Source organism: Hyperolius riggenbachi, chromosome 1, assembly GCF_040937935.1.
Source record: "Hyperolius riggenbachi isolate aHypRig1 chromosome 1, aHypRig1.pri, whole genome shotgun sequence".
In the NCBI taxonomy this organism is placed as follows: Eukaryota; Metazoa; Chordata; class Amphibia; order Anura; family Hyperoliidae; genus Hyperolius; species Hyperolius riggenbachi.
In genome coordinates, this window is record NC_090646.1 from 224,356,471 (window position 1) to 224,421,249 (window position 64,779).

At 43.9% G+C, this 64,779-nt stretch overlaps 1 protein-coding gene across 1 annotated transcript; it reads right to left on the reverse strand.

Moving 5' to 3' along the window:
- Positions 1-8,450: 8,450 nt before the first annotated feature.
- PLA2G12A (phospholipase A2 group XIIA) lies at positions 8,451-26,707 on the reverse strand. Its single transcript, XM_068281414.1, has 4 exons — positions 25,497-26,707; positions 19,175-19,251; positions 14,137-14,302; positions 8,451-12,023 (listed from the first exon to the last, which is right to left on the reverse strand). The coding sequence occupies exons 1-4, from the start codon at positions 25,726-25,728 to the stop codon at positions 11,905-11,907; spliced, it is 594 nt and encodes a 197-aa protein (XP_068137515.1). The 5' UTR covers positions 25,729-26,707; the 3' UTR covers positions 8,451-11,904.
- Between the last annotated feature and the right edge of the window lie 38,072 nt (positions 26,708-64,779).

Below are 64,779 nucleotides of genomic sequence, written 5' to 3' on the forward strand. Positions count from 1 at the left end.
GAAGGGGGCAAATCGTTTTTCACACCACTGTATCTGATTATCGGTGATACTGCAGATCATCAATAATCGGGTATATATCTGTATTCTCGGTGATACTGCAGATCACTGCTAATCAGATCCTCTCTGTGTTACACCGATCGTTACAGAACGGCAGACCAAAAAATGCAAATGGACGCTCTCACCGGCTGTCTGGGCACACTTACCACTTCGGTGGATAACATCAACCAAGTGCTGGGTAGTCACCGGGCGTTAATTAACGCATTGTCCGGGTCTATACAAACCCTCCAGACGGCTGTGGATGAAGTGCGATCTCCTCCTAGCACAGACATACGTATGCCTGTACCTGAAAAATTTTCCGGTCACAGATCTGACTTCCGAAATTTTAGGAGTAGAGTGTTATCATACTTTGAGTTGAGACCTAATTCTTCAGGAACTATGGCCCAAAGGGTTACATTTATTAAAACTTTGTTATCAGGTGATTCTCAGACCTGGGCGTACAGTCTGCCCGACGGAGACTTGGCCCTAACCTCTGTAGAGGAATTTTTTAAAGCCATGGCTATAATTTACGATGATCCAGACATTGCCTCGACTTCTGAACGGAAGCTCAAGCTGTTACGTCAAGGCAAGCGTCCGGTTGAAGAGTATGCTGCTGAATTTAGGAGGTGGTCAGTATCAGCCAGGTGGGATACCTTTGCCCTTTTAGATTGTTTCTTATCAGGGTTGTCAGATGAGGTCTCCGATCTTATGTTAAGTCAGCCTGAACCTAAGTCCATCGATGAGGCCATTTCATCGGTCATCAGAATAGATCGCCGGCTGCTCTATCAGAGACAGACCCGGGGTAGGAACTATGCGAAAATGGTATCCCACGCTGCGCCCCCTGTGACTCCACCTCCTCCCGTTTCGCCTCCACCTGAACCAATGCAGATTGGTCGGTCAAAATTGTCTCAAGTGGAGCGGAAACGCAGGATAGCAGAGCAGCTTTGTCTTTATTGTGCAGAGGGGGGTCATAGAGTACAGAATTGCCCTAAGAAATCGGGAAACGCTACTGCCTAGGAGTAGTTGGGGGTAATACCCTAGGCGTGCAATTTTTACCCCTAGATGATAAAGGTTTGCTTCTTCCTTGTACTATTTCATGGGAAGATAAGTCTGAAGTCACTGAAGCCTTCATTGATTAGGGCTCACCGGCTAATTTTATGGATTATGAATTTGCAAAAAAGTTGGGTATTCCGGTCACCCCGGTAAAACCTCCTATTCAAGTTACGGCAGTAGATGATTCCCCTCTGCAGGGCAACAGTCCTCTGTCACAGACCCCTGAGGTGGGAGTCACTATCGGGGCGCTGCATAAGGAAAATTTGTTTTTTTTTGTGTTACACATGACAACCTCCACGATCATTCTTGGCATGCCTTGGTTACATCACCCCCCCTGACGTCACTCTGAGGAAGCCCATTGGGCGAAACATGTAAGTGGGAGGAGTCCCTGTTGACTGATCTCTTCCACCCTTCCAAGCGTTCTGCGCACTGGATCCCCGTTACTACGTGAGGCTGTGAGCGGGTCGATCGTGCGCACCTTCAGCCAAGGACCACGTGTGCTGTTCTGACAAACCGCTGCAGCGGAAGTTCAAAGGAGAAAAGAGGAAAATCTGCCGGAGATGCGCGGACTGCGGAGTGTGGGGGACCCGCAGGGCGACGTAAGTTAAGCCTGGCACCTGCCTCCTTTTAAAGTGCTCTGTGGCTAAAGCTTTATGACTGAGCCTCTTTAGCAATACATGAACTGCTTCCTTAGAAATTGGCATTGGGGCTATTAAGCCAACCTGCTTTGAACTGTTTACAAATAGATGCCTGGAAGTGCAACTATTCACCTGTGAAATGTGAAATGGCGATATGCTGGATCAACATGCTAACGTGAGAAGTGTACCTTATAGGACTAATTGAAGTAGCTACAATGTTTTTTGATATGGGCCCTTCCTTTTTTCTGAGTGCACTCAAAAGTTTTGCGTGAACGGCAATTCGCCTGCAATTTACAGGACTTCCTGGTCTGTACATATATACACTTATAGGTAGTGGTTCCACTGGCATTTAGTCAATTAAGCTAGCCTATACGCTGCAGCGGTAATCAATTAGCACTGTTAGGTCTGTGTGAATGGAACTGTGCATGTGAGGGTGATGTGAGGAACTCCGGGGACTCCAATTTTAAGGAATTGTTTTTAGACTTTGGGATGTTGTGTTTGCTGGTATTCAATAAAGTTTTGCATTTTTGTATGGATCAGTGAGGTCTCTGCAAACTTTTCTTTTTTACAATTTTGTACAACTTCACTCCCCTCAGATAAATTGGGCCACTGGTCAGCTAACGAGCTGGTCGTCCCATTGCTTTCATCATTGTTTAGCGAAGGTAACCTTGGGCCAGACCAAGATTCACATGGAGGGAGTACCAGATCAGTATTCTGAATTCTCAGACGTGTTTTGTCCTAGATCAGCCGATAAACTTCCTCCACATCGACCTTTCGATTGTCCCATCGATCTCCGGTCTGGATGTATGCCCCCTAGAGGTCATCTCTACAATTTATCTGGGCCGGAGAAATTGGCCATGCAGGAATATATCCGCGAAAACTTAGCTAAAGGGTTCATTCGCCCTTCCCGGCTTTTTGTAAAGAAAAAAGACGGAGGCCTTCGACCATGCATTGATTATCGGGGTCTGAATAAAATCACAGTAAAAAATCGCTATCCTTTACCTTTGATAGACGATTTATTTACTCAGATAACCAATGCTAAGATTTTCTCAAAATTGGATTTGCGGGGTGCATACAACCTTATACGGATCAGAAAGGGCGATGAGTGGAAGACGCCCTTTAACACACCCGATGGGCATTACGAGTACCTGGTGATGCCCTTCGGGTTGTGTAACGCTCCAGCCGTCTTTCAGGAACTCATCAATGAGGTGTTCAGGGAGGTTTTGGGTAAATTTGTCCTGGTATATCTAGATGATATACTAATCTTCTCAGCTAACCTCACAGAGCACAGGGCTCATGTCAGATTTGTGTTGCACAAGCTAAGACAAAACATTCTTTATGCTAAGTTGGAGAAATGCATTTTCGAGGTAACATCTGTCGCCTTTCTGGGGTATATAATTTCTACCTCGGGCCTTTCTATGGACCCCGCCAAAGTCTCTGCTGTCCTGGAGTGGCCTCAGCCAGTGAGACTGAAGGCTCTCCAGAGATTCTTAGGGTTCGCAAATTACTATAGAAGGTTCATAAAGGGGTACTCCACAGTCATTGCACCCCTCACCAGTCTCACAAAGAAAGGGGCAGATACCAACCACTGGTCCCCCGAAGCTCTGGCTGCTTTCTCCACTCTGAAAGAATTGTTTTGTTCTGCACCCATTTTGAGACACGTCGACACCTCCTATCCCTTTATCGTAGAGGTGGATGCCTCAGAGGTTGGGGTGGGGGCTGTGCTGTCTCAGCGTTTTGGGTTGCAGGGAAGATTACACCCGTGTGCCTATTTTTCGCGTAGGTTTTCACCAGCAGAGAAAAACTACGATATTGGAAACAGGGAGCTCCTGGCCATTAAATTGGCCTTTGAGGAATGGCGTCATTGGCTAGAAGGAGCAGAACATACGATTACAGTTTACACTGATCACAAAAATTTGGAATACATTGAGGGGGCTAAGAGATTGAGTCCCCGTCAGGCTCGGTGGTCACTGTTTTTCTCGAGATTCAGATTTGTAATTACAGTGGTGTGAAAAACTATTTGCCCCCTTCCTGATTTCTTATTCTTTTGCATGTTTGTCACACTTAAATGTTTCTGCTGATCAAAAACCATTAACTATTAGTCAAAGATAACATAATTGAACACAAAATGCAGTTTTAAATGATGGTTTTTATTATTTAGTGAGGAAAAAAACCTCAAAACCTACATGGCCCTGTGTGAAAAAGTGATTGCCCCCCTTGTTAAAAAATAACTTAACTGTGGTGTATCACACCTGAGTTCAATTTCTGTAGTCACCCCCAGGCCTGATTACTGCCACACCTGTTTCAATCAAGAAATCACTTAAATGGGAGCTATCTGACACAGAGAAGTAGACCAAAAGCACCTCAAAAGCTAGACATCAAGCCAAGATCCAAAGAAATTCAGGAACAAATGAGAACAAAGTACTGTAATTGAGATCTATCAGTCTGGTAAAGGTTATAGAGCCATTTCTAAAGCTTTGGGACTCCAGCGAACCACAGTGAGAGCCATTATCCACAAATGGCAAAAACATGGAACAGTGATGAACCTTCCCAGGAGTGGCTGGCCGACCAAAATTACCCCAAGAGCGCAGAGAAAACTCATCCGAGAGGCCACAAAAGACCCCAGGACAACATCTAAAGAACTGCAGGCCTCACTTGCCTCAATTAAGGTCAGTGTTCACAACTCCACCATAAGAAAGAGACTGGGCAAAAATGGCCTGCATGGCAGATATCCAAGGCGCAAACCACTTTTAAGCAAAAAGAACATTAAGGCTCGTCTCAATTTTGCTAAAAAAAATCTCAATGATTGCCAAGACTTGTGGGAAAATACCTTGTGGACCGCCGAGACAAAAGTTGAACTTTTTGGAAGGTGCGTGTCCTGTTAAATCTGTTGTAGAAGTAACACAGCATTTCAGCAAAAGAACATCATACCAACAGTAAAATATGGTGGTAGTAGTGTGATGGTCTGGGGTTGTTTTGCTGCTTCAGGACCTGGAAGGCTTGCTGTGATAGATGTAACCATGAATTCTACTGTCTACCAAAAAATCCTGAAGGAGAATGTCCGGCCATCTGTTCGTCAACTCAAGCTGAAGCGATCTTGGGTGCTGCAGCAGGACAATGACCCAAAAGACACCAGCAAATCCACCTCTGAATGGCTGAAGAAAAACAAAATGAAGACTTTGGAGTGGCCTAGTCAAAGCCCTGACCTGAATCCTATTGAGATGTTGTGGCATGACCTTAAAAAGGCAGTTCATGTTAGAAAACTCTCAAATAAAGCTGAATTACAACAATTCTGCAAAGATGAGTGGGCCAAAATTCCTCCAGAGAGCTGTAAAAGACTTGTTGCAAGTTATTGCAAACGCTTGATTGCAGTTATTGCTGCTAAGGGTGGCCCAACCAGTTATTAGGTTCGGGGGGCAATTTCTTTTTCACACAGGGCCATGTAGGTTTTGAGTTTTTTTTCTCACTAAATAATAAAAACCATCATTTAAAACTGCATTTTGTGTTCAATTATGTTATCTTTAACTAATGGTTAATGGTTTTTGATGAGCAGAAACATTTAAGTGTGACAAACATGCAAAAGAATAAGAAATCAGGAAGGGGGCAAATAGTTTTTCACACCACTGTACGTATACTCCGGGTAGTAAAAACATTAAAGCAGATGCTTTATCCAGATGCTTTGAGCCAGAGACAGCACAGTCCTCAGACCCAGAGACTATTATCCCACAGAAAGTGGTATTGGCTGCCACAGAGACCTGGAAGAACTGGATGGAGACTTTAAGTCCCTTCCAGCAGGATGTCCCTGAGGGTAAACCTGAAGGGGTCATGTTTGTACCATTGCCATTTCGTCTCCAGATATTGCAGATGTTCCACTCCCACAAAAATGCTGGACATCCTGGGGCCTCCAGAACACAGGACCTTGTTGCTAGGTGTGCTTGGTGGCCCAGGAGTTGGCTGATCTTTTCATCATGCACATTTTCCGGCTACATGGCATTCCGGAAAATATAGTGTCAGATCGGGGAGTCCAATTTGTTTCTAACTTTTGGAGGGCATTCTGTCATCAATTGGGCATGGAACTGTCGTTTTCGTTGGGCTACCACCCACAGACCAATGGTCAGACCGAGAGAATTAATCAGTCACTGGAACAGTTTCTAAGGTGTTATGTTGCGGATGTGCAAAATGATTGGGTCAAGTTCTTGCCGTTTGCAGAATTTGCACACAATAATTTGAAAAGTGCTTCCTCTGGATTCTCTCCATTTCAGGTGGTAACCGGAAAGTTGCCTAAGTTCTCCCCACTGCCATTAGCTTCTACTCCATTTCCAGCTTTGGAGGCTTGGCAAAAGTCATTTAGGAACATTTGGGGAGTCGTGAAAGAGAATCTAGAGAAGGCTTTTCAGAGTCAGAAAGGTCAAGTTGACAAGAAACGTTCCATTGAGTGGAAGTTCCGGCCAGGAGATTTGGTCTGGGTGTCCACTCGTCATTTGACTCTAAAACAGCCTTCGCCCAAGTTAGGACCCAGATTTGTGGGTCCTTTCCCAGTAACCAAGAAAATCAACAATGTTACTTATGCCATTGACCTTCCTGCCAGTATGCGTGGGGTGAGATCGTTCCATGTGTCCCTGCTTAAGCCAGCAGTGCATGTAGATTCCACTCCTCCTCCCCCTGTGATGGTGGATGACTAGCCTGAGTATGAAGTGAAAAGATTTTAGACTCACGTATTGTACAGAACTCAGTACAGTATTTAGTTCACTGGAAGGGTTATGACATTGAGGAGAGAACGTGGGTACCTGATTGTCTCATGCATGCGGACAAATTAAAGAAGGAATTCCACGCCCTACATCCGGAGAAGCCGGGTAGGAGCTGTCCGGAGTCCACTCCTCGGGGGGGGGGGGCTACTGTGAGAAAACGCGGAAAAGCCGGCGCGGGTGCTCAGAGCAAGGCGGCTGATTCCGCGTCCAACACGGCAGGTTGCGTGCGTGGGCCTGCATCCGCTAGCATGACTGAACGCGGAGAAACAGCCGCATGTCCTGAGAACAAGGCGGCGGATTCCGCGTCCGACGCGGCGGTTTGCACGCATAGTCCTACATCTAGCAGTATGGCTGAACGCGGAGGAACCGCCGCACGCTCTGATAGCGGTGCGGCTGGTTCTGCGCTCAGCACAGCGGATGGTTTGCAGCACAGGTCTGGTGTGGCTGGGACTGATAGTCCACACAGGTTCAGAAGGACGCGCGCGCGCTGAGAGGCAGGGCTTTTATGACAGCCAGAAGAGAGTCAGCTGACCAGGCCGGTCAGCTGACAATTCTACCACTTCCCATTGGCCCAGCACTTAGGGGAGGCGCTGGAGAGCGCCTTGCTATATATACACTGGGTGCTGGTCATTCTCTGGTTGTCTGCCGTTGCGATCACTACGTGGAAGCACTCAGACCTTTTTGTCAGATTCTGTGTTATTCTTTAGACCAGTTCCTGGGTGTTGATGACCAAGGACCTCACACCTCAGATTAGGAATTCTGTATATCATTTGTGTTATTCTCAAGACCAGTTCCAGGGTGTTGATGATCACGGACCTCACACCCCAGATTAGGAATACTGTATATTATCTGTGTTATTCTTCAGACTAGTTCCAGGGTGTTGATGACTATGGAGCTCACACCCAAGACTAGGAATTAGCTTTACCATCCTGTTATATCTTCAGACTAGTTCCAGGGTGTTGATGATCAAGGAGCTCACACCTTTAGACTAGACAATTGTTGATTATTTGTTATGACCTTCTGCTTTTCCTGACCTCTCTTCTGATCTCTGATTTGGTACTTCGCTATATCTGATACTCCGTTGCCAAACCTTGCTTGCCTTAGGATTCCGTATCAGTGTCTTTCCTCTGTATCTGATCTGTCTGTTGCCGACCTGGCTTGTCCGACCTCGAGAACTATTTCCTCTGTTTAGAGATAGTTCACAGATCTGTCAGTGACACTCCACCATTGGTGTCACTCACACTCTGGTCCTTCCCACTCTCAGCCTGACTCCTCCCCTTGGGGAGCCTCAGGCCTTTGGAAGGAGCCTGTTCTTTGGGCAGTATCTCTTACTGCCTTGCACCCTCTATACAGAGGCTCTCCTCAAAGTATTACTGTTGCACCAAACACTCATATTACTCAGGTGTCCAGAGGTTAGTGATATATCTGATTATCGGTGATACTGCAGATCATCAATAATCGGGTATATATCTGTATTCTTGGTGATACTGCAGATCACCGGTAATCAGATCCTCTCTGTGTTACACCGATCGTTACATATTATCACTGTGCTCCAGAATCACTGATCCCCACAACAGAGGTATCACTGATTTTACCTTGGAAAAAATAAAAGTATATATTTCACTAAGTATTGTATGGATGGAGGGCCCCGTAACCAGCATACACTCCACTCCACTGGGACATGCCCGATACCAGGAAGTCACAGCAAAAGCAGCCCCCTAACCGCCCCACCCCCCACTCAAGTTCACTCACCGGAATGCTGCTTGCTCGTTAGCGTATCACTACAATAAGTACGCTCACTGGTCCAGGTCCTCGTATACCATCCACACCAATGTCACGATTAAAAGTTCTTTAGACACATCTGAGAATTGTGTTGTGAGTGTTTGAAGAGTAGGCCCGATGGTTGCTATGACTGTTTTCAGTAGCACTTATGTGTTTGTATTGATATAATAAGGAGTAGTTGGTTAGACACAAGGAAGAGTTTAAACAACATTTATTTTATGCTAAATTACATATAAAACACAACTTATAGACGTTATATAATATAAAACTACATTTTGAATTAAGAAAATAAGAATCACAAAAAGTGCATTGTTCAGTTCTTCCACATTTTCTCATTGAAATGTTCAAGGACCTACTGTTAATAAGAAAAACAACTTATTTTTTTTAAATAACTATTCTTCTCCCAAGAGACTGTTATGGTTTTCCCACAGGCAGTGCTCAGGGTACATGAAGGGCTCTACTCCAGAAGGAAAAGCAATCACAATGGCATGTCCACTGCCGCGTTTCCAACACAATCTGCTGGTGCAATTGTATTGAGTTTTTCATTTTTCGACCAGAGAAAGAAAAAAAAAAAAAAAAAACAGGCAGGAAAATATTTGAAATTATTCTGCTCTGCGATTTTCCTGCACTCCTATAACTTTTTATAGGTGCTTATGCGCATTAAAAATGCAGCCGGAACCAACGATTTCTATCAGGAAGAATTGTGTTGCAAAGCAGTGCACTACTGAAAACATACCCAGGCAGTCTCCAGTAGCTGAGTGAGTTTTGTAATCCAATTGCAAAACGCTGCTAGTGGCAAACAGCCCCAACTGCCAGAGCAATGAGCATCCAATCACAGCTCACTTCCTGGGTATGAAATGTGGCTATACAGTCAACATGCTTTGGCTAAGGCGGTAAAAAAAACAAAAACATGCCAACCGTATACGCTATTAGTACCAAGTATAATAACCATGGCAACATACTGTATGTATGTAAGCTGAATAAAATGAATTACAGTCAAAGTTTAAAAGGAAACATCCTTCAGCTCAGCTCTCCTCCTTAGGGACGGGTTCATACTGCACAGATTAAAAACCGATCCATCAAATGGGTGTTTTTTTATTGAGCATCAGTTTTTCATCTGTTTCCCTCTATTCCATTAGGCAGCAGTCAATGAGACGCATCCATAGATCCGAATATACTGTAGCCTCCCCCCCCAAACCTGTGCTTTATTCAACTAAATGGACCGAATGGATCAGTTCGAACAGAGCAATGTGAAAGGATCCTATAAGTCTGGATGGATCCTATACCTTAACATAGAATCCATCCGGACTGTTTAGTTATGCTATACTGATTGTTTGTTATTCCGGACTGTTAAGTTTGGAGCTCAAACAGGAACAACCGTTTAAGCTCACTAATGGAAGGAAAGCTTCTGTGCAATTCTTTTGAATTGGTTAGCAGTTATCCTTCCGTTAGTGGGCCAGAACGATTGTTTCCTATCAGGGGCTCTTTTCTAGACATATATGGGATTATCAGCAACACTTTCCTATCTATATGTTCAACAATAATATTTTTATAGCGCTTTTCTCCCTGCTGACTCAAAGCACTGTGACCCTGCATTATGCAGTCTCAAAGGCTCAGAAAAAAGTGAGTTTTTAGCCTTTTTTTTTTTTTTTTCAAAGCTGTCCAGAGAAGGAGCCTCTCGTACTGATTGTGGAAGCGAGTTCCATAGAGTAGGGGCTGCGTAGGAAAAGGCCCGAGCACCAAATGTTAAGTGTATCCTGGGAATAACCAGCTTCATCTTGTTGGCAGAGCGGGAGGTGCGTGAAGGGGCATAAAGTGCCAATAGATCCGCTATGTATTTGGGTCCCAAGTGGTTTGGAGACTTGAATGTCAGCAGGCAGATCTTAAAATGGATTCTCCATTTTACTGGCAACCCGTGAAGAGTTTGGGTGATGTGTGAGCTGCGGGGGGCATTGGCTAGGAGTCTGGCTGCAGCATTCTGTACTAGTTGTAAGGGGCGCAGAACTTTATCTGTAGATCCGATGAACAGGGTGTTGCAGTAGTCTAGGCAGGAGGATACAAATGCGTGAACCAGGGCAGGTAGGACTTCAGCTGGGATAAGGTGTTTGATTTTTGCCATATTTCTTAGATGGAAGAAGGAAGACTTGATGACACACATACAATATAACCTTCTGCAGTGAATACTCACCGGGTGGACTTGTACAGTTGATCTGAGTGAACTACCCTGGATTAGTATCCCCACCCTGACTCTTCAATGTCATCCTTCATTCTCCTATTGTGAAGGTCTTTGTTGCTATTACCACACCTTCTCTCATCCATACAGCCTCTGAAACTATGTGAAGCCCCAGCATAAACCGATATCCAGTTGTGGTCTCTTCACCAAGCCATATTTTACTCAATACTTAATTATTTGAAATCATGCCATTTAAAGAAAGTAACAAAACTTTGCCTGTTTAGGCCACAAGAGGGAGCTACAACATGAGACATTCCACACCTGACCTACTCTTCTGGTAAGATGGCAATAGGTATGTGTCTTAAAGTGGGATGAAATTGCACTTTGAAAACTCGTGTACCTATTGCTAGGTACAAGAGCATTAGTTTAACATAGTTCCCCCACCACCACTTTTCTTCTACAAATTATATATATTTATACAATTACCTCTCCCTGCAGTGCCTTCATAACAGAAGGTGCATGGCATAGAGAAGCTTTCTGCTGCTTATACTCTTCTCATGCCTCATAGTGACACATCACTAGGAGGGAGAAGATGAGTATAACCAGCAGAGAACTTCCATTCACTCGGCACCCTCTGGTTTGAAGGCACTGCAGAGGCACATGAGTACAAAACTAGTATGGGGATTAATGTTACACTCATACTGTTGTACCTAGCAATAGCTACAAGAGTTTTCTGAGTCTAGTTTCATCCCCCTTTATGCATGAGGTATTTGGTTTTACTCTTCTTTGTGTTTTAATGCATAGCTAGCGCTTTCATATGTTCTACTTCAGGCAGTATTATGTATACATTTTGACTATTTAAAGAAAACCCTTTATGTATAAATCCATCTTATCTAGACAAATGCATTTTGGGCATATCCAGTTATGTATATACTGGAATATAAAATGATTTCACTGTAAACCAAAATGTGTGAGCACAAAGCAGAAGCCTCAAATATAAACCAATATTTGATTTCCTGCAGTTTTTTGATCAAAAATATCTCAATTTATATTTGAGTGTATATGCTCGCATATCAAGAACATTTTACATTTTTAAATGAGTCTCCTGAACTGATAATTTTTCAGTGGAATAACACACAGACAGCATACAGCGCACTCCTGTAAAAGTTCAATTTCAGCTATTGTTAGTCAATGCAGCCGGGTCACATGAGAAGTAGCAACTATACAGCTCCAAGAGATTTAGGCAGTGAAAGATAAACAAAAAGATGTTCAGTAGTAACATTAAATCAATTGAGATTAATTAGTAAACATTTCTATAAAAATGCATTGCTACTTAAAAAAAAGAATATGAAAACAATCCACATTATAAAACAAACAAAAAAATCCTTCAATATGAAATATCTGGACGATGTCCTGGCAGAGTATCTCTTGTCAGGGCAGTTACTGTAGTCTATGTAGCCTATGGCTTCTTCATTCACAGGTCTACTTTCTCTTCATAAGGACAAATGCAAGCAGCTCTCTGGCTTTCCATGTAGGGTTTACAGCCCAGATGTATGACCGTCTCAAACAGGAGTTCCACTGCTGATTCACAGGCTAAGGGACAAGAGGCAACGACAATAATCAGTAAAGATGCAGAATGAGCCTGTAAAAAGTCACAGGTATATTGGGTATATAGTGATATGACAGGTCTTATTGCCTTTGGAATTGTATACCTTAATGGTGCATCATTTTAGGGAAATGCTAACAGGTTAAAGTGGATCAGGTATAAGTGAGCATGTGTCATTTTAGTGATAAACTTTTCTCTCAGGAGATATTTTACAGATTATAGACAAAATACCTTTTCAGTTCCCAGCAAGCAAAAAAAACGTACTGAAAATAAGGTTTCCCAAATCAACTTAACCACTTCACTACCACCATTTTATGTGGTGTGACACCCTGGTTAATAGTAGCTCACATATAGTTTGAGGACTTGCAGCAATGTGGTCCTGACTTGGATACTGCACATTCCAACTCCTCACCTTAGTAGTGCCGCAATCACGTAAGCACAAAGAGAGCAGCAGTAAGTTCCAAAGAAAGTGAAGATATGCCCAGCTTTTGCTGCAGCCCCTTACAGCTCCATCAGGCTGCATAGGGCAATGGTGCTTACGCATGCACAGTGTCCTATTAAGTCAGCTCCCTGGCATACTGATCAAATGTGCAGAGTAGGGATCGTCAATGAGATGCAAATACAGTATAATCTTGTTATAGTAAACTCCAAGGGACCAGGAAAAGTGGTTTACTATATCAGAAATTGACCTAGAAATGGCCCAGCATGCCCTGTGTACATTCTCTGCTGCAAAGGACCAACTCTGTCCTCCCATTGGAGGTACAGTACAAGCACTTTTGATGGAATGGACAAGGTTAAGTATATCTTTGGACTGCATAGCCAGGCTGGATAAATTGCTGGTACAGTATTCCAGGGCTTCTTAAAATTGCAGCCATCACTGAATAGAGGCAGCTACTTACTTCCTGTGATTGGCTCTGATACCTCCGCAGGAGGGACTTTAGCACTCCTCTCTCCACAGTTTTGCAGTGAGTAGTCTCAGTGTGATCTGCACTACAAGTGAAAGTAGCCTGTACTGCACTCCACACACTACCAGGAGCATCATTACTAACAAGGGAAGGTATACCCGGGAGTGTGTACAATCCTGTGGGAGGACTGTGACAATCAGTGATTGCAAAGTTTAACGCTGCATCCTCCTGTTCACATTCACATTATTCCTAATTTTCTGCAGGCTGCTTATTTGTACAGTACTGTATATCCAGTGCTGGGGCCATTCTTCTTGTCTTACAAATGTTATCAGGCATCAACTCATTTGCAACCAGCCTGAAGAGAGCAACTGACCAAGGGTGTAACACTGACATATGCACCACCAAATTTTTACTATATCCAGAGTCAGCGTCACGTAGGGGCCAAAAACATGTTTATTATAACAGAAGTTTTATTATACTATTTGGGTTTTACTATACCAGGCATTGCTCCCATAGACTATAATGGAGATTGGCTGGGACCTGGAGAGGTAAGTTTACTATACCTGAGTTGTATTATAACATGATTATACTGTAATTTCAAGTTGATGCAACATAATGCAGATTTTGTATGCAAATTTACGCAGCTTGAACATTAACCAATCAAATCCTGCTGAAGTAAAACTTGATTGGTCCATTTTTAAGCTGCATACATTTGCATACAAAAATTTGCATAATCCTGCATCAACTCAAAACTATTTGCATCTCATTGGCCATCCCCTAATGTAGAAGTCAGGCAGTGCAACAACACTTGACAGTGCTGTGCATACACTTTCCTGCATGCCATATATTTAAAGTGCGACTGAAAAAAAACCAAAAGGACAAAGATGGCTGCCTTCTTTACAAGACCCAACATCTTATTGTCCCTCCAGCTTGGAAAAACTTATGGACTGCCATCCCATGAGTAACACTAAACCACACCCTGCCTCTGCAAGTTGCCCTTCTCCAATGTTAAGGACAAGGGGCTCATTCCCAGTTCATGTTCGAGAAATATTTAGTGTTATTCACCTCAACTGTCAGGGATTTTAATGCCGAGGCTAAACGGTGTACATCTAATACACACACTGCACACTGCGTGTAATGTCTAGGCTTTTATCTAAAAAACAAAACCCCACTGTCTGAGTGAGGTGACCCTTACCTTTTACTGTCTCTGCAATACCCAGTGTCCTTTGTATATCTCTGCAGATTTTGGAGAGACAGCCCTGAAACTGCTCATCGCACTCATTCTTCAGGTTACCGCATGTGTCGTAGCAGCGGTCATGCTGGTTGCAGCACTTTGTCATGGAGGGTATGCCAACATCAAACTGGAAAAACAAAACAAATCCATTATCTGTTAAAATTATGGAAAACTTCCAGGTCATGAATTCTCATGCCGCAGTATGTTTACCTCAGGGAAGTGTTTGATAACTTCACAGTGTGTAGTTGTTGGATTATCAAACTCAGTTCTTTATGTCATATTTTAGACTTAAGAATGCATTACATACTGTACATGAACCAGTTATTGAGGGGTAAGCAAGGAAGGCAAATCAGTTACAGCCACCAACAAACACTCCTACTCTGATCAATGGTGGAGGTGGCATGGTTAGACAGAAACTTTTACTTAGCTCATAATTCCAATAAAAATGATACTATCTGCATAGCCTACCTGCCATCTTCATAACTCCAACCCTCCCACTGCCACCCCACCCCCAATGTGTCCCACTCTTCTAGTCCATTTCCTCATTAGATATTCTCATCAGTATTTCTTTATTTACAAAAGCACTTACAATGGCAGTTGCTCAATCCACATGCCAAAATTGTAATTGCAAATTATTTTATTTGATGAGTAAGGAGGTTGGATGGCATCTTTATATAGATCCTTTCCAGGGAGTGTTTTGGTTTTTTTTTAGAATAATTTCACTCAAGGAGTTGGACTTGTCCAAAATCTGTTAGATTTGTCAGCTTTTTACTACTTACTGTAAGTGACAGTAACAGAGGAAAAACTGGGAGGGAGAACCATTGATGTAATAAATATAAAATGGCTTACCTCTAAGAAGGGGCGACGCCAATATAAGAAAGAAAAGTTAATCAGACACAAAACCGATAATGCATTTCGCCAAGCACAGTCCGCTTCCTCAGATCAAATAAAGCAGGGTGCAGAGCTTGGAGCGCCTAAAGCTTAGGTGCTCCAAGCTCTGCACCTTGGCTACCCAGACATTGCTTTATTAACCTCCTTGCCGGTTTTCCCGACCTGAGCTCGGGGTAGAAAAAACAAGCTATTAGCGGTGATCCCGAGCTCAGGTCGGGGTAGGCATTGCAGAGCCTTACTTGTGGTTGTGGAGTCCCGCGCGCGATCTCGCTGCACAGCGGGACTCCAGCCTCTCTCCCCAGCAGTGTGGGGTCTTTCCCTGGCCGCCGGAATCCCCCATGTCCCCGCTATTCTTCCGGGGACCCGGCAGCCAGTTGGAGCAGCGCAGCCGTGGTGGTGGCAGCAGAGCGGTGGTGGCAGCGTGACGTCATCGGGGGCGGGGCTAATATTGAAAACGAACTTCTCTATATTAGAGAAATATAGAGAAGTTCGTTTATATGTATATTAGCGCCATCTTGTGGACAAAGAGAAAACTGCAGCACAGGAGCCCAGGAAGGTACATTTTTTTTTATTTTGCTGCAGATCTCACTGCCAGAATGATTTTTTTCAGGTTTTAGGGTCTGAAAGAGTGAAAAAAAATTGCACCGCTTTTAGACCCTAAAATCTGGAAAGAATCAGACCGCCAAGGAGGTTAAATCTGAGGAAGTGGACTGTGCTCTGCCAAACGCGTTATTTTTTGTGTCTGATTATTAACATTTTTTTCTTATATTGGCGTTGCTTCTTCTTCTTAGAGGTAAGCCATTTTATATATATTAGATCCATGGTTATTTTTTGGGGTGCCTTCTCCCTCCCAGTAATATTTTTTACAGCCCCCTAGCTATTAGAGGTTGCTGTCAATTGTTTGTTTTGTGTACCCAAACAATCGTTTCTTTTTCTGGAGTGCGACCCATACATTTGAAGACAAAGAACCCGAGTGGAGACGGGATTTCCTTACTTGTTTTTATACTGTGGTTGCTGGTCTGGTAACCCACCTTTGTGAGTACCTCATCACTTTGTATTTATCCAGAACTTGACATTAATATACTACACCATAAGGGGCTCCTGGTCTCTCTCTGTGTTGTTCCTGTGTCTGTAGGAAGTCTTGCGACTCCACTGGACTACACACCTCACCACATAGGAAAAAAAAATTGTAGTGCATTTTACTCTGGGAGAAAAGTACATTTTATATGCATGTATTTTAAAATTTGACGATCTTTCACCATAATAGTCTACACCCTCTTCGTTGTAGTAACTGTCATTAACAAAGACATTAACAAAAACCAGTGGTAATGTTGGGGATAACACTGGGGGGGTAGTGACCACCCAGGTGTCTGGACTCTATGAACGGGACGAGGAGACTTTGACCATACTCAGGGAGTTGCTCATGGAGAGTGGGGGGGCGGAGGGAGGGGGGGGGGGCAGCAATTTTGTGCGCCTGCGTAGGTCCACCTTCTCCCCCCCGGTCTCCCCTGGGAGCCCCTTGGATATTTTCCAGAAAGAAGTTTTGAATGGGGTCAGGTCTTGCCTCTATCCCGAGGATCGACCAAACATCACTGAGAAAGAAAAACATGCCCTTAACTGGTTGAAGGCTCTCGGAGACCTTGTGTGTAAACCTGCGGACAAGGGCGGGAACATTGTGGTGATACCGACTACTATGTATGTGGCGGAGGCCAGTAGGCAGCTTGGGGATGTTTCCACATACTTAAAATTAAGGGGGAACCCTATTGAAAGGGACAAGACTGAACTCCGTGACCTGAGTAAGGGGATGGAGTCAGGCTTTTTGTCCAAAAAGATGTGTAGTGATTTGTTTGTGGAGTTCCCCAGGCTGCCTGTCTGGTACTACCTGCCTAAGGTTCACAAAAGCTTGGTGAACCCCCCCGGGAGACCGATTGTCTCCGGGGTGGGTTCACTTACTGAAATGTTGTCTAAATTTTTGGACTTGAGATTGAGACCTTGCCTCCGGTCTGTTAGGTCCCTATTGCAGGATACAGTGGACGTTTTGCAGGTCATAGAGTCCTTTGAGTGGCAGAGTGGTTTCCACCTTGCGACCATTGACATTGTCAGCTTATATAGTAGGATCCCCCATGGGAAGGGGCTGGACGCAATTCACCACATCCTGAACGATTTTGGTAAAAGTGACGAATATGTAGAGTTTATGTGCGAATGCCTTAAGTTTGTACTGGAGCACAACACGTTTAAATTCAATGGAGACTGGTATAAACAGGTATCAGGGACAGCAATGGGGACCCCGGTGGCTCCCACTTATTCTAACCTGTTCTTGTCAGTTTGGGAAAATGAGCGAATTTGGGCACCCACAAATCCCTTTAGACATTCTTTAAAACTTTGGCGACGATACGTGGATGACGTCCTGATTGTCTGGGGTGGTAGCCAAGGAGAATTTGATGACTTTATTAAGTGGATTAATTCCAATGACATTAATATGGAGTTCACTGCGAATTTTGGTGACACGAAAATAGAGTTCCTGAAACCTCATGATAGAGGTGGGTAATGAGAGTCTTACCACCAGAGGGTACAGGTAGGCCACTGCCACCAATAGTCTCCTGCATTTTGATAGCTACCACCCCAGGCATGTAAAGGACGCCATCCCGTATGGCCAATTCCTCAGACTTAAGAGGAATAATTCAGACTTGAATGAATTTGAAACACAGGCTTCAGAGCTTACTGATCGCCTCCTGAAAAGAGGATACCAAAATAGGTCTATTGAACAAGCCTTGGATAAGGCCAGATCTATACCCCGGTCCCAATTGCTTAATAGAAGGAATAGAAGGAATGTTGAGGAGAAGAGATTTAATTTTATTTTTGATTATACCCCCATGTCGAACCAAATTCAACAAGTGATACGGAGCCATTGGCACGTGTTATCTTTAGATGAGCATCTTAAGGAGGTTGTTGGTAAACCACCCAGAGTGAGTTTTAGAAGAGGAAATACTATCAAAAAGATGTTGGTCCAGAGTGAATTTAAGCCAAATAAACCTAAATCGACAAACTGGTTGACAGAGAAAAAAATGGGAAGGCAACTTCCCATGTAACCATTGCTCAGCATGTAAATTTGTAAGGAAGGGCAAGGTAGTCCAGATAGGAGCCACTTCATGGCATATTAAAGAATTTATTAATTGCAGGTCCCGGTATGTGGTGTATTGCGTCTGGTGCCCCTGTGGGAGATTCTACATTGGGGAGACCACCCAGCCACTTAAGGATAGATTCCTGCAACATAAAAGGTCGATAAGAAGTGGGGTGGGATCACGCCGCATGATTGACCATATTAATTCTTGCCATGGGGGTGATGCAGACTGTTTGGAAGTGGCAGGCCTATTGAAAATCACAGATATGTCTAGAGGGGGTTCAAAGGAAGAATTGTTATTATGGAAGGAAGCCTCTATTATATCAATGACCAATGGGCAACTTAGGATTTAACGATAGAAATGAAATTTCAGCCTTTTTAAAATAGTGTATGGGTTTTATCTGTATAGAATTGTATGTGTATTGGACACCCCTCCGTTAATGGGTTTATGTTCTGTGTACTGCTTATGGAATGTGCTCACCCTCTGGGCCAGGTATATAGGTGGGCTAGAGGGAGGAAGGGGTGAGCCTTGGTGTCCTGAGGAGGCGTGACTACACGCGAAACAGCTGTTGACACAGGCGGATTGTAACTCGTTGCTTATGTAACCGTGCTTTAATAAACTACCTCTTGCTTTGGAGTGCCGAAGTCCGTTTTCTTCATTCATCAATGTCATTAACAAAGATATGTCGGCACGGTTTTGCTGACGTTTTTCAAAACACAAAATGCAGTGCAAAGCACCGCCAGTGTGTATTTCATCTGCAACACGTGGTGGCACATCAGCTGAAGTGTCATTGGATGTTCTCCCTGCAGAGCATCGGAGTGCTGGGAAATACCTGCTTTGTACTGAATACAGACAGTTTGTATCTCATTTTGGGGCATCTAAATCTGGAAATGTTCTTCAACCAAATTTTTTATTATGAGCAAGTACACATACTAGTATAAAATAGTTCATAGAAGACAGTTTTCAAGAAAACATAATTTACTTACATGAAAGCCAAAAGCAGGTGATCCACAACCATTAGGTGGTGATGGTTTATAGCCGTAGCGTGGCATCGGCTTGGAACCTGTACAAGATACGACAACAGAGTTCATGGCATATTCAAAAGAAGAGCCTTTGGATTTTTATCCATACCATCTATATTCATAATAACTGTTACCCAAATAACTGATGCACAACCATTAAAAGCGACAGTTTGGGGCACAAGCATTTTATAGACACCCTGCTCGGCTACAGCTAAGCAGCATGTATTGTTCAAAAAGAAAGCAAAAAGGGAGATGGGGTGACACGAGTGAGAAGCTTACAGGGCAAGAAGAACAATGTGCCCATTCCTCCTTGCGGACCTGAAGGCTCTGGTCTCTTTAAGACCAGAGCTGTTGGTGCCCTTCTAAGAGCAGTTATTGGCTCACAGCAATCACGGGGTCAGGAGGCAATGAAAGACACCGAGACACTGAAGCTCTGCTGCCAGCAGGACAGCAGAACGAGTGGATGCAGCACCGTGGACATCTGCAGGAATGGCGAGAGCGAGCGGTGCATGGCGGGGATGATTGAAACCTGCACCCTGGCAGGAATAACATTTATTTTATTTATTTATTTATTTTAAGTATTTATATAGCACCGACATATTACGCAGCGCTGTACATGGTATATTGTATTGCCACTAACTGTCCCTCAGAGGAGCTCACAATCTAGTCCCTACCATAGTCATATGTCTATGTATGTATCATGTAGTGCATGTATCATAGTCTAGGGCCAATTTTAGGGGGAAGCCAATTAACTTATTTGTATGTTTTTGGGATGTGGGAGGAAACCGGAGTGCCCGGAGGAAACCCATGCAGACACGGGGAGAACATACAAACTCCTTGCAGATGTTGACCTGGCTGGGATTCGAACCGGGGACCCAGCGTTGCAAGGCAAGAGTGCTAACCACTACGCCACCGTGCTGCCCATAACATGACATAAACAGGGCGTAGATTTCAATCATCAAGGTCCAGAAGAAGTACGGCAACTGGCTGTCATTTATCAATTTAATGACGTTGGGAGGGTGGGGGGTCAGCTGCATACACACTAGTTTCTATGATGATAATTCATTGAGTGATAAGTTTTTGTGCTAAAGTGGAGTAGCCCTTGAATTTAAAAAAATGTATTTGAGCTTTGTAGTCCTAGTCTAAAACGTCATGCGCACATTAAAACACATTGGCCTCAATTCTCTAAGCTTTATCAAACACATTATCAAACGTTTGATAATTTACCTCATTGGTCAAATCTAGCTTTTAATTCACCAAGGTCTTATAGATTTATCGAATGTTTTATCGATAAAACGTTCAATAAATCTATAACACCTTAGTGAATTCAAAATTAGATTTTACCCATAAGGTAAATTATCAAACGTTTGAATAGTGTTTGATAAAGCTTAGTGAATTGAGGCCATTGTGTACAGGTGTCCCCTGAGGTCTGTCACACTAACGGCTGAGTGCATTGTTCTCCTCCTAACCCCGCCTGCTGGAGGCCACTGCACTGTGCGCTGCCTGTTTCTTTACCCAAACAGTGTACTCAGCTGGGATGATCCAGCCCTCTGGACACTGGGAGACTGTACTGACCGGCCACCTATGCCGAGTTTAGTGTAGCCCAATTACATGGCTTTTCTGCCAGACAGGAAAACAGTAACCCCCTATAAACTCACTTTTACAATTATTTTCTACTGAAGTGGAAAATGAATGAGATTCTAGGGGACTGAAGTTCCTGTTTAACTGCTTATCTGCTTCTTGGAATTTGATCTAATAAAGCTATGGACGTCCAGTTGAGAAATATTTGTCACTGGCAAACATTGGCAAATCTTTACTGACCTATACTATCACAATACAGGGATATTTAAATTGTTTTCCATATAATATTTGAGGACCGCTATATTTAATTTCTCTTTCAAAAATAGGGAGAACATTATACAATGTTCAATAAAATATAAACGGTATGTTTTCACAAATAATCCTATGGGGTGTGCAAGTTACACATTACAAACCAATCACAATCACGTACACAAAGTTATATATGGGTACAAACACAGAAGTTATACTTTACATACAGGTACACAAGGCTTGGGAGGACAATAGTGCAGTTTATAGGAAATGTGCTGGTTTACAGCCCAGGTGATGAGGTAAAAGTTCAGATCACACAGCATCACCCCAGCTGTCATTGTGCGCTGCTGGAACAAAGAGAGAGATGAGGGCACTTAACCCCAGGGAACTCGTTATAGTTGGGGGAAGGGGTGCACTAGACACAAGGAAACTTTGTATGGGGAGGGAACCACTAGACACCAGGGAACTCTGTATATAGGAGTGTATTGGTACCTTTTCTAACTAAATAGGTGACTCGTAACGATCGGCTGTTAAGTGCGTCCATTTTGTTTTTCAGGTCTGCCGTTCTGTAACGATTGGTGTCAGCACACAGAGAGAGAATCTGATTGTTGATGATCTGCAGAATCATCAACAATACAGATGTATACCTGATTATGGATGATCTGCAGAATCACCAATAATACAAGTATGACTAACCTCTGGACACCTAATGAGTTAATGTGTTTGATGAACTGTAGGCTATCTCCCGAGGAGCGGGAGATATAAGTGACTCAGCCAAGAGCCACCTGAGGGGCAGGTGGCCCTGGGCAGCGCAGAAACTATCTCTTAGATAGTGAGGACCTGGTAACCAGGGATAACAGTATTAGATGGTGAACGGTACTGCAGCCAAAGGAAGTGACAACTGGCTGCTAACAGGCCGGGCTCTCTGAGGTGCGGGAGTCCTGGTTGCAGCTGACACCTGGTGGAATGGTGTCACTGCTAATACTGATAAACTGAACACTCTGGGAGAGTGACAGCTAGGATGGTCGGGCAGGCCAGGTCGGCAACACACAAGCAGATGAGATACAGAGACAGAAGATACCGAATCAGAAAGCAAGAGAAAGGTCGACAGAGCAAATAGTCATAACATATAACTATAACAGTGTCCTAGACTGGGGTGTGAGCTCCTTGATCTCGACACCCGGGAAGTAGTCTAGAGTATAACACAGTATTGACACAGAGTCCATAAGCTTGGGTGTGAGGTCCTTGGTCACAACACCCTGGAACTGGTCTAAGGTATAACACAGCAATGACACAGTATCCCTAAGCTTGGGTGTGAGGTCCGTGGTCTCAACACCCTGGAACTGGTCTAAAGTATAACACAGCAATGACACAGTATCCCTAAGCTTGGGTGTGAGGTCCGTGGTCTCAACACCCTGGAACTGGTCTAAAGTATAACACAGCAATGACACAGTATCCCTAAGCTTGGGTGTGAGGTCCGTGGTCTCAACACCCTGGAACTGTTCTAACATATAACACAAGCGTAATCTGGCTAAGTGTGAATTCCCAGGTCCTCCTGGTTCTAACACACTGTGGGATCTGACTGGTATGAGTGCTCACACGTTAGTATTCGCAACGGCAGACAACCAGCAACTGACAGGCAAGAAGTATATATAGAGCAGCGCTCCTCAGTGCCACCGAGCCCCACTCAGCCAATCACCCACTGCGCTGGGATCAGCTGATCGTCCTGATCAGCTGATCCCTCTCCTATTGGCAAAAAGGTCCTGCCTCCTAGCACGCGCGCGCGTAGCTCTCCATCTGTGTGCACTAGAAGGCTCAGACAAACCAGACGCATGCTGCTGTGCGGAAACCGCCGGTCTGAACGCGGAGACAGCCGCCCCGCTGCCAGACCGCACGGCGGTGTCTCCGCAATCCATTACACTCGTACATTAAAGTGGCTCCAGCAAAGGGCAGTCAAATGTGGACAGTAAAGCCTTGTACACACGCAAGATGGTTCTTTGCTGAGGAAGCTGGATGAGTCCACCCCTGCCAAGATTATAGCATGTGTAATAAGGCCCCAGACATATAGGCAAGAGATCTGGAATGCCGGATCATCTCTGCCGAGCTCAGGATAAGGGCATTGTCCTAATCCTTAGCCCCCCCCCCCCCCCTCCTCCCCGAACTTCATCATGTCCTACACCATGGTCCCTTACTTTACCCTCCTACATAGCAACAGAACGCATTAATACCATCTATGCTAATCACACTTTTTTGTTCATAGTGCCTAAAGGATCGAGCCCCACAGTAATTGGGCATGTGTATGCACTTTCAGGGATATGTCATACATAGATTTAAGCTTTGTTCACACTATGGGCCTGATTCACAAAGCGGTGCTAACAGTTAGCACGCTGGTGAAAAGCCGTTTATCATGCCTAAACTCAGTTTAGCCATGATAAGTTTAGGTGTGATAAATTTAGGCGTGATAAGTTTAAGCACCAACTGGGTTAGCACCGCAGTGCACAGCTGATCAAAAGTTTTGCGCTAGCAAAGTCTGGTGCACTTTGCATAGAGTTTAATGGCGCTGCTTTGCGTGCGGGACTTTGCGTGCGAGCTAAACTTATCTAAACTTATCATGCCTAAACGTATCACGCCTAAACTGGCTTTTCACCAGCGTGGTGCAATGGTTATCATGCCTAAAGTCTAACTGGGTTAGCACCGCTTTGTGAATCGAGCCCTATGTCTGTATACTATGTCAGCACACAGCATTTCCATTGCAGTGCGGATTCCAATCATGTGAGAAATTAATTAGTAGAGTATGAGTTACTAGAGACTAATTTCTGACCACAGCTGTTAGTTGCTGGGATAAGTGTCTAGCACTAGCACCTAGTTACTATCACTACCAGTCATTGCGCCCAGTGTCTAACCCTCTACCTATACAAACAACGTAAACACAAAAAATAAGTTTATTTAACTTTCACAACGTGTTTTAATGACAACTGAAGTGAGAAGAATATGGTTGCTGCCATATTTATTTCTTTTTAAACAATACCAGTTGCCTGGCAGCCCTGCTGAGCTATTTGGCTGCAGTGGTGTTTGAATCACACCAGAAACAAGAATGCAGCTAATCTTGTTAAATCTGACAATAATGTCAGAAACACCTGATCTGCTGCATGCTTGTTCAAGGGCTAGGGCTAAAAGTATTAAAGGCAGAGGATCAGCAGGAAAGCCAGGCAACTTGTATTGCTTAAAAGGAAATAAATATGGCAGCCTCCATCGCCCTCTCACTTCAGTTGTCCTTTAAGGCTAGGTTCACAGTGGTCAGTTGCGTTGCAGAATAATTCTGCATGTCAAATCACTGCCAATTCAATTCTATGGGGCTGTTCACAGTACTGCATTGTAACTGATCACTTTATTCTAACTCACTGCATGCAGGCTTTGTTTTAAAGTCTATGTCCATTGCAGTTCACACTTATAATGCATGTGTTATGCAGCTGAGGCATATGATTGCTACGATCAGGAGAATTGTTCGAAAATGTGTGAATCACTGTTTCAACCTAGTGCAAGTGAGACATGATCATGACCAGACATTCGGAGACATAAGCCTTGTAGACACATTTGAGGCAGGTCAACTGGCAGAGGTCGAGACTTGATCCCCCAGGCGACATTGCAGGTCAGACACTTTACAGACACGCTGCTAGCCTGTAGGCAACAGACTGGTACATGAGAAGCATCACACGCTAGGAGGGGCGAGTGGGGAGACCAATGCAGAAGGCCAAATCGACCTGCCAGGCTGATCGCTGGCAAAGCTGCTGAGGGGAGTCTGCCATACACATGCTGGATTCTTGGCTGAGGTAGTTGTTATCAGCCACCTCAGGCAAGTTTCAGCTTCTAGTGTGTGCACACAGCTTTATAAATCATTTCTTAGTGCGCTCTCCTTAAATAGAATTAATGTATCATAAGGTAATTAGATGTTATCCAATTAGTTCTGACTTGGCAGTTTTCCTTAATTTACAATGAGTCACATGTCACAAATGAATCAGAATTATTGTTTTAATGATTGACAGGAGTTGTCAGGTAATTAATCATCAGCCTTAAGGTCCGTACACACGCCGGACTGGAGGCAACGACGGGTCCGTCGTTGCCTCCCGCTGGGTGGGCGTGCCAACGACAGTCCGGCGTGTGTACGCACTGTCGGCGGACTGATACGGCTGTTTCTGAGTGATCCGCCCGGCGGATCGCTCAGAAACAGCCGTATCAGTCCGCCGACAGTGCGTACACACGCCGGACTGTCGTTGGCACGCCCACCCAGCGGGAGGCAACGACGGACCTGTCGCTGCCTTCAGTCCGGCGTGTGTACGGACCTTTAGGAACCAGAATAGCTCCTCACAAAGATGCTAAAAAAGTCAGACTCTGTAATCATTTCTATTAATCATCTCAGAAGGGAAAAGCCCATCAGCACTTCCCAACACGTCATTACCATCTCTGCATTTATGCCGACAAAGTCCATCCTCGCCACCCAATAGGTCCAAGGCTGCGTTCAGGTACATGTCAATCTGGTGCACCCCGTTTCTTATTCTCTTTAGTGTCATTCTCCAGTCAGGGGTCTCTGGTTGTTGATGGGATTGATGGTCCTGGTTGCTAGCAGCCAGCATGCTACAGGACAGCAGGGAGAGTAGCCACAGCACCATGCTCTCCCTACAGGAGTTCATTATGTATAGGAAAGCAGCGAGTGGAGCCAGGAAGCTATGAGAGGGAGAGGGCAGCACAACAGCTGTTCTAGCAGCAGCTGCTAAGGCAGTAGAGTAACGCTCACTGCAAATCCTTCCACTGACAGACACCCTGACTGGCTGCGGCTTCCCATCCTTCCCAGCAGAGATCCGTCTGTACTACAGCAGGGTAATCAGCACGGCACCTGTGTGTATGCCAGTCCGTAACTCCGAGTTCCATAAAGTGTCTCTCCTGCTGTTCAGTACGCGTGTCCGGACTGACATCATCACAAAGTGACACCAGCTGTATTGGGTGACACAGAGCAGACTGGGGGAGGAGATACCTGGGCAATGTGCAGTGTTGCCAACCGTCAGTAAATAAAGGAACAATCCACAGGTCTTCATCAGAGACAACACAGTTTCTTTCCCTCCTGCTTGTAGAGCGATCCCAAGGCTTCCCCTTTTATATTGCCAGACAGAGGCTGGGGGCTGCAATAACTAGTCTATGGCAGGTCACAACAGCTAGCTCAGCTTAATGGTTAAATATAAATAATTATAAATAACACAGGAGAAGCATGCTACCAAGACTGAGGTTATTTATATTTAAACCATTATGCTGAGCTAGCTGTTGTATCATATACTATACTATTCCTTAAATAGCTATGCTAGATTGATAGAGAACCAAGTCTTATCTGAAAGCCTCTGCAACATAAAAACATTTCATTCATACTGCTTTGAAGTGAGAGCTCTTCAAATGACACCAAGCGTTGCTAATTAGTAGTAGAGCTTTTCGGTTTCTTTTATCCCCCTGTACTTTCCCAGTGGTTTGGGTCATCCCGAGCTGCTTGGTTACTCTGTTGTACTGGTCCAAGCTAGTGATGGGAATTCCGGCTCTTCTCGGAGAATCGGCTCTTCTGAATCGGCTCCCATTAAAGAGCAGGCTCTGAATCGGCTCATCATTAAATATCACTAGACACCACTCAGAATCGGAGTAAAAGCCCCGCCCCCGTCTCCATGACAACTCCAGACCGCTTCTCTGACTGGGGCAATCCCTCTTGCTACTGCTCTGCTCCGCCCCATACACTCCTACAAGCTGCAAGAGAAGGACTACATCTCCCAGCATGCCTCAGCACCCTTTATTACACAGCAAATCAGAGCTATGTGGGGCGGCTGAGGCATTGGCTTTTTCCAAACTGTGAATCGGCTCTTGTCGTTCGCTGCAAAGAGCCGGCTCTTAAAGCCGGCTTGTTCGCGAACGACCCATCACTAGTCCAAGCCCTATCCCATACAGCAGGGGTCTCAAACTCGCGGCCCGTGGGCCATTTGCGGCCCTCGATACAATATTTTGTGGCCCTCACCAGCAAAAGCTTCCTTATAGTTCGCTTCAGTGCTCCCAAGTAATCCGCCGCATCCCCGCCGCTAAACGAGGGCTGCAGAGCCCCCAAATCGCCCGGGGGGAAATCCGCCGGCATTTCCTGGAAGTGGCAGAGCTTTCAGCTTCAGCTCTGCCCTTCCTGACGTCAATCGCCACACAGATCGCCGCCTCTCCCCGCCCCTCTCTATGAAGGAAGAGTGAGAGGAGCGGGCAGAGGCGGCGATGGCCTGCGATTGTGAAATTCCTTATGCGGCCCAGCCTCATCCTGACTTTGCCTCCTGCGGCCCCCAGGTAAATTGAGTTTGAGACCCCTGCCATACAGCCATATCAATCCCTGCCATGTAATGATGAGGGCCAAAAGCCCAAAACAGGCTGTCTACATGTGGGATTGGTGTGGCTAATTTAGGTCTGTAAAATACCTATTTCGGGATTTTACACTCCCCCCCCCAATTCACTAATAATTCCTGCATGGGGTAGAAGTTCGGTAGTAATAAATGATAAATAGTGGGCAACATGGTGGCATAGTGGTTAACACCCTTGCCTTGCAGCTCTGGGTCCCCAATTTGATTCCCTGCCAGGGCACTATCTGTTCGGAGTTTGTATGTAAAAAACATTTCTCAGCTTTTATTTATGTTTGAGCAAAAACTGTCCAGTCCAAAATTATTCATACCCTTCACAAACTGTTAAAGTCTGTGGGAAAATCTAAAGGTGGCCATACACTGGTCGATGTGCCATTAGATCGACCAGCTGACAGATCCCTATCTGATCGAATCTGATCAGAGAGGGATCGTATGGCTGCCTTTACTGCAAATAGATTGTGAATCGATTTCAGCCTGAAACCGATTCACCATCTGCTGAGCTGCTCCTGCCGCCTGTCCCAACAGCCCCCCCCCTAATACATTACCTGATGCTGGCTCCGGGTCCTCTTCTCCGCATTGCACGGCTCTGTTCCGGCTCCATTACGGCGCTTCCTGTGTTACTCCGTGACCAGGAAGTTCAAATAGAGCGCCCTCTATTTGAACTTCCTGGTCACTGCAGTGACACAGGAAGCACCGGGATGGATGGAGCCGGAACAGAGCCGTGCAATGCGGAGAAGACGCCCGGGAGCCAGCCTCAGGTAATGTATACTTGATCGGATCGGCCGCCGCTAGCGACGCGCACTTTACCCGCGGGCGATCGAGGGTAATTTCCCGCACGGCGCGATCGACGGACCGATCCGATTTCGGGAGGAAATCGGATCGGCGGCTGCGTTTACCGCGAACGATTGGCAGCAGATTCGATCCCAGAATCGAATCTGCTGTCGAAACGGCCGGGAATCGAGCCAGTGTATGGCCTGCTTAAAGTTCTATACCGTTCCAAATAGTCTAAGCTGTTCTAAAGCATCCTAATTACCCTAAATAATTGGGAACAGCTGTTTTAATCAACTCAACAGGTGAAATTCAGCAGCTCTTTGCAGTTGGTTAGTGGACAGTCATGGCTTAGACAAAGGAGCTCAGTAAGGACCATTGTGCACATTGTGCCTGCTCACACGTCAGAAAAGGGTTACAAGAACATTTCTAAATGTTTTCAAGTTCCAGTGGCTACAGTGCAAAGTATTATTAAAAAAATACAAGATTTTCCCGCACTATGGAAAATCTCAGAGGATGTGGTCAGAAGCCAGAAGTGACATCTGTGCTGGCCAGGAGGATAGTGAGAGAGGTGACAAAGAATCCAAGGATCATCACCAAGGCCATCCTGGTGAATCTGGGCTCTGCTGGTGGCAGACAAGTCTCAAGGCAGACAATCCAACGGACCCTGCACACTGCTTGATTCCATGGATGCAGACCAAGAAGGATGCCACTTCTCTAGATAAGGCACACAAAAGCTCGCTTGGCCTTTGCAATTGCTCATCTGGACAAAGAAGAAGACTTCTGGTCTTCTGTGTTATGATTGCTGACTGAACTAGAGAGCACAGCTCTCACCTTTTTAGTTTTTCATACATGATGTGATTGCAATGTTATATCTCTGTAGCACTTAGCACCCTAGCACTTGGAGTTGAAACATGTTGGTTTTGGTGGGGGAATCTTTTTGATTTTGAGAATATAAGCCAATCAGTCGAGAGTCAGTGGGTAATTCTTATAGATCTGTCTGGATGACAGACTCATATGAATCTTGAATAAATTTACCCTACCTCGAAATGTTCATCATGATAACAAAGTAATGTTTTAATGGAATTATTAAAAGTGAAGTTTTATATATGTATTTACTCACTTCTATAAAGGATCAATATTGAGTCTTCTGTGTTATGGTCTGAGGAGGAAGCTAAAGATCAGGGTGATGGCAAGAAGACCCTCCAGCCTGAAAGATTTGGAACGCATAGCTAAATATGAATGGGCAAAAATACCTGTGGAGACATGCAAAAAGCTGGTCTGCAATTATAGGAAGCGTTTGATTGCTGTAATAGGCAATAAAGGCTTTTCTATTGATTATTGAGAAGGGTATGAATAATTTTGGACTCTACACTTTTTGCTCAAATGTCAATAAAAGCTGAGAAATGTTTTTTTCACAATAATGCCTCTCGTACATAGTTCATTATCTTTTGGGAGACACCTATGTCATTTCCTGTCAAAAAATTACTTGCTGGTTGAATAAAAGTAACTTTAAGTCAAAATTTGCCAGGGGTATGAATAATTATGGGCAGCACTGTGTATATATACACGGTATTCACTACTAAAGGGATGCAGAATAATGTCCCTTCCCCTGCTCTGCTGGAGTGAAGTCCCACCCTCCAGGTTATTGGACCAAATCAGGAGAGAAGCAGGGCTATTGGCTCTTCCTATTGGCTGCCTGCTACATCTGTCAATATGATACTGCATGGAGAGTGTGAGTTATCGGCTGATCAGAGCTGGAGGTAAATACCGAGCACATTTGCTTGATTTACCCAGTGCTTTTATTTTTGTGAATTGCAGTTTCTTGACATTTCTTGAGGTATTTACCATACAAGTCGGTAATTTACCTCACTAGTCGGTAATTTTCAGTGTGGTAATTAGTTGAGTGAATTGGCATTTGACAAGGTGAGCAGTAAAATCAGCTGTTTTCTGCATTACTGAATGCAGTAATGCTTAGTGAATTGAGGCCAATGCAGCAGGAGCATTGTGGTATAACGGGTTGGGGCGCCAATGTCCTGATCTATTGTGCTGTGTTCCTGCTGTCACAGGGAATGCAACAGCCACTGTGAATGTGGCCTATGGGTCATTTTCTATTACAATGTTTTATACCACATTGGCCTCAATTAACTAAGCATTACCTTCCTCCCACCCCACCAGCACCCAACTTTTATACATTTCTCCCTTCCACCCCACCAGCCCCCAGCATTTATGCCTTCCTCTTTCCCACCCACCAGCACCCAGCATGTATACCTTTCTCCCTCCCACCCCACCAGCGCCCAGCGTTTATACCTCCCACCCTCCCACCCCACCAGCACCCAGCGTTTATAACTCCCTCCCACCCCACCAGCACCCAGTGTTTATACTTTCCTCCCTCCCAACCCACCAGCACCTAGTGTTTATACCTTCCCCCCTCTCACCCCACCAGCACCGGGAGTTTAACCCTTCCTCCTCCCCTCCCACCCCTCCTGCATCCAGCGTTTACCCTTTCCTCTCTATTACCCCACCTGCACCCAGGGTTTATCCATCCCACCCTGCCAGCACCCAGCGGGGGGAACAGGCATTTATGTCTGAGGTAACATTTTCCGTTTTTCATGTATGTGGAGTATATGTGCATTTCACATGTCGGAGGCAACATTTTCTGCATGTCACATCTGTGGTAATATTTTCTGCATTTCACATCTGTGGTAACGGTGTCTGCATTTCATAATTGTAGCGTAATGTGTTCTGCATTTCACATCTGTGGTAATGGTTTCTGCATTTCATATCCATGGTAACAGTTTCTGCATTTATAGTATGTGACATAACATTTTCTACATTTCATTTGTGGTTACGTTTTCTTCATTTGATATTTGGGGTAAACGTTTTCTGCATTTCACATGTGTGGTAATGTTTTCTGCATTGAGATTTGAGGTAATAATTTCTGCATTTGACATTTTGAGTAATGTTTTCTGCATTTGACATCTGGGTTAATGGTTTCTGCATTTTACCTGTGGCATAGTGTTTGTTTTATTAGTTACAGCATGATAGTACTGAGTTGGAACCCTTTTTTATTTCAGAATTGCCTTCATTCATCATGGCATTCCTCAGATTTTGGTCATAATAACATGATAGCATTATGCAGTTTATGCAGATTTATTGTCTGTACATCTGTGATGTGAGACCACTACATCATGAGGAAAACTACATCATGGGGTAACCGGATATATTAGACATTTACCAAGCTGTGAAAAAGTACTAATGAGACATCTGGGGCACCCGACACTCCCTATAGGAGGTTTCCTGAAGGACCTGGCATTTTCATATGTGATTTTGTAATGCCTTTTTTAGATTTCATTGAGCTATACTGAATGCAAACGCATTAAAATGCAGCAAGATGGACGTTTTTGAGTGCAGGAAATGTGATCAGACTACTGGGAATGGAGCACCGCAATTTAATATAATTTTAAACTGCATAAGTATGCATGCAGTGGAAAAGGCCATAAGCAATATTGGATGATCCTATTAACTTGCCAATGATTTACTTAAAGGGTATAGGTGAATATTCTGGGTGCTGTGGTTTGTAGCCACCCTTAAAGCACAGGTAGGGCTTGTTCACACTATGGGCTTGATTCACAAAAAGAGTGCTAACTGTTAGCGCGGCCGTTTTCGCGTGAATTTTCACATTGCGCGCGATTGAGTATTTTCGCGCGAAATGATAACGTGAATTTTCCCGGGAAATCGATATCGTTTTCGCATGAAAATTCTAACGTTAACGCTTCGCGCAAAAATTCACAAGTGCGCGCAATGCGAAAATTTGCGCGAAAACGGCCGTGCTAACAGTTAGCACCGCTTTGTGAATCAGGCCTATTGTATTTATTCATTCCTGGGTAAAAGAGTTCACTTCCTGACTGACCTCAGGAAGTGAAAAAAAAAAAGAATCGCTCTGAAAAGCACTTAAAAAAGCGATTAAAAAATCGCAATAAATTGCTCAGCGCTGGCGATTTATAATGTGAACATCTGTACTCCTTGGTTTGACTTTGGGGGGTAGGACGGTCCTGTTGCAGTTTTAACAGAGGTGTCCCATGAACTGATTTTATTGACTATTACTTTAAAACTGATATTTAGCAGTATGCTGTAAGGCTTTGTTCACATCTAAAATCAAAATTGCTGACGCCAGTGTTTTTCTTTTTTTTGGGCGATATTTTTTTGCGCCCCCCCAGCGCTTACCTGCGCACTGCGATTTTTATAAAGCGCTTTTCTAAACGCTTTTGCAGAGCGATTCTGTTATTTTCACTTCCTGACGTCAGTCAGGAAGTGAAGTCTTTCAGCCGGAAATGAATAAATACAATGGGCTTGATTCACAAAGGAGTGCTAACTGTTAGCACGCCCGTTTTCGCGCGAATTTTTGCATTGTGCGCGATTGCGAATTTTCGCGCGAAATCTGTATCGTTTTGTGCAAAAATTCGTGCGAAAATGGCCGTGCAAACAGTTAGCACTCCTTTGTGTATCAAGCCCAATGTATTTATTCATGAAATCGCTGGGGAAATCTCTATACAAAGTGTTTTTTCAAGTGCTTTGCGATTTCCCTACCCTCCATTGAGGCAAATCGCCTCAAAAATGGTACAGGCAGCACTTTGGTGAGGATCGGAAACAAACTGCTCAGATGTGAACACTCTCATAGGAAATCATTGCACAAGCCCTTTTAGGGCGATCTTGAAAATCACCAGCGTTTAAAAAAAAACCAAAACGCCCTAGATGTGAACACGCCTCCAGTCTTCGTCACTACACTAAAGGTGGCCATACACTGGTCGATTTGCCATCAGATTCGACCAACAGATAGATCCCTCTCTGATCGAATCTGATCAGAGAGGGATCGTATGGCCACCTTTACTGCAAACAGATTGTAAATCGATTTCAGACTGAAACCGATCACAATCTGTGGAGCTGCCGCTGCTGCCCCCCCCCTGCATACATTACCTGTTCCGGCTGCCGCTGGTCCCCGCTGTCTTCTTCTCCGCTCTGGGCTCTAGACCGTTCCTGCAGCTACTGAACTTCCTGTCCAGGGGAAGTTTAAACAGTAGAGGGCGCTCTACTGTTTAAACTTACTGCCGGGACAGGAAGTTCTGTGTAGCTGCAGCCGGTCCGGAACCCAGCGCGGAAAGAAGACAGCGGGGACCAGGGGACTCGCGCCGGCCTGAACAGGTAATGTACCCGCTGTATTGCGTCGGTCATCGGGCATTCGAATGCCGCTATCGACGCACTCCCAACTCAATCGTTCTGTCAGCGGTGTGCGCGGCGATTTCACAGCCGATTCAATCACTGTGATCGAATTGGCCGTATATCGGTGGTAAAATCGTTAGGTGTATGGGCCCCTTAAGTGGATGTTACAGCTTTACTGTTAAAGTGTCATTGCCTCTCTTCCGTCGTTAAAATTGTAAACATTATTTATTAAAACATATTTGCCACAACAATATAATATCCTAAGCTGTTTTTTCAAGGTGTCAGTACAATATTTTCTGTCAGTACATTTTTTATAAGTTTGTCAGAAAAAAAAATTGAAAAGTTGGCAACATTGTCTATAGGGGGTTTGTGTGCCCAGTACTGCCTCAGACATAGGAGACCTAGGTTCAAATCTCGTCTCTTCCTGTTTTGTAAGCCAGCACCTATTCAGTAAGGAGTTCTTGGGCAAGACTCCCTAAAGGTGGCCACACACCATACAATTTTATAAATATCTGTTCAATTCAAGAAGAGCAATCATTTTTTCTGACTGATTTTAACATTTCAAAAATCTGACCAATGTACCACACACATATGTTCAATTTTTCCTCAATAGTAATAAAAATGATTGGAAACGCTGAAAATATTGGAAGGGGGTGAAGAGGCGTCCATTGGAGTATAAAAGAGTTAAAAACACTAAAAACTAAAACATTGAGGTGGCTTACCTCATAGACGACAACTCACTTTGAGTAGAAGTATTTATTAACAAGCAAATACTTCTACTCAAAGTGAGTTGTCGTCTATGAGGTAAGCCACCTCAATCTTTTAGTTTTTAGTGTTTTTAACTCTTTTATACTCCATTGGGCGCCTCTTTACCCCCTTCTGTGTCATACTCCCCTCCACGGTCCAGTGAGGGGAGTCCCATACACCAAACTTGAGGTGGAATCCACACCACCTGATGGTTTTAGAGTGCATGAGGTTCTTTACCAAGAGAGCGACCGCCTCCAGAACTGCTGGCATACCTGAGTGGAGTCAGGTATAAGACACTCCACCTGCCTTAAGTGGTCGGCTGCCCCGTGTGCAACCCACCTTTGTGAGTATTCCCTTTTCAAACACTTTTACCTATCCATTTATCTGTGACATACTGCACAATTTGGGCTCCCGTTGTCTCTGTTTCTTTTCCCAGTACCATATACTCTGAGAAAATTGCTTGGGTGTATATATTAGTAAATTGACAACTTACCACACACCATTCAATTTTCATTAAAAAAAAAATCCACCACTCCCATTCCACTTTTATCAAATAAAAATGGGAAATCCGCTCGGATTTCTTGTTTGAATAAAAAAACCAAAACCTTACAATTCTTCGGGAAATCCGATATTTTTTATCTAATTGCCGTAAAATCGGATCATTTTATTATATCGTGTGTGGCCACCTTAAGACTGCAACTGCCTACGGAGTATGCCTGGCAAGTGCTTTGAGTCTAACAGGAAAAAAGTGCTATACAAATACTGGAATTATTATTAACCTCCAAGATGTTAATTGCAGCTTGCACTATTGGCTACTGGAATTCTCTGTTTGTCTTTTTCTGTTTCCTGGAAGCTCTGAGACTATTTATCAAGCCTCACACAGCACAGAAATACATGACCTTTGTTCCCCCCACCACTCCCTCTCCCCACATCTAATAGATAACAATATAGTTTGTCACAATCAAGTTTGAATCAGAATCGATTGACTCAGACCCTAGTCTTCGGCTCCCTGCACACTGCAAATCCGTTTTCCGATTTCGATTCCGATTCCGTTTCCGATTCCGTTTCCGATTTTCCTTGAATACATTCAACAGAAAAACGGATCAAAAAACGCAGCATGCAGTTAAGATTAAAAATCTGAATCGGAATCGGATGTAAAAACAGATTAAAAAGCGGAATCGGAATCTGAAATGCATGCAGTGTGCAAGAGGCCATCTACTGATTTTTGTTCCATTTTAATTTTATCTAAGGCAGGGCTTACACTTGTTTTTGCAGAAAATGCACACGTATTTCCATGCACATTATTCCAGACACCACATGCATGTGCAATGCAACGAATGTCCATGTTTTTCCACAGCAGCTCATGGAAAAAAATAAAGAAAACATGCAGTGTCCAGAAAAATGCATGTGAATTTGAAAAGTGTAAATAGCAACGGTGGGTGGCCTGCTCAAAGCCAGATTACCCACAAGCAGCAGCAGAGGCGTAGCTAGAGTTTTCAGCACCCGGGGACAAAGACCCTTTTTGTGCCCCCTGGCCATGCAACAGAATATTGGCAAGGCCTTTGGTGTAGCTAAATGTACATAAACTTAGCAGTGGTGTAAGTTCAAGACAAATACCATTAATATTGCTCTTTTCTGCTGGTGGACTCAAGCGCTTGAGCTACAGCCACTATGGTGTGTTTAGTAGGCAGTAACAGTATTAGTGAGTCTAGCCCACGGAAACCTTACTGAATAGGTGCTGGCTTAGTGAACAGGAAGAGCTGAGATTTGAACCCTGGTCTTCTCCTGAGTCAGAGCCCTTAACCAGTACACTATCCTGTCACTTACACTATCGAGCTTGCAGGCCAAGTAGGCCTGCCCAAGAGGTCAGGGGAAATTAGCTCTAGGCATTTGGACAATATACATGAAATCTTTCCTCCATAGTGTATAAATGTGCATGAATGTGTGCATTTATACATTACCTGTCCTGTGTCACGGTGCCCATCTGTCTTCCAACTCTGCTGCCCTTCGATTAGCCCCATACACGCCACTGGTGTGGCGCGTGTGTGATGTCACACATGTGCTGCATGCTATGTGCCAGCGGCGAATATCCCGATAATGGAAGAGTGACGGATTTGGAAGATGGATGGGCATTGTGACACAAGACAGGTAATGTATAAATGCATACATAGACACATTACAAACAAATTTATACACTGGGGGAACAGTACCGGGGTTTCGCCACGTTCGTTGCTCATCCCGATATCGCTCGCTGTTACCACTGCACACCCAATCGACCATGACGCCCGAATGCTCATACTCTGCCTCAAACTGGTCACATCGTCGATCAGACATGCACTTGGCGGGCCAAGTCCAGAGATGTATGGCCACCCTATGGGGAAATTCATACCTCCCACGTTGCGGTACGAGTGCCCGGAACTGCCAAATCTAGCACTAGCACAGAACTATGTTACTGTGCAGGATCTGCGGTGTTCTGCATCAGCCCGGAAGTCATGTTACTCTATGCGACGCAGGTTTTTTTTTAAATGTCGGCATTGTGACATCGCAGTGCGCATTTTTACAATACGCTTCTGCATACATGAATCAGGAAGTGACCGCAAGCGTGCGTCACTTCCTGCTTGGCTGGTGGCCAGACAGGGAACACCAGGTACTAACACGGTGTTCCCTGAAGGCCTGTTTTTGGCGGTTTACTGTGTGAAACCAGCCTGATGCTGGGTACACACGATGTGATTATTTCTGACATATCCGAACTAGTCTCGATCGATACAGCAGTCGATTTTCTAATGCTAAGTGTGCAAAATCGACTGCTGTGTCGATTGAGACCCAATCGAACATGTCAGAAATAATCGATCAATCCCGTTGATCGAGCGGGAAATCGCATCGTGTGTACCCAGCATGAGGGTTACAAATTTGTGAGAGGAAGATGGGGAGTGGGGAGAAGAGAAAATGAGATAGTGGGAAAAGAAAAGTGTGTGATGGAGAGGAAAGTGAAGAGAAAGCAGAAAGAGAGAGAGAGAAAGGAGATACAGTAATTGTTTTAATAGGATTGCTGGTCTTTTTAGTTGTCCTGTTTGGCAAATGAGGTAGAGAAGAAAAGTGACTTAAGCAGGCCATACACTGGCCCGATTTGCGCCCGTTTCGACAGCAGATTCGATCACTGGGATCGAATCTGCTGCCAATCGTTCACGCTACACGCCGAATTTCGATCCATTTCGTCCGATCCCGTCGATCGTGCCGTGCGGAAAATAACCGTCGATCGCCCGCGGGTAAAGAGCGCATCGCTAGCGGCGTTCGAGTGCCCGACGACCGACGCAATAGAGCCCGCATACATTACCTGCTCCGCCGGCGCGACTGCAGTCTCCCGGTCACCGCTGCTCTGTCTGCGCTCTGGTCTCCAGGTCCGGCATGCCTCACTTCTTCTAGCCCGGCAGGAAGTTTAAACAGTAGAGCGCCCTCTACTGTTTAAACTTCCTGCCGGGCTAGAAGAAGTGAGGCATGCCGGACCTGGAGACCAGAGCGCAGACAGAGCAGCGGTGACCGGGGGACTGGAGTCGCGCCGGCGGAGCAGGTAATGTATGCGGGCGGGCGGGGGCAGCAGCAGCAGCACCACCACAACAGATTGTGAACGGTTTCAGGCTGAAATCGGTTCACAATCTGTTTGCTGTAAAGGTGGCCATACGATCCCTCTCTGATCAGATTCGATCAGAGAGGGATCTATCTGTTGGTCGAATCTGATGGCAAATCGACCAGTGTATGGCCACCTTTAGAATAGTGAGCCAGGCACATGCAGGAACAGGGAGCTTATCTTAATTGCAGCTGCCAGCCAGACGTCACCTCACACAGAGCATTCCGCCCAGTCCTGCTATCTTCTTGCAATTTCTTCAGGACTCCTCAAATCGATAAGGAGGTGCTGGATCAGTGCGTAGTACAGAAGAACCTAGAAGATCCGCACACTCTTACAAACCAAGTTGAACTGCTGATTACAATAGCAAATTTAACATGATGACTAAAATGTATAAATGTTTAACAGAGTGCAAGCAATTAAATTAATAACATTCAATGACACAAAAGGGTAAGAGCCCTGCCCTTGCAAGCTTACATTCTAATGGAATGCACCATTCCGTGTTTGTTACCTTGACAAAGGGGACCTCCCGGGGCCCCGAAACGAATCGTTGGTTGATGGAATGGAACTGTGTCACTATGCTTGAATAAACATTGAACTTGGTTCGTAAGGGTGTGCAGATCTTCTGGATTCTTCTGTACTCCTGTCGCCCCTGAGCTGAGGACACATGTTGCCCCTGCTCTCACACCATTCACCAGCAGCTCTTCTGAAGTTTAAATCTTACGGGGCTCAGAAGAGGCTGTGTGTGTGTGTAGGTCACAGCCAGGGAGAGACAGGGGGGCAAGGCAGCCAAGTGCCGTGCTCTGTAGCTGCTGATACATAGCAGAGACGGCCCAGGCTAGAGAGACACAAAAAATATATAACGTCAGCTTCACTGCCAAAGTGCCCTCCAGATGATGTGCAGGGGGGACAGATGCACCATCCTGCCCCCACCTCCCTACGCCTCTGAGCAGCAGCAACAGCCTTGCCGGGCTATTCGGAGCCTGTGGATGTAGAGAGTGGCAGTGTTGTGAAATACCACAAATCGATGTCTTGGAAGTAAAGTATTGGTTTATTTACTGTACAGGAGACAAAATATTGTCTGCCGAGGAAGGCTCGGAACAGAAGTTATATACTCCAAATTACACATTACAATCATTCCTCCTACCAATAACCTGATTGGATCCTCACAAAATCTCTAAGTTAACTATTGGAATACAGAATACAGCATAAATGAATACATGAATATATATTAATATTTAAGTGGATGAGATCAGTCAGTCGTTAATTATTATTAGAGGTATATGTTTCATCAGTAGCTTGTTTAATTTAAGGCTAGTTTGACTGGTGAGATTCACACAGCGCCATCCTTATCTACAAGACAGACAAATCATCCCTAGTAGCACATTCCAAACCCATGATACCATGTGAAAGAAGAGAACTAGTCTTATACGTGTAACTGTATAGAACAAAAGGAGTGTGGCAAAATGGCTCACAGGTGGCCATTTTATTTATCAATTGTACTTCATTCCCCCCTGTTGTTGGCAACACCAACACGGACAGACAAGGGAGGGTAATGCAAACATAAGGGTTAACACATTCAACCTAGGGCATCAGAGTTCCACATCTTGATGAAGGATTCTCCATTAACATCAGCAAAACATCCATAGACATAGTGACGTGAAGCTCTGTATTGGCTTGGTGTATGTGGACAGGCAACATAGAAGTGGTTGCTTTAGTTACCAGTTTCTTTCAGAATGGAATGAGGAGTACTCCAATGCAGCATAACATGATGGGTAAGCAGGGGTAGGCAAGTGATGATGAATGTCTTTATTAAGGACAACTCCCAGGCTGGAATTTCCTCTGACCAACCTGAAAACAAGTATCCAGTTACACCTCCTTCTTCAACCATCTGTTTCCTTAAAGTATGTAGGCACTTGGAAGTATGGAGCTTTAACCAGTCCCATTGGGTTCATCATCATTAGCAGGGAAGTGCAACAAGCACTCCAACCAAAGCACTGACCCCTCCCTTAACTGCTGAGGTCACCCAAGGCATGTCTGTTCTGTAGTGTATTGAGCCTGAGACCACGTAACTCCTCTTTTACAGCACTGAAAGCTTCATCAGTAATGTTTATAAACTTAAACAGTTCATACCCGTTTCTCTGTATCCATTTGGGATCAGTCTGTACACCAGAGCTTAGCAAGCTTGTGAAGAAAGACTCTGCATCTGAAGAAAGTCAGAACTCATCTTGTACATCCAGTGTTGTAAAGTAGTTGCTTCTTTTTAAATGTTTCTTACCTGGAACACATTCACTTAGGAATCACCAGCAAGGGGTGAGTGAGTAGGACTATGGAGCACACACCTGCCCAACCTCTATGGAGGCTAGGATAGCCATTTTACTACATTTCCAGAATATTCATTAATGTATAAGTACCCTCTGAAAACATTTTACTAGTTTTCATTACTCTAAGCGCTTGAAGTTGTATACCATTTTGTTTTTCATTTAAAATAGATGTTCCCAAATGGCTTGACTTAATAGGGAAAATTAACATTAATGTTAGAACCAATATTTCAGTTAGAACCAGATTTAAAGCTTAGACTAAGAGAAAGTAAAATCTTAGGTTAAGCGGTAAGTAGAAGTTATTGCCATTAGTAATAAATATTCAATGACAGAAGATTAGTGCATTTCAATGTCGTCAGTACTTTGTTAAAATAATAAACAATAGTGTTCTCAATCAGAGCAGTTAGTAGCTTTAGACAGTTTAACGTTTACAACCCACCATTATTGTGCATAGTACAGTCAAATGTAAAAGTTACAACCTTACATTGTTAGCGTTATCAGTTAGCATAAATAAAATGGATCCTGTATAACCTAAAATTCACATTTTTCAAAACTTCAACTCAACCTAACACTACACAGAATGTCATACTAAAAGAGTTCATTTTAACAACAAGTTGTTTAAGACACAAATTATCCATGAGTGATTTTTTTAACTACAACTTGAAGATGTTGTTTTCTGTATAGATAAAAATAGTCCAGTCCAGGTTCATAAAATAAGCAAAATTAAAATGGCTTATATATGCTGATACCCAACAACTAGGAATGTTCAAGTCCGTTTCTGTATTTGGATAAAATAGGAGTAAAACACTGTCTATCCAGATTGTGATGAAGGGCTGTGAAGTCAGCAGCACAGGCAGTAAAACACTCATGATTAAGCACAAAGTATAGTTCTCACAATATGTCACAGAAGGAGGGCAAGAGGCAGCCATAGCCACCCACACGAGAAGGGCAGACAGATAGAAGGTCATCCTTCCAGGGCTGCAGCTGTCCTGTAGATTGGAACCAGACTATCTCCAAAACTTCTAGCAGTTGGAGGACACACCAGCAACGGATCTAGTAACAAAGAACAAGCTTGTGCAGACAAATTAGTAAATTGTACAAAAGTAAGAGGTCAAACTTCATCAATTAATCCATAAAAAGAAAGTTAATACAAGAGTTTCAAGAGCTTAATGGGGTGTGTGTATTTAAACTATATTCCACAAAAATGTAATACTTTCTAGCTAAATACTGGATAAAAATTCTTTCTCCACTTTCACTAGCATCTCTACTTTCTTCCCTGACTCTAAGACACTAATACCATAGAGTATAACTTTACATACCTGTATAATCAATTAACCTATCCTTCACTCTACTTTTGAATGTGTCACAACAAATTCATTAATGATGATTGTAACCTTGCCCTACCTTTTATAATGCAGCACTACTACAAAAGAAAAGTCATAAGAACCTTTAATTTTCCTGCAACCCATAACAGTAATACTCTTTCTTAAAGCTACAGTTCAATCTAGCACTACGGAATTAACATTACCTGTTAATTACCTGTCTTTGCTCTGTCAAGGCACTACCTGTCAGGAAACTGCTATAGATAGGGGTATGAGAGGCTGTCTGATTAAGCTACATGCTCTTTATTTAATCCATAATGTCACCCTGAAAATTGTGGGTGATACAAGGGATCAACTCTGCCTTTCGAAAAGCCTCCCCAAAATATACCATGATCAAAATTGTTTCCCATATATTTCAGATTGTACCCATAAGACTGGCAACTTACTTATTAAGGTGTTTTCCTTAAAAGCATTAGTGTCAGGAACTCACCTCCGGGGTCCCGCGATGCAGCCGGGTCCGTCGGGAGCCAGGCGTACTCTGGCACTTCCGGGTCCGCGTTGTCCTCGTGCGCGCACAGCAACCCCGGCGTCTATAGTAACAGGGGTGTGCGCATCCAGGAAGTGAGCGGGGACAGACGCATAGATCCAAGCGTCCGTCCTATACGCTCAGAAAGCGTTCCTTGTAGTGTCAGCTGACATTGGCAGTCAGCTGACATTCGAGAGGGTCCACCATTGGTTGTGTCAGCTGAAGATTACAGCTGACACTTAGGCAGGGAATATTGCTGTATGCTGATTGGTTGCTGTGAGAGTGGCCGGCCACTGATTGGGTGTGTGAAAGTATTTGAACACTGCTTCCTCACTAGCACATTGCCCGTGATAGCTTTAGCGTTTGCTTGCTGGGTGCTGATATATATATATATATATATTGTGGATCTTCTGTGTACCGATTTTGCCTGGATAACGACTACTCTTCTTGTTTGCCGCCTGACCTGAACCTTGCCTGGAATATTACTACTGTTTGACCACCGCCTGTACCGACCTCTGCCTGGAATCCGACTCTGATATCGCTTGCCTCTGTGTACCTCGATACTTCTGATCTTACGTGTATGACCTCGGATTGTCTCTGGACTGTGTTACGTTGTACCCTTGTTTGGCCTGGAGGAATATTCGCTCACCCTGCATTCAGCCCCAATACTTTGCACACTTAAGCCCTGGGTGTAACCGAAGTCGGGTAGGTGTTGTCTCCTCACCTCCTGTTCAAGCGGGGACGCGCCACATAGGGTGAAGCGTGTGGTGATAGATTGGGGCTATGGGGCTGATTTGTGAGTGGATATTCTGACAGGCCTGACATTATCACGGGCCCACTATACCCCATATTCAGCTATGGATGTTGACGGGGAACGTTCTCAAATGGAGGTCCTCTGTGACCTGGTTGCCCAACTCAGAATCTCTGTGGAAGAAGTTCAGAAAAACTATTCCCAGATACAGAAACAGTTACGTAATCCAGGAACTCCTCCCACTCCTGTTTTTGTTGCCGCGGCTGCCCCTGTTCCAGCTTCAGCAGTCGAGGCTGCTCCTGCTCAGGTCCAACCCCATGAACCTCAAATACCAGAACCCAGACTTCTTTTACCAGAGAGATTTTCTGGAGATCGAGCTAAATTCAGTTCAATGTTTTTTGTATTTTTCGCTTCTATCTAGAACCTACGCCAATTAAAATACTCGTGTGGGAGCAATCATATATCTACTACAGGGAGAGCCCCAGGCCTGGGCGCTTCGTTTAGTAGAACAGCAACATCCAACACTTACCAGTACCACTACCCTGTTTGAGGCCCTAGCTGAGCTTTATGAGGATCCTGGTAAAGGAGCTTCTGCAGAATCTGCTCTTCAAGCTCTCCGTCAAGGCAGGCGTCCTGTGGAGGAATACGTTACTGAGTTCCGCCATTGGTCCGGGGATACGGCATGGAATGATGCAGCTTTAAAGCATCAGTTCAAGTTGGGTCTCTCAGAACAACTAAAGGATGAATAAGCCAGGGTTGGAATTCCTGCCACGTTGAAGGAGTTGATCCAACTGTCCATCCAGATCGATCAACGTCTTAGGGAGAGACGCCAGGAAAGATCCTCCTCTTTTAAACCAACATGGTCATCTTCGGTCCCTCCAGCTTCTGTTCCTGTTTCTCTTCCATCCTCACCCATTTCAGATGATCCTGAACCAATGCAGTTGGGTTTCTCTAGGCTTTATGTGACCGAGAAAGCTAGGAGGAGAAAAGAGGGGTTATGCCTCTACTGTGGGGGCTCAGGGCACAATAATCAGGACTGTCTTATTAAAAAGAAGAAACAGGAAAACTCCAGCGCTTAGGTGAGGCCGAGGAAACTCACCTAAGCTAGCAGGTATTTCCTCTTAAATATGATCGTGTTTTGTTGCCTATTGATATTGCCTGGGGTAGCAAAAATTACCAAGGTCAAGCTTTTGTTGATTGTGGAGCTGCAGGTAATTTTATGGATCTGTCTCTGGCACAGGAGCTCGGTATTCCTGTTTCTGTTTCTTCTAAAAAATTGTATGTGACAGCCATTGATGACACACCACTGCAAGCTGGTCAGCCAATCTCTGTCACGCCAGACATTTCCTTAAAGATTGGTGCACTTCATTCTGAATTTCTGAAGTTCTATGTATTGAATATTCCTTCTAGTCCAGTCATTTTGGGGTTACCTTGGCTGAAATTGCACAATCCAACTATTGATTGGCAGTCAGGTCAACTTGTCAGGTGGTCCTCATATTGCAATAATTGTTGTCTTACTCGTTTATGTCTGGGTGTTACTAGTATCGTGGATAAGTTACCAGAGGTTTACCATGAATATGCAGATGTTTTCTCTCCTCAGGCTGCTGACAAGTTACCTCCACACAGGTCATATGATTGTCCTATTGACATTTTTCCTGGTACTATGCCACCTAGGGGGAGGTTATATAGTCTTTCAGGGCCTGAGGATCGGGCAATGAAGGTGTGAGGAAACGCGGATGTGCAAGGTATAGCAGCTGAATGCAGGGTGAGCGACTAAACTTCCAGGCCAAACAAGACACACAGACAACAGCAAGTCCAGTAACAGTCCAGGGTCATACACAGGTGATCAGATTAGCGAGGTACAAAAGGAGAAGGCAAAAGGCGAGGTCAATCCAGGCGGCAAACAAGAATGGTCAAGGTACAGGCAAAGGTCAAATCCATATAATCCAATGATACAGAGCAATACGATAGCACCCAGCAACTAGCCAAAGCTAACGCTATCACAGGCGATGTCTTGGAGCACTCTGCAGGTTTAAATACAGCTTTCATCCAATCAGTGGCTGGCCACACTCCGCACATCCAATCATACAGTAGTACACCTACCTAGATGTCAGCTGTAACGTCAGCTGACACTGCACTGTCAGCTGACTGGAGTCAGCTGACTATTGTTTACATCTGCAGAGGGCGTACTGGGAACGCGTCCTCTGCCTATCAGAATGTGCGGCCTGTGTCTGAGCAGCAGTGTCATCAGCGGGGAACAAGTGCCGAGACCCGGAAGCAACAGATTCTGCCTTAAACAGACAGGTTCCTTATAGAAATCCACCCTGTGTTCACCCTGAGTCTGTTTATAGAGAACAGCCTGTCTAATTCCCCCTTCTCAGCAAGTAATGAGCCAGTGTAATTGGAACTATCAATTGTCTGCCAAGTTGTGAGCTTATATGTATACACAGGAGGTTAACCCTTACTGTGATACCAGCAAACCAGGAAGTAAATACACTGCAGGATATCTGTGCCAGTTCTGTAAGTTGTCATGAAGAATTGTTTTTCTTTAAAGAGACTCCGTAACAAAAATTTCATCCTGTTTTTTATCATCCTACAAGTTCCAAAAGCTATTCTAATGTGTTCTGGCTTACTGCAGCACTTTCTGCTATCACAGTCTCTGTAATAAATCAATGTATCTTTCCCTTGTCAGACTTGTCAGCCTGTGTCTGGAAGGCTGCCAAGTTCTTCAGTGTTGTGGTTCTGCTATGAATTCCCCCTTCCAGGCCCCTCTATGCACACTGCCTGTGTATTATTTAGATTAGAGCAGCTTCTCTCTTCTCTCTTATCTTTTACAAGGTGGATAAATCGTCCTCTGAGCTGGCTGGGCTTTCACATACTGAAGAATTACAGACAAGGGCAAAGCTGTTTGCAGGAGAAAAAAAAGCAGCCTGAAACTTCAGTGCATGAGAACTGCAGGGAGAAAGAAACACACAAATGATCTCTTGAGATTCAAAAGGAAGGCTGTATACAGCCTGCTTGTGTATGGTTGTATTTTCTATGTGTGGACATACAGTACATCAACCTACTTCCTGTTTTGGTGGCCATTTTGTTTGTTTATAAACAAACTTTTTAAAACTGTTTTTAACCACTTTTAATGCGGCGAGAAGCGGCGAAATTGTGACAGAGGGTAATAGAAGATGTCCCCTAACGCACTGGTATGTTTACTTTTGTGCGATTTTAACAATACAGATTCTCTTTAACCACTTCCGGATTCTCGGAGCGTATATACACGCCCCTGAATCCTGAAGTGTATTCCATGGGGCTGTTCCATGTCAGTTCTTATTATGCTGTTGCATATCGTTTAGAGCAGAGAGGAAGTTCTGAGTTCAGGTCCGCTTTAAGCGCACAGAGCAGGCACCATTATAACTAATTTTCAATATTTGCATTAATCCATTGATTTGCAGCAAATGGGGACAATGCTGTCTGCTAGCATCTGTTAAAGAACAGCATGGAGGATTTGTGCTTTAAATTCACATAAAATCGAAAGTAAGCTAAAATAATGTTTACTTTTAATCTATACACTGTTTAGAGCTGAAAGGATTTGCACATTTTTAAACAAAATTAGTACTTCCATTTAAGACCTGCCACTAAGCTTTGCCTTCTCAAAGGATCCCCGAACTGACATGTGATATGATGAGATAGACATGTGTATGTACAGTGCCTAGCACACACATAACTATGCTGTGTTCCTTTTTTTCTTTCTCTGCCTGAAAGAGTTAAATATCAGGTATGCAAGTCGCTGGCTCAGTCATGACTCAGACAGGAAGTGACTACAGTGTGACCCTTACTGATCAGAAATTCCAACTATAAAACACTTTCATAGCAAAAAAATGGCTTCTGAGAGCAAGAAAGAGGTAAAAAAAAATGGGGAATTTCTTATCAGTGAGGGTCACACTGTAGTCACTTCCTGTCTGAGTCAGGACTGAGTCAGCCACTTGCATACCTGATATTTAACTTTTTCAGGCAGAGAAAGAAAAAAAGGAACACAGCATAGTTATTTGTGTGCTAGGCACTGTACATACACATGTCTATCTGGAGAATTGACACAGCTGTCTAAAATATCAAATCCCTGAGTATAGCTTCACAAACAAACTGAGTTGAAGGGTATTATAGTTTATATGTAATCTGTTTTGTGAGCTAGGTACAAGGTTCATTTACCAGTTAGTGAAATCTGCTATGTAGTCAGAGGCTGAAAGGGATGACGTATACCATATATGATTACTCTGTTTTTGTTGCTCGCTCAAGTTTTATTATATCCGCCATTCATAGATCTTGTGGGGATAATTTATTGTAGCTGAACTTGTTCCAGTTTCAGAAGGTGTGTAAAGTGTTGGCGATATACCTGTTTTCTTCATGTGAGCTGTGTCCTTTCCTCATCCTCCCCTCATCCTCCTTTTTCTTTGTTGGCTGTGATGGCCCGTATAATGGAATGGTTTGACCAGTGACAAGGCGATTTTAGCATGTGTTATAAGCACAGATGATGAGTTGTCCTTTCCTTAGGTCTGAAGTGTAGATCTGTATACATAAATGTATCAGCAGTTGGCTGATGGTGTAATGGTTAAGGGCTCTGCCTCTGATACAGGAGACCAGGGTTCGAATCTCGGCTCTGCCTGTTCAGTAAGCCAGCACTAATTCAGTAGGAGACCTTTGGCAAGTCTCCCTTACACTGCTACTGCCAATAGAGCGCGCCCTAGTGGCTGCTGCTCTGCTCTGGCGCTTTGAGTCCGCAAGGAGAAAAGCGCTATATAAATGTTATTTGTCTTGTCTTGTCTTGTCTATTGGGGTATCAAGTGTTGCGATAGGTCTTTTAAGCCTAGCTAGTTGCAAACATTAAGGGCTTGATTCACAAAAGAGTGCTAACTGATAGCACGGCCGTTTCAGCACGAATGTTTGTGTTTCGAGCGACTGCGAATTTTCACACGAAACCGATACCGTTTGTGTGCGAAAATTTGCGATTGCGTGAAAATGCACACGAAAAACGGCCATGCTATCAGTTAGCACTCTTTTGTGAATCAAGCCCTAAAACTGAACTATTGTCACCACATGTATTATAAAAAATGTTGTGCCCGCATCAGATGTGTCACCTGTGTGGATGCACAGGGCCTATTGAATGCAGTCAAAAAAGACTATCCCTGCTTAATATTTACATTGTGCCCTTCTTTTCATCCCAAGAACTTTTCTTAGGCTACATTCACAGCAGGAAAAAACGTGGGTAAATAGAGGTCATACATACGTGTCGGCACTTACTGAAGTGTTCATTTTCTCCCAAGATGGTCTGCCTGCTTGTAAATCTATCCGATATAGGCCATGACTAGAGTAAGTCGGCAAGCTTGATCCACTAGTACCAGGCATGCACACAACTAGATCCCAAAGACTCAATTCCCAAAATATAAGCAGAACCATTAACAGTACCATGTCCTACTGGTTGTCACCTACAATGAACCTGTAAATCTTAAGAAAGATTGCAAAAGAACTTTATCCCATTTTACTTAAAGAGAACCCTTTAAGGCTGACAGACTGAGATAAATATGCTTTTTGGGATATCAACAGTTACCAAGTCTAAAGCTCCGTACACATGGGCGAACTGATGTCACCCATGGGGGATCATGGCCTGATCCCTCGAAACCACATCTCTGGGCTGGGCTGTACAGACGCGGAATCAGCTGTACAGCTAACGACGCGATCTGTTGCTATTTGGGGAGGCGGAGGAATAATGAAGCAGTGCAGAAATGACATCATACGGTGGCGTTTTCACAGGTATTGGCCGTCACTTGAGCAAGTTGATCAACTCACTGTACACACGCCATATTATCAGCTCAGGCAGTAGTTAGCCACCATCTCAGCCGACATAAATCTATCTTTGAATAGGTCACAACAGAATGGAACTTCCCACCGCCAACAGAAAAGGTGTGACATAAACGTATCAGGCTCACAACAGGAGTGCAAAATAGAAGGCACCTTTTCCTATGATTCTATTAATCTGGTATATCTGATCATGTGTGCAAAATGACCCAAAGGAATTTATGTGGGAAAAATAGGACAAACACCTTGAGCATATGAATCGGCACAGGTACGCAGATAACAAAAGAAAAAAAGGAACTGATCTCCCAGTGCCTACACATTTTTGTTCCCAAAGACACAGCTTAAAGGGAACCTTAACTGAGAGGGATATGGATGTTTCTTTTTAAACAATACCAGTTGCCTGCAGACCTACTGATCTCTTTGGCTGCAGTAGTGGCTGAATCACACACCTGAAACAAGCATGCAGCTAATCCAGTCTGACTTCAGTCAGAGCACCTTATCTGCATGCTTGTTCAGGGGCTGTGGCTAAAAGTATTAGAGAAACAGGATCAGCAGGAGAGTCAGGCAACTGGTATTATTTTAAAAGGAAAAATCCATATCCTGCTCAGTTTAGGTTCCCTTTAAGTAACCTTCTGGTTACTGTAATAGGTGGCTTCAAGTCACATGTAGAAAGACTAATAGGAGAAACAAAATGTATGCATTGGTTAAAAATGTAAATGGAGGTTTGCAATATTTTTTATACTGGTATGATGTTAGTGGCATTTAACTGGCACATTTCAAGCTAGAAAAAGAAATTGTATCCACTCCATTTCTAAGTTAAGTTGAAACTGAACTGAACTCTGAATTTACGATCTCTCTAAGTCAGCCTGAGTCCTAGTTATGGGAGGGTTAAGTAAACAAAGGGTCTTGTCCTGGGCCGCCATGAGGGTACAAGCATCTCATGCAATGGCTTGGGGCCTCACCCTCTGCAGGAGCCTTCCAATTCTTGGCTGCCCTGCGCTGTGCCTGATGCTCCATGGCCCGTCCTGCAGAGTTGCCCAGAATAGTGGAAACTCACATGTCCACGATCCAGCACAGGATCCCACTGCTCTCCTTTGCCATTTAGTTTCTGGTCACCATGGTTCTGGCTGGTGCCTCTCTTGAGAGGCGCTGACCAGAACCATGGTACTCAGGCACCAAGTTGCAGAGGAAAGGAGAGATGTTGGATTCGGTGCTGGATCGTGGATATGTAAGTTCCCCCTACTCTCCGCAACTCTGCCGGACAGGAGGGGGTCACAGAGCATCTATACTAGGTGGGCGGGAGGGAGGCTATCTGACTATCTTAGGGGGGTGGTAAACCTCTGACTACCTATACTAAGTGTGTGTGTGTGGGGGGGGGGGAGGTGGGGGTTGGCAGTGGAGGACATCTGACTACTTATACTGGGCTGGGGGGTAGAGGACATTTGACTACCTACACTAGGCTGGGGTTAATATATGAACCTAAAGTAACACAATTATCAGAAATGTTATATACAGTATTTTGCCAGCCACTTTATTAAAGAAAACCTGTAGAAAAAGTCTTGGGGGGTACTTACCTCTTGAGGGGAAAGCCTCTGGATCCTAACAAGGCTTCCCCCTTTCTTCTCTGTCCCTTCAATGTCCAGCTGCAGCCCCCCGAAGTGCGGCAATGTAAATATTTACCTTCCAGGATCCAGCGCAGGCGTACTAGCGGATCTCCCTTCGGGTTAAAGTGGAAATAGCCAAACCCGATCGATCCGCAGGCGTGAGTCCTTTTGAGCCTGCGCAGTAGAGCGATTACGATTGGGTTCAGCTATTTCTGCCTTACCCGAAGGAAGAGCCGCTACTGCGCCTGCGCTGTATCCCGGCAAGGTAAATAAATTAGCCCTTGTCAGGCTTGTCGGGAGAGGATTGTGGGACGCTTCGGGGGAGCCAGCGATGGATTGCCTGCAGCTATAGGGATGGGGGGAGCCTCATTGGGACCCTAAGGCTTCCCCCTCCCGAGGTGAGTACGCCCCCAGGGGAAGGGTTTTTTTTTTAGTACAGGTACATCTTGCTAGTACTCAGTATGACCTTTTTTGCCATCAGAACTGCCTTAATTCTTCATGCCATTCCTCAGAGATTTTTGGTAGAATCATGATTCTTTTGATAGAATCATGCGTGGCCACGCCCATTGCTGAAGGAGGAGGAGCGGGGTGGGGTGGGGGTGGGGGGCACAAATTATGTGCCACAAAAACCTTAGAAGCACAACTGGTCTTTTCTATTTGTCATAAATACCTCACAACACTTAAGGGAAAGAGCCTTGCTTGATATTTGATGAAAAATATCTGTACCTTCTTCTGATTTTCAAATGTACATACGCTGTGTGTTCTAACATCATAACATCTGAAGTAGAAAAAGCTTATTCTTTTTCTTTAGTTAGCCAATAAATTGTATCATCCTGATTCAAAACTTCCTGCTTGCAATGTTCAGACTGAATGATGTTATGATTTCATGTCACAGATATGAATACAACAGTTCTTTATCTCTTGTCACTGACATTGCGTTCCAGGACACTGAACCAGCAGTACTGTACACACTGTGCTCCCTGCATACACCCAGGGCACTCCTTGGCCATAAATAATAGTCTAGCTTCAGAAGAAACTCTACATCACAGAAGTACAGTATCTTACAAGTAAGTACACCTGGATAGGGTTCAAATCTCGGCTCTGCCTGTTCAGTAAGCCAGCACCTATTCAGCAGGAGACCTTAGGCAAGTCTCCCTAACACTGCTACTGCCTATAGAGCGCGTCCTAGTGGCTGCAGCTCTGGCGCTTTGAGTCCGCCAGGAGAAAAGCGCTATGGGCTGGTGCACACCAGCGGCTTTTTCAGCGTTTCTGCAGCCGCTTGCAATGTATCTCAATGGGGTGGGTCACACCAGAGCAGGAGGCGTTTTGCAGAAACGCATACTCCCGGGGTGAGGCATTTTTTGGATTGTGGATGCGTTTCTGCCTCAATGTTAAGTATAGGAAAAACGCAAACCGCTCTGAAAAACGGCAGTTCAGAGGGGTTGTGCAGGCGTTTTTGTTACAGAACTATACAAAATTCAAGAAAAAATATAGTAATACAAACCAGTGCAGGAACTTTCCTGTTTGCAACACAATAACATGCATCAATAGAAACTTTTGTTAGGTGCAGACACTGGCAAAAACAAAACTACAAAAAACCACCTACAACCCAGCCAGCATATGTCGCACTCTTAGATACGAAGGATCAAAAATTGACCACAAAAATATTTAATTGCAAAAGTATGAAAATTTATTATTCAATGTAAAAAATCTTTTTGTAGCACATCTACATAAGCATAAGTCGGTGGATGACACACCACACGCAAGATGCGTCCACGTAGCCCATCCCATCAATAAAACAATATTTGGCCTGCATGCAGACCACACTGGTATCCTCATTGACCTCTAGTAAACCATGTGAGATACACTTGGTCCACCCAATGGGCCATATGACCAAGCGAAAAAATCCGTCAAAAAAATCTCACATAGAGGTCAGAAAGAAACAATTAAGACCAGTGTGGTCATGCACATAAGGCCGCCAAGCCAGCCATCACAATACAGCATGATCAGCAAATCATTCACACATCTGGGCCCATTCAAACACCCAATATAGAATAACCCTATGCCAGCATATAACTAGCAATGGACAAATTCAGTGGTACCATCTGAAAAAAACTTTTGTAGAGTTGAGAGAAAAACTTGTTGTAGCATGCTATTCAAAAAAATGTTCCATCATAAGCTGGGTAAATCTTCCAGATCAATATGGAGGTAGCATCAAAAAACATTTAAGTGATATCTTCGCTGTGACGGCTATAATCCTGATATCAATGTTCACTTATGAGCTTCTTATAATTTTCTGCGACCATATGGTACTGCTGTTTCACAGGATACAACCACTGCTTGTATCAATAAAGCACTATCAACAGTCACTTGGCCATCACTGGTATCTGTACAGCAAAGTTCAACATCCCCCTGTCCACTCGCAACAGGGACCTCCACATCAGATATATCCAGTAATTAAGCGTATACTTATCAGCTATGCTGTATCTCTCATCTCAGAAAGGTTCACTGGGCCCAGGTTAGATGTATAGTCCAATGATGCTAATCCCACGCTGGCATGGCGGCCTGGCGTGCGGATATAGTAGTAATCAGCGCTAATGCATTTCGGCCCGCCCCCGGAGCTTCGTCAGAGCGTATATCACGTGATTCCGCATGGGTTCCGTATTTATAGCCGTACAGCGTGACGTAATTCCGTATATTACGTAATTCCGCATGGATTCCGTATAAATTTACGTATTTCCGTATCGATTCCGTATTGCCAGCAAAGCACATCACCATCTAGTGGTCAAATAAATTAACACATATTAGTTCTTCAACAGTGGAAATTTAGCTCCGTCTTGTGGAAATCTTACTAAATACACCTAGAAATTGAAATAGGAATTATTCTTCGCTATCAATAGCCTCATATAGAATGCCAGCAAAAACACATGAGTTTAATACTCGTAGAGTCTATTATCCAATACATTCTCTCTTCATAGCTTAAACCAGACCTACGCATAAATTTACACATATTAATATTTCATATTACTTAGGAATCCAATTATTAATCAGTCACACATAAATTAAAGGCCATACAACCCCACCATAGGAAAGCCCGAGGTCCCCTCAATAACACAAATCAACCATAGAAATGCTACAGAAATACCTTTAAGTTCAAATCAGTATTGAAGCCCTTAGGACTCAAGGTATCCAACACGTAAATCCAGTAGCTCTCCTTTTTAAATAACTGTACATCAGAATTAGCATATCTAGTACTAGGATTCAAGTGATAGATAGCCTTTGCCTTTAGATGAGAAGGATCTGAATTATGATACTCCAAAAAATGCAACGCAACTGGAGTTTTTTCTTTTCCAGCATTCTCCTCTTTACCTGCATCCACAATGTTTCTAACATGTTCCTGTATACGTGATCTCATTTCTCGCTTTGTCTTCCCAATATAGAATTTTCCACATGGGCAAGTTAATTGATACACTACATTTTTAGTTTTGCAGGTCATAGGATGTCTAATATCATAAATTTTTGTTCTAGATGAATTAACAAATGTATCAGTCACATCTATAAGGGGACATATGGAACAGTCATTGCACCTATACATACCATTTTTTCGTTTGAAAAAGGTTTGGTGTGGGGTATGCTTCAACTCAGAAGCGGTTAATAAATCTGCTAAGTTTTTATTACGTCTGGCTGTCAAAGTAGGTCTGGGTCCCACTATTTTCGCTAATCTTTTGTCCCTTTCCAGTATGGGCCAGAATCTATGTAATGTATCCTTGAGTCTTCCCCAATGTGGTCCATAGGTTGTAATCAGTCGTGGTATAGAGCTACGGGTCTCTCTATTCTTTTTTGTCAACAATGTGTTCCGATCCGTTTTCAAAGCTCTATATAGGGCAGATTTTAACAATTTATGGGGATAGCCCCTAGCTCTGAGTCTTTCTTTTAGGTCATGGGCCTCGACCCTAAATCTTTGTATGTCACTGCAGTTCCTGCGAAGTCTCAGGAACTGCCCAATAGGGACAGCTCTTTTTTGTGATTCTAGATGGGCACTATCATAATGAAGCAGCAGATTACCTGCCGTTGGTTTACGATAAGTTGAAGTTGTCAGTCTACCTCCTTCCTTATTAATAGTTACATCCAAAAATTCTATGGTTTGTTGATGCATTTTATATGTCAAATAGATATTATATTTATTGACATTTAAATTCTGAATAAATTGCTCCAAATCACTCTGACTCCCTGTCCACAACATAAAAATGTCATCCACATAGCGGAGCCATAGGGGGACGTACTCCCGGAATGGGTTTATGTGAACTACCATTACACACTGATATGCGTCCCAAATCAATTTATATGCCCTCTATTCAACAAAATAAATATATATCAACCTTTAACGAATGTTTAATGAGCGAAATTACTTCCTGGGGAGAAATGGCCCTTGAGTATGATAATTTAACATATGGTGTAAGACAGTCCCTTAAAAAATTACAGAACTTGAAGGATATCTTAATAAAACGTAGTGACAAGGGAGGAAATATAGTGCTGTGGCCGCGGGAGATGTACCTGGAAGAGGCCCTTCGCCAGCTTAATGATAGGGAATGCTATGAACGTATATTGACTAATCCTTTTACTAATCTTAAAGAAAAGCTTAACAAAAAACTACAGTGGGGATATTTGGATAATGTCCTTACGGAGCGAGAACTTAAAGCATTGACAGTGGATCAATTTGTAGTGCCTGTACTGTATATGCAACCTAAAATCCATAAAGATATTCTACGACCCCCAGGTCGCCCGATAATTGCAGCAATTAACGCACCAACTGAAAAAGTGGCTCAGTATGTTGATTTAAAACTTAAACCTATGGTAGAGAGACTGCCTTCATTTGTACTTGATACTATGCAATTGTTGGATAAATTACATAATGTTCATGTTCCTGAGACAGCGTTCTTGGTAGGTCTGGATGTTGAATCACTGTTTACGTCCATTCCAAATGAAGTGGGGCTAAGAGCTGTTGAGAAATACTTGTATAAGTACTATCCATGTGAGGATGCCCACAATGAATTTGTGGGACAAATGTTGAAATTTATTCTTGATAACAACTTTTTTTCATTTGATGGTAAATACTATAGACAGAGGAGAGGCGTGGCCATGGGGGCGGCTTGCTCTCCGGCATACGTGTGTCTCCATTTGGGCGCGTGGGAGGAGGAGATCGTCTATGGTGACCCGCGGTTCCGGGAGTACGTCCCCCTATGGCTCCGCTATGTGGATGACATTTTTATGTTGTGGACAGGGAGTCAGAGTGCTTTGGAGCAATTTATTCAGAATTTAAATGTCAATAAATATAATATCTATTTGACATATAAAATGCATCAACAAACCATAGAATTTTTGGATGTAACTATTAATAAGGAAGGAGGTAGACTGACAACTTCAACTTATCGTAAACCAACGGCAGGTAATCTGCTGCTTCATTATGATAGTGCCCATCTAGAATCACAAAAAAGAGCTGTCCCTATTGGGCAGTTCCTGAGACTTCGCAGGAACTGCAGTGACATACAAAGATTTAGGGTCGAGGCCCATGACCTAAAAGAAAGACTCAGAGCTAGGGGCTATCCCCATAAATTGTTAAAATCTGCCCTATATAGAGCTTTGAAAACGGATCGGAACACATTGTTGACAAAAAAAGAATAGAGAGACCCGTAGCTCTATACCACGACTGATTACAACCTATGGACCACATTGGGGAAGGCTCAAGGATACATTACATAGATTCTGGCCCATACTGGAAAGGGACAAAAGATTAGACCCAGACCTACTTTGACAGCCAGATGTAATAAAAACTTAGCAGATTTATTAACCGCTTCTGAGTTGAAGCATACCCCACACCAAACCTTTTTCAAACGAAAAAATGGTATGTATAGGTGCAATGACTGTTCCATATGTCCCCTTATAGATGTGACTGATACATTTGTTAATTCATCTAGAACAAAAATTTATGATATTAGACATCCTATGACCTGCAAAACTGAAAATGTAGTGTATCAATTAACTTGCCCATGTGGAAAATTCTATATTGGGAAGACAAAGCGAGAAATGAGATCACGTATACAGGAACATGTTAGAAACATTGTGGATGCAGGTAAAGAGGAGAATGCTGGAAAAGAAAAAACTCCAGTTGCGTTGCATTTTTTGGAGTATCATAATTCAGATCCTTCTCATCTAAAGGCAAAGGCTATCTATCACTTGAATCCTAGTACTAGATATGCTAATTCTGATGTACAGTTATTTAAAAAGGAGAGCTACTGGATTTACGTGTTGGATACCTTGAGTCCTAAGGGCTTCAATACTGATTTGAACTTAAAGGTATTTCTGTAGCATTTCTATGGTTGATTTGTGTTATTGAGGGGACCTCGGGCTTTCCTATGGTGGGGTTGTATGGCCTTTAATTTATGTGTGACTGATTAATAATTGGATTCCTAAGTAATATGAAATATTAATATGTGTAAATTTATGCGTAGGTCTGGTTTAAGCTATGAAGAGAGAATGTATTGGATAATAGACTCTACGAGTATTAAACTCATGTGTTTTTGCTGGCATTCTATATGAGGCTATTGATAGCGAAGAATAATTCCTATTTCAATTTCTAGGTGTATTTAGTAAGATTTCCACAAGACGGAGCTAAATTTCCACTGTTGAAGAACTAATATGTGTTAATTTATTTGACCACTAGATGGTGATGTGCTTTGCTGGCAATACGGAATCGATACGGAAATACGTAAATTTATACGGAATCCATGCGGAATTACGTAATATACGGAATTACGTCACGCTGTACGGCTATAAATACGGAACCCATGCGGAATCACGTGATATACGCTCTGACGAAGCTCCGGGGGCGGGCCGAAATGCATTAGCGCTGATTACTACTATATCCGCACGCCAGGCCGCCATGAAAGCGTGGGATTAGCATCATTGGACTATACATCTAACCTGGGCCCAGTGAACCTTTCTGAGATGAGAGATACAGCATAGCTGATAAGTATACGCTTAATTACTGGATATATCTGATGTGGAGGTCCCTGTTGCGAGTGGACAGGGGGATGTTGAACTTTGCTGTACAGATACCAGTGATGGCCAAGTGACTGTTGATAGTGCTTTATTGATACAAGCAGTGGTTGTATCCTGTGAAACAGCAGTACCATATGGTCGCAGAAAATTATAAGAAGCTCATAAGTGAACATTGATATCAGGATTATAGCCGTCACAGCGAAGATATCACTTAAATGTTTTTTGATGCTACCTCCATATTGATCTGGAAGATTTACCCAGCTTATGATGGAACATTTTTTTGAATAGCATGCTACAACAAGTTTTTCTCTCAACTCTACAAAAGTTTTTTTCAGATGGTACCACTGAATTTGTCCATTGCTAGTTATATGCTGGCATAGGGTTATTCTATATTGGGTGTTTGAATGGGCCCAGATGTGTGAATGATTTGCTGATCATGCTGTATTGTGATGGCTGGCTTGGCGGCCTTATGTGCATGACCACACTGGTCTTAATTGTTTCTTTCTGACCTCTATGTGAGATTTTTTTGACGGATTTTTTCGCTTGGTCATATGGCCCATTGGGTGGACCAAGTGTATCTCACATGGTTTACTAGAGGTCAATGAGGATACCAGTGTGGTCTGCATGCAGGCCAAATATTGTTTTATTGATGGGATGGGCTACGTGGACGCATCTTGCGTGTGGTGTGTCATCCACCGACTTATGCTTATGTAGATGTGCTACAAAAAGACTTTTTACATTGAATAATAAATTTTCATACTTTTGCAATTAAATATTTTTGTGGTCAATTTTTGATCCTTCGTATCTAAGAGTGCGACATATGCTGGCTGGGTTATAGGTGGTTTTTTGTAGTTTTTGTTACAGAAGCTGTTCAGTAACAGCTTTACTGTAACAATATCTGAAATCTACTACACCAAAAACGCTTCCCAAAACCGCAAAATGCTAGGTGAAACGCTACAGAAAAATAAGAAAAAGCGTTTCAAAATCTGCTAGCATTTTGCGGATCTGCTAGCGTGTTTTGGTGTGCACCAGGCCTCAATAAGTGTTTGTCTTTGTCTTTTACACCTTGCACATTTTCTAAATATTTTATTATATTTTTTCATGGGACAACACTGAAGATATGACACTTTGATAAAAATATCAGTGTATAGCTAATATAACTAAACATTTGCTATTCCATAACTCAAACAACACACACATCTAAATTGCAGGCAACAAATGTGAGTACACCCCTACGTGAAGAATGTTGAAATTCTACCCAATTAGACATTAGAGTTACAAGGTCTCAGATGTGAATGGGGAGCAGATGTGTTAAATCTGATGTTTTCATTCTTCCAGTCTCACATACTGGTCACCAAAAGTTTAACATGGCACCTCATGGCAAAGAACTCTCTGAAGATCTTAAAAAAAAGAATTGTCGTTTTACATAAATATGGCCTAGGCTACAAAAAGATTGCTAATACCTTGAAACCGAGCTGCAGCATAGTGGCCAATACCATACAGTGGTATAACAGGACAGGTTCCACTCAGAACAGACTTCGTTATGGTTGATCCCAGAGGTTGAGTTCACATGATGAACCTCATATCCAGAGGTTGTCTTTTGCAAATATACGTATGAGTGCTAGTAGCATTGCTGCAGAAGTTCAAGGGGTGGTGGGTCAGCCTGTCAATACTTACGCCATACACTGCATCAAATTGGTCTGCATGGTTGTTGTTCCAGTAGGAAAAATTGTGCACAAGAAAGCCCATAAAACAGTTTGCTGAAGACTAGAAGACATAAGGCAGCGATACACTGGTCCATTTGCCATCAGATAGATCCAACAGATAGATCCCTCTCAGATCGAATCTGATCAGAGAGGGATCGTATGGCTGCCTTTACTGCAAACAGATTGTGAATCGATTTCAGCATGAAACCGATCACAATCTGTGCTGCCGCTGCCGACCTCCCTCGCATACATTACCTGCTGCGGCCAGCGCGAGTCCTCCCGGTCACCGCTGTCTCTTCTCCGCTGGGTTCCGGACTGGCAGGCTTCACTTCTTTCTGTCCGGTAAAGTTTAAACAGTAGAGGGCGCTCTACTGTTTAAAGTTCCTGCCGGGACAGGAAGTTCAGTGAAGCTGCAGCCCTGGAGCCCAGCAGAGAAGAGACAGTGGTGATCTGGAGGACTCGCGCCGGCCGGAGCAGGTAATGTATTGCCGCTGTATTGCGTCGGTCGTCGGGCATTCGAACTCCACTATCGACGCACTCCCGACCCGCCAGCGATCGAGCAAAATCTTCCACACGGATGGCTCGACGAGAATCGACAAGAACGATTGATTTCGGATGGAAACCAATTGTTTGCGTTTGCGCAACGATTTCACAGTAGATTCGATCACAGTGATCGAATCTGCTGTATATCGGCGGAAAAATCGTTAAGTGTATGGGCCCCGTAAGGACATAGGCTACTGGAACCATGCCTTGTGGTCTGATAAAATCTAGATAAACTTATTTGGTTCCGATGGTGATATGCGTGTGTGGCAGCAGCAAGCAGGTGAGAAGAACAATGACAAGTGTGTCTTACATATAGTCAAGTATGGTAGTGGGAGTGTCATGGTTGGGGCTGCATGAGTGCTGCCGGTACTGGGAAGCTACAGTACATTGAGGGACACCGAATGCCAACATGTGCTGTGACTTATCACAGGGCAGTATTCCAACATGATAATGACCCCAAACACATCTCCAAAATGACTAATGCCTTGCTAAAAAAATTTAAGGACTGGTAGACTGGCCAAGAATGTCTCCAGACCTAAACCCTATTAAGCATCTGTGAGGCATTCTCAAACGTAAACTGAGCGCAAGGTCTCTAAAATGTGGAAGTAATGGAAGAGGATTCATGGAGGAGTGGAAGAGGATTCCAGTGACAACCTATGAAGCTATAGTGAACATGCCTGAGAGAGTTAAGGCAATGCTGGAAAATAAAGGTGGACACACAAAATATTGCCACTTTGTACAGAATTTTAACATGCTTCACTTGGGGTATTGTCACGTTTGTTGCCATCGGTTTACACATTAATAGAGATGTCGGCGAACGGTTCCCGAACTGTTCACTGGCGAACCCCTCACCCTGTACTACATCCGGGTCGCTATGACCCGTAGTAGTACGACTGCGCTGGGCCGGCAATGCGCGTCCTTGATTGCGCGCCTGTTGCCGGGCACTCTCTGCGCATGTGCGTGACGTCATGAGTGACGTCACGCTCATGCACAGAGAGTGCCCGGCAACAGGCGCGCAATCAAAGACAAGCACTGCCGGCCCAGCGCAGTCGTACTACTACGGGTCATAGCGACCCGGATGTAGTATCCGCCCAAAGATTCGCTTGCGAACGGTTCGTCAACATCTCTACACATTAATGGCTGTGTGTTGAATTATTTTGATGGGACAGCAAAATTACCGTAAGTTATTATACAAGCTGTACACTGACTACTTTCCTCAGTATCAAAGTGTCATATCTTCAGTGTTGTCCTATGAACAAAAAATTTTTTTTTGTACAAAAATGTGAGAGGCGTATTCACTTTTGCGAGATACTGTATCTAATCTAATCAAATTTTCTCTGAGTTGCTGTGTCTGTAGACTTGGGACTAGATTACCTTTCATATTCCCTAGATCTTGTTGGAAATTAATGTTTCAAACTAGCGTTTGTTAGCGTTGCAGTGCGGCGCGACCACTGCACCACCAAAACCAGGCCTTCAGGGAATACCGCGTTACTATGCGGTATTCCCCTTCTGGTATAAGGCCAAACAGGAAGTGACACTTGCTTGCAGTCACTTCCTGTTTTTGAAATATTTGCACGGAAGCTTATTGTTAAAATACGGTTCCACGCATGCGCGTCGCAACGTCGTTGTACCGCCGCTGCCAACATTTTCAAAAAATCCCAGAGTCGCCATACACTTACATGACTTCCGGTCCGCCACACATCAACGCAGATATGTGCGCTAACGTAGTTTTTGAAGCGCGTCAAATTGAGCAGTTCCGGCGCACCACAGGTAATATGAAAGTACCCATAGACTTTCATTGCCCTGCAGTAGCAGTGTAGTAAATTGCCGCGACGCACCGTGCCAGTGTAAAAGGGCCCTCAAGCTTTTCATTCAGCCAACTGACATACCTCCAAACTGTTGGAAGGTTGAAAAATCCCAACTCCTTCCTTCCCCACTGATCTTTATTCCCTTCCACCCCACCCCCACACACCTTATTATAGTGCTTTTCATTAAAATGTCCTCATTATAGTGCTTCCCAATATAATTCCTTCATTATAGTACCCCCAACTTTAGTCTTCCCTATTATAGTGCTCTTAATTACACATCCCCAGTAGATATAATGTTCCTTTAATAATGCTCCCCATCATAGCATCCCGTTATAATGCCCCCACTGTAATGTCTCCCTAATACCCATGGTGTACTCGCTGGTCTTCTGCTCATTTGAATGCCCCTTTAATGATCCTCATTATAAGTCCCCTGTATTTCTCCTTACTATAATGCCCACACAGTACGCCTCATCAAGGTGCAGCCATACACATACTCCCTGGATGTGTAGGGAGCATTAGGATTCTGTGAACATAGATACTCTCCAAGGCTCCAATGCTGGTCTTTCCCTGATTCTCTTCACGCCCACCTCCATGGCTCCCCAGCTGCAAAAATCCAAATCATCTGCTTTGATAGAGGAGGTGACATTTGCTGATGATTAGTTTACAGTAATTCTATGGAAGTGATAGTGGAATACGTAATATTTCACACTGCTGCTTTTATGCTTGAAGAGAACCCAAGGTGGATGCTAACCAAAACGATAGATACTTACCTACAAAGAGGCAAGAAGAAGTTCTAGCATGTGTACAGCTACCATGTTACCTCATTTTACATTCTGTCCCAACAGATTCCTGAATAACAAGTGATGAGTAACCTCATTATTTTCTTTTGTTCCTGTGCCACAGGATGGTACTGGTTGGTGTGTCACTTATAGTCAATCTTCATCTCTCTCTTCAACAGTATACACTGCTTAGTTATAGCCATACAGTGCAAAATTTAAAATACATACATATAAAATAAAGATTTCCCCAAGAGTAAACTGCACTTCAAATTACCTTTTTTCCTATATTACTGTCACTTACAGTAGGTACTGAAAATTTGACAGTTATGACAGTTGTTGGAGTAGTCCATCTCCTCATGGGCGATTCTCGGGTATTTATTTACAAAAGCACTTACTGTGAACTGATGTTGCACAGTCCAACTGCTAAAATAGTTGGCAAATAGAAAATAAGTACGGAGGCAGACTGGAATCTTAGTATTGATCCTTTCCAGGGGTGGTGATGTTCTTTTGTGAAGAATTAAAGGAGTACCGTAGGGGGCAAAGGGGAAAAAAGTTGAACTTACCTGGAGCTTCTAATGGTCCCCCACAGACGTTCTGTACCCGTGCCCCAATGCTCCGGTCCCAGCTGCCGGCTCACTACCGAAATTTGCCACTGCGTCTGCGCGCCCTTCTCCTTGTTCCCGCTGACGTCAGCGCAGTATGGCCTGTGCCTTTAAAGTCACAAATTCCGGAAGTGAACTGGCGGTGGGGACCGGAGCATTGGCGAGTGGCTGCGCAGGCACTGAACATCTGCAGGGGACCATTAGAAGCCCCAGGTAAGTTCAACTCTTTTTCTCTTTTGCCCCCTACAGTATCCCTTTAAGAAACTGCTGAGAATCCCACATGAGGAGATGAGCTAGTCCAAAACCTGTCAGAGCTGTCAGATTTTTTTTACTATATATTGTAAGTGACAGCAAGATAGCAGAAAAATAATTTATAGTGCATTTTACTCTGGGAGAAATGTACATTTTATATGTATGCATTTTAAATTTTACACTTTTTCATCATAGTGGTCCTTTAAGTTAACTTTGTATGTTCTCCAAAGGAATCCAGCACCGCCCTTTTACATATTTGCTTTATTAGATCTTTATACGCACAAAAATAAAAGCTGCATGGTGGCCTATTTTTTTTGTACCTATAAAGATCTACTAAAGCAAATTTGTAAAAGAGCGGTGCTGGATTTCTTTGGAGAAGTTGGATTGGAAGCCCTGCTGGCACACGGGTGAAGCTGTAGCACACTCAAGTACTCTAGTCTTCATCGTTTGGAGCACTGTCCCTGATCACGTTTAGTCGGTTGAACATTTGTATGTTGTAATACATAACACTTTGTACTTTACCTACTCAGCCTAGCATCTATTCCTGTACTTGCTTTCTATTGTTGCTAAAGCCATGTACATACCTGGACCTCCCAGATGTGCAGGTCACTGTTAACCACACTACCATTCACCCTGCCTCTCAAGCCCGCTGTCTGGGTGTCACCCTGGACTCCACACTCTCCTTCACTCCCCACATCCAAAACCTCACAAAGTCCTGCAACTTCCACCTGCGTAACATCTGTAAGATTCGCCCTTTCCTGACCCCTGCCACCACCAAACTCCTCATCCATGCCCTCATAATTTCCAGCCTCGACTACTGCAATGCCCTTCTGTCTGGTCTCCCTAAGACCCGAATAGCCCCACTGCAGTCCATCATGAATGCGGCAGCCAGAATTATCCACTCCTCCCATCGCTCCACCACGGCGGCTCCCCTCCGTGAATCCCTCCACTGGCTTCCTATCCAGTCCAGAATCAGATTCAAGATATTGGGCTTGATTCACAAAAGAGTGCTAACTGTTAGCACGGCCGTTTTCGCGCGAATTTTCGCGCAAAACGATAACATTTTCGCGCGCAAACGCGAATTTTACCGCGAAATCGATAACGTTTTCTGCGAAAATTCGAGTTTGCGCGCAAAAACGTTATCGTTTCGCGCGAAAATTCGCGCGAAACCAGCCGTGCTGACAGCACTCTTTTGCGAGTCAAGCCCATTGTGTCTGACCTACAAATTCGTCCACAAAACCTGTCCAATTTCTGATCTTACTCAGAGATACACACCAAGCCGCTCACTTCGCTCCTCCAATGAACTTCGCCTGACCGTCCTCCGCATCACCCAGTCCCATGCACGCCTCCAAGACTTCTCAAGAGCCGCTCCAACACTATGGAACTCCCTACCTCCACCCATTAGGGCAGCCTCCTCCTTCAACACCTTCAATAAGGCCCTTAAAACTCACCTGTTCACTCTGGCCTACCACCCCTCACAATTGCTCTAAACCCACAGCTGAACTCTGGTCCCCTACCGTTCGTGTCCTTACCTCTCCCTCTAGATTGTAAGCCTTTGGGCAGGGTCCTCCTCCTTTTGTGTCCTACCTGATCATGCACCTCCATTACTGTGCACCCATGCTATGCATTTGAGTGAACCTAACTTGCCTAATCTCCATGCTCCCCTCCAGTGACTGGCTAAGCATTACCTTGTACTCATACTGTGCTGTGTGATCTGGTTTTCTTGTATTCCTGTATTGTCATATTGCTGTTTGTCACCCCTAAATATTGTCTGTAACCTAAATTAATGTCCAGCGCTGCGTAATATGTTGGTGCTTTATAAATACAATAAATAATAATAATAATA

Coding starts and splice junctions, on each gene's coding strand:
- PLA2G12A (XM_068281414.1), bottom strand. CDS start 25,728: ATGAACTCCTGTAGGGAGAGCATGGTGCTGTGGCTACTCTCCCTGCTG. Junction 14,303..19,174: donor CACCTGCTTTTGGCTTTCAT/GTAAGTAAATTA, acceptor TTGTTTTTCCAG/TTTGATGTTGGCATACCCTC. Junction 12,024..14,136: donor TATTGCAGAGACAGTAAAAG/GTAAGGGTCACC, acceptor CTTGTCCCTTAG/CCTGTGAATCAGCAGTGGAA.